Genomic DNA, 62,571 nt, shown 5'->3' on the forward strand with positions numbered 1-62,571 from the left:
TGAGTTCGAAAGATTGAAGAATATTGATAAAATCTCGAATGCGTAAAAGTCAAAATTGAAACCACTAATAGATTTAGCCGGCGACAGTTTTTTTGATGTATTTATCTAGTTTCAAAGTGTAATAAATGCACTCTATAACATTGCTATATAATTCTTTTTTGTGTTTGTATGTTTTTGTGTTTTTTGTGCTGCTACTGCTTTCTGTTCTGGTTTAAAAATAGCAGGAAAACTTCCATAGATCCCTCTACTGAAGGGTATTAAAATGAAAATTATAGGTCTTTACTGTAGATGCATCTACGGAAAGGTGTTACGTATGACCCTTTCGTGGATACATCTACGAAACTTATTGTGTGGTTCATATTCTCCAAAGGCTTCTATAAATTTGGGGTTTCTAGGTTTTCATTACACACAAGCACAAACCCTAAACGCAAACATAAAAATGTCTCGCATTAGGCCAGATGGATATCACCGAACATTAATGAAGCGTCCCGATCCTGAACCGGAATACCGCATAAGGGATGGGCATGTCATTTTCTCTCCCGTCAAACCACTCGTGCCGGTGAAGTTTTGGAATATCCATTCCTTCGACCAACTCAAGAGGACTATCATGTCTTTTTTAGAGGGGGAATACAAACTTGGAGAAGAAATCAAAAGGATCCAGAGGCTTAGAACAAGTACCTCATCTGCGATCGGAAAAACGGAACGTTGGTGGGTTGAAGTGAAATGGGACATGAATTGCATTCAAATGATACATGGATTAGAAGACATTGTTTTAAACGTTGTAATTTCTTAGATCTATAAGTTTTCTTAATTTTCTGTTTGATATTTCGGTGTAATATCGATTAAGCAATTGAATCAATGCAATGTCTTTTATGTTTAGAAATGCTTCTGTTTTGGTTTTCTGGGTACTGGGTTTATTCCGTAGATGCATATATGGAAGTTTTTTGTAGGTGCATCTACGAAACAGAACAACGTTAAATAAAAAAGGGTACTTCCAGAAATGTATCTACGGAAGCACATGGGCAAAATGATCAATTCGGTGGTGCGTAAGAGGGCCATGGGGTTGAGAGAAAAATTCTCAAATTTTTAGTCTCCATTTTAAATAAAAATCAGTTAAAAATCAGTTTTATAGTCTCTTAATATCAAATTTTATGGTTTTTTTATGTCCCTCATGACAAAAGAATCTCATTTAGCATACGTGACAAAAGAATTTCATTATTTAATTTTATTTTCTAAAATGATTTTTTTAATAATTAAATGTTTTTAATAATTTTAATAATTTTATTTTATACATATTTATTTACAAATTAAATATTACTATTTTAAAATATATATTTGGCCTTACAGTCCAACTTCTTTTGAAAAGTAACCAAATTTCTAACAATATAATAAATCCAGGTAAGAGTCTTTTATAAACCCTAGTTTTTGGGTTTCAAAATTCTATGTAGGACTTAAAAATATATTTACAGAGGTTCTCTTGAACTTGAGTTGTAGAGTTAGTGGGTGGTTTACCCTAGTTTCGTGACCAAGAAATGTGGTCATGAGAGGATTTTCTCTCCTTGGACCGTAGAGAAAGTGGTTTGTCCTTTTGACTGAGTTTTTTTCAGTTAATCATTTTAGGCCTATATCATCGTCCATGTTTATTGGGAGTGTGGACAGTGGGAACCCGCTTCAGGCACTTTCAGGAAACCATATGACTTCTTTGGGCAGCTCCTGACCTTGCACGGTAGCTCGCCCCTCACCATGGGGCCTTTCCTTCGGGTGGTCAGGGGCTTCGTCGGATAACTCAGCCTTCACCTTTATGTAAGATGTCCTTTCTTGGGGCCTATTAAAAATATAACCCTATAAATACATTTAGGGAACATACGATTCATTGGAAGGAGTTTTCAGGTTTCAAATACCAACATGACATTATTAGGGATGTCTTGTTTGATATATTTCGGCGGGTCAAAATAATTCTATGAAGAAAGAGACACTTGTGAATTTCTTAACTGATTCACATGAGGGGAGATCGACATTGAAGTCCGCAGGTGTTTTGGTGTATGGATGAATAAGAGTGAAACATTCTTGTGTGGATTTGACTACAATTTCTCCGTCGGTGAAATTGAGGACCATATGTTTTATTGTGGAACAAGTAGCTCTCAAAGCTGCTTCAAGGAAAATATTCAAACATTAAAAAACGTGCTCCGACAACCAACGTGCTTTCGTACTATTTACTTTTGATATTTTTGATTTTCTAATATTAGAAGCAACATAAAATTTCTCAATAAATTAATTTATTGGTTTCTAAAACAATTCCATAAAATTTATGTAAATAAATTAGTTAATTTAAACATACCTTAAATTCAGATTTACTTTTATAAAGCACTTACATTTTTAATGATGGTAACAAAGGTTTCCTCATAAGAAAAATGTTGGGCTTGAGCTCAACGGCACAAGCAACAAACACACCTATAAAGCAGCCGAAACTGTTTCAATTTCTTCATAGAGCTCAAACGTGAGAGAGAGCAGAGGAGTTTCTTGCGTCCATGTTTCAATTTCTTCCTCAGGTATTATTTCTATCACTCTTTCAATATTATTATGATTATTCATCTCTTGTACCATTATTCTAATTCATACAGCTACAATTTTCTTATTTGCTTTATCTGATACTGTATTTCAAATTAATCATCTCAAATTTTGATTTTTATCTCATAATTCATTTTATCAAACCCTAAATATTACAAACGGCATGTTTTTGGTGCAATGATTTTTTTGATACAATGCTATTAAAAGTAAGTAGTTTTGTAATTTATAAGACTAAAAAGTGGTTACGATTATAATAAAAATTACATAACTAAAAACGGGTTTAACATTTAATTTATATATATATATATATATGCAGGTTAACCTTAATTAATTATTAATGGATGGAAGTGAGAGAATTAAATCACTTAAGAAGTTCAGTTGCTCCAATTCAGACTCTAAGTCGCATGATCATGATCATGATCATGATCATGATCATGATCATGATCATGCGAAGAAGAATATGAATCAAAGCTCATATTGTACCGAAAGTTGTAACGTGGTTTCGGAGCCGCTTCTCCCTCAAGACTTGATTTTTGATATCCTTACTTTTGTTTCTGCAAATTGCTTGATTAACTCTGCAAGGTATGTTTGTAAGACTTGGGCTGCTATTATTACCAGCTTCGGTTATTCTAAAGCCCACGAACGACGTGCACGTTCTAAATACGGTCTTTACATTGAAAGTTTCATGTCAGAGTTTGGTTCCTATTCTTTGGAATTTATAGATGATTTGGATGGCGAGTTTGAAAGGACTGAATTGAGAATACCTCGAAGAATGGGAAAGATATTATGTAGTTGTGATGGCATTTTACTACTTTCACATCATTGTTTTAGACATGTCTTTGTAGTGAACCCCATTCTCAAGTGCTGGCTTAGAATTCCTCCTTTTCCTATTTCTAGGCAGCTTACGGATGCTACGTGTCAATGCGCTATAGCACATGTTCCACGCACTTCCAAATTCAAGCTGTTTCTTGTGGATCTTCTCAAAATTTCGGGTGTTGTTCGGTATGTTTTCTATGTATTAAGAATTGGAATAGATAACTCATGGAAAGAGATTGCTAGAAGAGAACCTCCCCCTGGTTGGGTTAGTTATTTAGAACCAATTTATAGTGGAGGTAACAATCTTTATTGGAGAACAATTGATGAGATAATTGTGATGGATGTTGACAGGGAAATTATTGTACGAGAATATCCACTTCCCCCTGACTCGTTGCTTGGTGATTGGCTTCCAAAATATTTATGGACGGGAAATCGTCTTTCTTGTATTTCCCCTCAAGGGAAATGTTTTTCTACATTATATAAAGTTTTTATTTTGGATTTTGACTCAGGAGAATGGTTTCTTTATCATGAGATAGGACCTTTTGATTATGTGGCTGCTTATGGTCATGAGCTTCATGTTTTGTTTGAGATATTTCGTTTCTGGATCAATGATCAAATTATCTTTGAAGCAAACCCAGAAGAAAACAGTCCTGACCGCCAGGAAAACTTTTATTTTGGTTACAATGTCAAAACAAGAAAATTGACAAAGATTGAGGGCATTGACGATGGAAATTTTAAGGTATGGCTTCACAGTAGCAGTCTAGTTTCATTGCCATACTCCTAGTGATGTTTGGTGGGGTTGTCTTAATTTATTTATTAATCAAAGTTAGATTTTGGAAACTCGCTCGATTGATTCGTTTTTGCTTATGTTTTGTTTTGACAAAGGCGTGTTTGCTTAGTTAGTTAGGCTTTTCTTAATTCTTATCTCCGAATAACAAACATATAATTGAAAATGTGACAGATTGGTTGTTGCACCAACAAATTTGGTTTGAAGTTGATACTCATCTAAACTGTATACATTACAACTATTCTCTCAAACATTACAACTTTTAGGTGTTAAGTTTGTCTGCACAAAGCTATAGTTTTTCTTTACTATCTTGACATAAATCCAAAATAAACTTCAATGGTAGATTTTCAAAATATTATAATTTCACAAAATATTATAATTTCACAAGTTTATTTTTTAAATTAAAATTTTAAACATAGTCACCACATACAATAAAATAGTACAAAATACACATTCAAATAAATTTTTATCAACTGGAAGAAGAGAGAAGTGTGTTAATCCAGTTGCAAAACTGCTGACTGAAACCAGACTTTAAGAGAATTTTTCTCAAAAACTCTCAGCTTATGATATCAAATGCCTTGGCAATGTGCACTTTCAAAGCTAAATTACCATGTTTATTCTTGTTATCCATTGCTTTATACTATTCTTGAGACTTTGGAGCTTTTTGCCTAAAATATACATACGTCATCCTACAACACTGTTGTTCCAGGAGGTAGCAATAAAAACTCTGTAATTTTCATAAAGGGTTTATATTTCCATAAACTTGAACTGAGAAGCAACCCTAATTTAAGAAAATAAAGATTCAACCAGTATGGGGTGATGGTCAGATCTCAATCTAGGAGAAGTGGTGGTTAGCAACTTAGCATAGTGTGACAAGCATCAAACCAATTATTGTTGCAAATGGCTCTGTCCGACTTTCTCTCTACTGAGGCTCTACCAGACCTGCCATTATACCAGGTGAAAGTAGGACCTTTAGCTGTGAGCTCTATCAAACTATTGTTATCTTTCCAGACCTTGAATTCATTCAATCTATGCTCATGTGCCCCAAGAATAGAGTTATAATCTCCCACTAAATACCTAGGAACATTATCATTGGATAAACCACGAGATAAATCTCTCCAAATATCCCTTCTTTTGATATGATACATGAATGCATAAATAGCGGCAAAGCAAACCTTGATGTTCTCAATTAAATAGAGAAAACAACAAACCGATCTCGATTAAATAGAGAAAACAACAAACTGATCTGAGGTAATTTGGACTTGAGGGACTATAGTTTTCTTACATATGCACCAAATATTTAGTTCTAGGATGTTTCTATTATTGATTGCAAATAGATTGAGACCAAGCCTATCCCAAAAAGCAGGGAATCTTATATGTTTCATCCAGGTTCATCTAAAATACACAGGTAAGGTTTATGAGTCTTTATGATGTTTTTTAGAGCCAATTTAGTTGGGGAATTGGCAAGTCCTCTCACATTCTAAATAAAGGCTTATGAGAACGAACTTTGTTTCTGGTGCTATGAGTTTCCTTAGTATCAATCCAATCTTCACGAAACTCAATTTTTCTCACATTTTTGTTATCGGTATCAGAAAACAATTCATTCAACTTGGATGTCAAGACAAGAGATGTAGTGCATTTGGAGCCAAAAGTCTACAAGAGGTTTATCTTTGTTAAATTACACTTCTATCTTAATAAAAAATTGAGGAAGAAGCATTTTGAGATATTTTTCTCAACAACAGATGACCGATATTTATATAATTTTGAATTCATTCTGAACCACAAAAAACGGTCGGTACAATTACAACCATACAAAGGGCCTGTTTGTTTTGACTTTTTTTAAAAATGATTTTTATAGTGTTACAAAATTTTGTGGAAAAAAAATTTACAAATAAACTTTTGATAAAAGCTTCAAATGAAAATTTTGTTTGAATAGTTATTCTTAAAATGTGATTTTAGGTATTTCATCTATTTATGGGAACAAAATTTGGATATGAAAATTTCAAAAAATCACTTAATTTTGAAGCTATTTCAAATAGATTTTCATAAAAATCATTCTTGAAATACAACTTTTTGAAAAACTTGCGATTTTGACTAAGTTTTGGTCTTCAATAATCTATGTTTATGTTCTAGGATGTCAAAATTAGTGTTTCATTTTAGAAAAAACGAATATAAAAAAACTTGTAATATTTTAAAAAACGGTTTTGAAAAATCTATTTTCAAAAATACAAAAAAAAAATCCATTTTTTTAAAACTGAAACAAACTGGTCCAAAATTGTCGGCAAAATCCTGACAGTCAAAAATTTTATATAATAAAACTACCATAAATTTCACATTGGGTAAAATTTCCAGTATAAAATTGCAAATTTTGAAAAACTCAGAAATAATTGACACTTACTAGTAGAATTTTTGAAAAATTCCGATATTAATTCATATCAAATATTTCAAATACACTATCGAAAATTTAGTTGTCGATTTCCTATCCGAAATTTTGTTCCAACATTTGATTCCCATTCCCAATTTGAACAAGGATAGTTTTGAAATAATCAAAATAGGGGTGAAGTTAAATTCTCTATGGGTGCAAAGAAAAAAAAAAAAAGCTTGAGCGGTTGAGCCCAACCACATAACATTACAGAAAGAAAGCGAACGTGAGCGAGACAGAGGGACGGCGGCGAGCGTTGGAGAAGGAGGAGATTCTTTCATCTCCATTTCTTCTTCAGGTATGACTATCACTCTTTCAATGCTCATCCAATTCATTGAACTTGAATTAAACCCAAACAATTTCCTTTATCTGAAACCCTAAAATTTTCTCAAACCCTAAAAGTATGCAGGTTAACATGATTTGATTAAAAATGGGTAAAAAGGGAGTTAAGGAGTTCAGTTGCTCTGATTCAGACTCTAACTCACATCAAGTGATTTCAAAGCCACTTCTCCCTCAAGACTTGATTTTTGATATCCTTACTTTTCTTTCTATAAATTGTTTAACTAACTCTGCAATGTATGTTTGTAAGACTTGGGCTGCTACTATTACCAGCTTCCGATTTGCTGAAGTCCATCAACGCCGTGCACGCTCTAAACATGGTCTTTACGTTCAAAGTTTGGTGTCAGGGATTAGTTCCTATTTCTTGGAATTCAAAAATGATGATGTGAATGGCCAATACGAAAAGTTTGATTTGGGAACACCTGAAGGAATGGGAGATGTAATCGCTAGTTGTGATGGCATATTGCTTCTATCGAATGATTCTAGCCAAATTTTTGCTGCGAACCCCAGTCTCAAGTGCTGGCTTAGAATTCCTTGTTTTCCTAGTTCTGTGCGACTTGAAAATATGATCATTAGGTTTCAGTGTACTATAGCACGTGTTCCTGGCACTTCCGAATTCAAAGTGTTTCTTTTGGATGTCCTTGATGTTTTGGGTTCTGCGTGGTTTTTTTTCCATGTGCTGAGAATTGGAATAGATAACTCATGGAAAGAGATAGCTAGAAGAGAAGCTCCCCTTAACCAATTACTTTGTTGGAAACCAATTTATAATGGAGGCAATGATCTTTACTGGGTAACAATGGATGAAGTGATTGTGATGAATGTTGACAAGGAAATTGTTGTAAGTGAATATCCGATTCGTGGTTGTTTGGTTGATGGTTTGGGTAAAACATTTTTATGGATGGGAGATTGCCTTTCTTGTATTGACCATGAAGATATTTATGGAACATTTAAAATCTTCGTTTTGAATTTTGATTCAAGAAAATGGTCTCTTTATCATGAGATGGGACCTTTTGATTACGGGGCTGCATGTGGTCATGAACTTCATGTTTCGTCCGTGTCCTTTCGTATGTGGATCAATGATCAAATTATCTTTCACGCCGATGAAGGTTTTGCCAGCTTGAAAAACATACATTTTGGTTACAATGTCAAAACGAGACAATTAACAAAGATTGACGGCATTAATAAGGGCGGTTTTGTGGTATGTCGTCACATCAACAGTCTAGCTTCATTGCCAAGTACAACTACTGATGTCTAATGGTGTTTGCTTAGTGACTTTTATTGACAATTGACTACTTGGACTGAGACAACTCCTGTGCTCTTTGTTGCTTTTCTTAACCTCAGAAGACAAACACAGTTGAAAATGTTTTTCATATTAGCAATAGCAATGTGTTGTAAGCATCTGTCAACAATGTCCATACAAAAAGACAATGTATAATGCTTGTCCATACTATGGTTAAACATTCAACTTGTGATTTAGTTTCCTTATTACCTTTTATCTTGTTTTTTTCTGTGTGTGTGCATGTGTTTAGTGATGTTTTGTGCTTGGCATAGTCAAGCAGGCTTGCCTAACTTTAAAATGGCGCTCCTAAGATAACTTTAGGATAAATAATAGTTCACGTAACTTGAAACATCTTAGATCTAGGTCAATGCATATGACCAGAGTGGGTTATGGACTTTGTATGATAGCAGTATGCTTTGATTCCACTGCAGTCTTATGTTTCTTGAACTTCTTCTGGTTGTTTTTTTGACACATTGAACTTCTTTCTATGAATCATCAAAATGTATTGAACTGTTGAAACTTGGAATTTGCGTTACAATCACGCATTTATATGCTGAAATTGTGTGCACCAAGCTCAGTTAAATGTGAAGTAAGATCAAAATATACAGTGCTATATGTTTTGTTCATCCTTGTTATAATACAGTAAGATGCTTATACAGAAAAGCAAAAACTTATCAAGGACAACGCATGTTACCACAATTTATAGAAAAATCTAAGAAATATAATTTGCGGAACACATACTATAATACATTGAGGCCTAAACACCCCATGTTTCCTCGATCTAGGAAAAGGAGGAATTCTAAGCCAGCACTTAAGAATGGGGTTCACAAGGGAAACTTGTTCAGATGCATCCAAAACTCATTACATTTACTTGTTCCATAGATGCATTTACGAAACATTCTGCAACTTTCGAACCTCAACAATGGCATTTGTACTGTTCAAAATATTGCAAAACTCAACAAACAATACCTACTGATTAAATTGAGTACCGATTAAATTGGATTTTGAACAAGTCGAAATGAATTTTGAACGTTTACTTGTATCCTAACTTTATTACGGGAAATACTCGAAAATAACTCGAAAACTCAAAAACTTACCGATTAAATTGAGTTTTGAAGATGTTTGAATGTGTTGATTGTTGATGTTGATGTTCAAATGCCGAACTCGAGAGAAAACAATGGAGTTTGATGGAAGTTTGATTTTTGATGTTGAGAGAGATTGAGAGCTTGAAAATATGAAAAGTAAAGAATGAGGGAGGAGAAGCGTATGAAGTGAATATAAGATCAGAATAAATGTATTTACGAAACAAAACAACGTGAAACAAAAAATTGCTTTTGGAAGTACATTTACGAAAGCAGGGAAACATTTTAGAGAACTCACATGGTGCAAGAGAAATCCAAAGGTGGGTAAGATAACATAAGTTCTAAGAGATGATTCAACTTTTTCTATGCTTTAAAAGACAAATTGTTTTTTTTTTAAATTTTCATATTTATTTTCTTTAGTTCTAATTGATTAATATTTTATTTTTAATTGATTTTAAAAATGAAACTTTCTACTTACAATTATAAAATAACCTATGATTTATTTTTATTATTTATAAAATAAAATAATTTAAAATATGAAGATTTGTAATTGAATTTCTAAAAAATTCCCATATTTAATTTATAATTGATAGTTATAAATCTATTTGATTTTATCATATTTCAAAATAAAATAATATAAGAGGCAAAATTATATCTCAATATATTTCTCAAATATATCTTTTAGTAACGAAATTAAAAATAAACTTCAAAATATAATTTTAGAAGTGAAGTATAATTGCATAGATAAGGGTTAAAATTTTCCAAAGCCAACGTGAGAGACGTGAGTACGGCGGCAAGCGGAGGAGCATCTTTACTGATGTTTCTATATATCTTCATAAGGTATCACTATTTCAATCTTTTGTTCATCTCTACCATCATGATTATCAATATTTATAAGACTAAATGCATGTAGTTTTGTAGTAATATATAAGACTAATAAGTGGCTACAATTAAAAACAATTTTTTTTTTTTACAAAATTATAAACATGTTTAACTTTTTTAATTTCTATATGCAGGTTAACCTTAATTAATTTAGAATGGATAAAAATTCTGATTCAGATTCTAAATCACATGATCATGCCTATAAGAATATGAATCAAAACTCAAATAATATTGAGAGTTGTAATGTGATTTCAAAACCACTTCTCCCTGAAGATTTGAATTTTGATATCCTTACTTTTGTGCCTCTTATTTGCTTGATTAACTCTGCAAGGCATGTTTGCAAAACTTGGGCTGCTACTATTACCAGCTTTGGTTTTTCTGAAGCCCATAAACGCCGTGCACGTTATAAACATGGTCTTTACGTCGAAAGTTTCATGACAGGAGTTAGTTCTTATTTCTTGGAATTCAATGATGATGTGATCAATGGAGAATTTGAAAGGACTTATTTGGGAATACCTCAAGGAATGGGAAAGATAATCAGTAGTTGCGAGGGCTTATTGCTGCTTTTGAATACTTCTGGACAAGTTTTCCTTGTGAACCCCATTCTTAAATGCTGGCTTAGAATTCCTCCTTTTCCTAGTTCGAGGAAACATGGGGTGTTTAGGCCTCAATGTACTATAGTACGTGTTCCACGCACTTCTGAATTCAAGCTGTTTCTTTTGGATATCGTTACTATTTTGAGTGAGGTTTGGTATGTTTTCTATGTGCTAAGAATTGGAATAGATAACTCATGGAAAGTGATAGCAAAAAGAGAACTTTTGGCGCCTCACGGGCTTCTTTTTTCGGAACTAATTCATAATGGAGGTGATGGTCTTTACTGGAAATCAAATGATGAAATAACATATATATTGAGAGAGATAGATGTTGACAAGGAAATTATTATTACACGTGAATATCCAGTTCTCTGGCGTTCAAACATTTTATGGATGGGAAAGTACCTTTCTTGTATTACCAGCTGCGAAGATCTTTCTAGACCATTTCAAGTCTTTATTTTGGATTCTGATTCAAGGGAATGGTCTTGTTATCATGAGATGGGACCATTTGATTATGTGGCTGCATGTGGTCACGAGCTTGATGTTCGATATAAGTATGCGTGCTTTCGTTTGTGGATCAATGATTTAATTATCTTTGATATAGACAGACAGCAAAACCGAAGAGGAGCTAATACTCAGAGCCCGAAAAACATATATTTTGGTTACAATATCAAAACTAGAAAATTGACAAAGATTGAGGGCATTGACATGGGCAGTTTTGAGGTATGGCTTCACACTAACAGTCTAGCTTCATTACCAAGTATGGCTACTGATGTTTAATGGGGGGTTGTTTCAGTTTATTTGTCAGATTTTGGAAACACTTGATTCATGGTTTCTTAGTTTTTCTTTTTGTTTTGAAAAGGGTGTGTTTGCTTAATTAGTCATATTTTTATCGCCAAATGACAAGTTACTTGGCCTCGAGACATATCTTGTGTTCTATGTTGCTTTTCTTATCCTCAAAACATAAAGTTAAAAATGTGCCAGATTGGTGGTTTTACAAACAAATTTGGTTTGAAGTTGATACTTTTCAGTAAATTTATCCACTTATAAATATCTATATGTTGAAGAAAACATGGTTGTGACCGCGACTAAGATCAATCAGTAATATTTTGATCTGATATGCATGTAGTAAATGCAGAAATTGTATTGGACTGTTTTGACTCAACTGCAGTCTTATGTTCCTTGAACTTCGTTTGATATTTTTTGACACATTGAACTTCTTTCTATGAAACATCAAAAGGTATTGAACCATTGAAACTTGGAACTTTTGTTACAAAAGTACTTTTAGGTGCTGAAATTGTCAGCACAATGCTCAGTAATACAGAAAAGAAAAGAAAAATCTTATCAAGGACAACACATGATGAAGCCTGTGACTGTTTTGGATTAATAGTAACTGAGCTTTGCATGGTTTTTTTTTTCACTCAATTTTTATCTGGTCTAATAGCTTAGATGCCTGATCTATTTTTCATTTTTATCTGCTATATTTTGAAAAGAATAACTCTTTCAAAGTTTTGGAAAATTTCTCTATTACCTTAAAACTTTTAAAATAGAAAAAAGGAATATTAAAAATATTCAAAACCAAAAAAGTTCAAAAATTGAAACATCATTTATCACTTCTTTATCACTTCTTTTATGAACTGTTTTATAGAAAGTTGTATTAAAATGAAGCACTAGGGGTGCTTAACCCAAATACAACCAAAAGAGACCGGATTGAGATTTACACAAACCAATTGAATAAAATCCTACATGAAGGCGGATAACAGGCAAAACAACCACATATTCTTATCAATGTTCAAAGGACCTATTTTCCTAGCTACAAACCAATCCCAAGACAATTTTTTTGAAGCGTGGAATATCAAAAGAAAAGGTTCCAAATACACCCTACTCTCAAGGAAACTTTATATATTGTGAAGGGCTACTCCCATGTTAAGATTGTTGGATGAGAGCGACATCACTTTAGTTCTCGCAAAAGCCCATAAAGGAGCCTGCAGCAGCCATATCGACGGAAAAGCTCTCGCCCACAAGCTATTAAGAGCAGATTATTACAGTACTACATTGTTTAAATACATCATCGCCTTCGTCAATAAATGTGATCAATTATAGAGACATACTGACCTTCACCACACCCCGATAGAGTTCATCCAACCGATGACCTCACTTTGGCCATTCTAATTTGTTCTAATTTACCCATTTCTTTTGTTAGCTTCTTACAAAAATGCAAAATAAATCTTTATAGGAAAAGTGAAAGATTACCTCGTCATCTTGATAATTTGTCATGAGACAAATGTTTGCTTCTTCCTTGTTTGAGGATTCCATATCATCGTTGTCCTTGGATTTGTATGCTCTCTTTCCTTTTCTCTGGAATTTCTTGAACTTTCTTTAATTTTTGTTTCTTCTCTAGCTTTGATTTCTTGAACTTTCTTTGATTTTTGTGTCTTCTCTAGCTTTGATGTGTCTTTTCTCTCCACATTGATGACATGCATGAATAAACAAGAAACTTTCTTCACTTTGCTTTTGGAGCCTTGAAGTTTGTATTTCATGCTTTAGGAATTCCTTGAATTTACGAAACATGGATTCCATGAATTCATTACTTTTACTTTGACACTCTTTATCTTATGACTCCATATCTTTAATGCCTATGGATTTAATGCGATACTTTTCTTCTTTTTCTTGTCATTTTCTTTGTTATCAGCAAGTCTTTTAAGTTCTATCTCGTGTTCATGCAATATTCCAAAAACAGTGTGTGTATGTGTGTCCATAGTTGCTAAATTCTTAGATTCAAAATCGTTGTGACTTTGAGTTGCCAAGTACGGTTTAGGCATCTAAGAATTTTTTACAACTAGTTCCTCATTTGAAAATATTTTTTTCAAAATTCTCATATGACTCACGATATGGGTGAATCGTGTTTGCATTTGATTTATGCTCTCTTCAGGTTTCATTCTGAGTAGTTCATACTCATGGGTTAATGTGTCCATATTTGCCCTCTTTACCTCAGTAGTTCATTCATGGGTAATTTGGAGGATATCCCGCATTTATTTTTCAATTTCGCATGAGAAACTCCCAAAAGCTCATCAAGACCCATAGCGGTAGTGATGACAGCTTTCGCCTTGAAACTGTGCTGCATATTTTTTTATCATCTTTGGTCCAATCCTTTTTAAGTTTATTTTCTACAACACCATTAACTTTGTGTGCAAGAACAATTGGACCTTCATTCACAACCTTCCGAATACCATGATCCATCCCTTCCATGAAAAACTGCATTTTCTCTTTCCACGAACCATATCTCTCTCCATTAAAGATTGGGTTTTTTTAGTGAAAAACTTAAAGTCATTTTTTCTCTTGAAACGATTAGTCCTTAACAAGAGTTAATCTCGAATGCTACTTATTCAACAAGTGATTTCAAGCACAAGAGGGGGGGGGGGGGGGGTTGCACGTGCTTTGTGATATTTAAAATTCGTCATTAATTTTAAACCTTTTTCGATTAAGATCATATTAGTAGTTTTGATTGAGTTAGTTGCAGCGGGAATAAGGTATTGAAAGTAAATTGAAAGGATATAGTTAGAGATATTACACCACAGATTTATATATATTTGGCCGAACATTTGGTCGAATGTTGGAAAGTGGTGTGTAATAAAGTACATACGAGCCTCATTTATATAGGAGCTGGAAAAACTAAAAACTGAAATAAACCATGGGCCAGATTAATTAGTCAATCGATTGGAATAACATTATAATCAATTGGCCAACACATTTTTGACCGATTAAATAGCCCAATAAGGAAATACTTGATATATAGTCGTTGCAGGTCATTAAGTTGTTGTCCCAATAGCTTGGTTAATCAGTTAGCCTTTCTAAAACTGATTAGCATAACATTCCAATCGATTGGCCAACAGAAAAAGTTTTTCCAATCAATTGGCTTAAGTATCTAATCGATTGGTTAGTACAAAAAGACTTTAGAAAGAGATTGCACAACTTCTTAATAACTTGGCTTGGCTTGGAAAATAATTTTCAAAATAAAAATATTTTAAAATTATTTTTAAAGTGTTTGTGATTCGCCTTTGTACTTCTAAGTTACTTCCTTACTTTTACTAAACTCGGTCCACTCAAACGGACAGACAAACATGACTTGACGAGCTTTCACACTTTATTCGAGGCTTCAAGATTCTTTGTTAGATTGCTTCTAATTATATAAGCACTTTAATCTTGAGTCTCATTTTGTTGATGAGGTATGAGATGTTTCTCTTGTTAGATCACCATCATCAATGTTGAAAGCTATTGTAACGTGCTTTAATCATCGTTGACGTCATCAAAACTTCGGAGAGAATCTTTTACGAGATAGTCAACTTTATACGTGCAAGCACATATATCCACAACAATGACATATAAGTTTGATCATCTCTTTCTAAGTTTGTGATTGTTAATTTTGTATTTGTTCATTCATACTTAGAATGATACTTTCATGGAGTGCTTTAACAATAATTGAGTTTTTTCTTTCCAATTTGAACCTTATAAATCTTTGGTCTGTGTTGGATTTCATTCTGCAACTTTGCTATGATACACAGTATTAAAGATTAAGCACTTCAAATATAATGCAATTCAAATATAATGCAATTAGGCTTATGTATCCAATTAAGGTTTAATAGTTCATTCGTCATGGTAATTTGTTGAGTTTTTATTTTTTGTCCCTATATCTTTTCTCATCCATCTATCTTAATCCTCCATCCTTCATCTATCTTGTTTTCGTCCTTGTATCTTTTTTGTCCCTGAATCTTTTTTCGTCCCTCTATCTTGTTGCTCTTGAAGAAGGAAGTGTTGTGACCATTATGAAATCTGGGCAAAATTTTAATTAACGCAAATTGACATGCTAAAATAACTCTTTAATGGATGTTGTTGACATCGACAATATCAAAGTTAACTCAATAAATTTTTAGAGAAATAGAAATATCAAATGTTTCTCCGTTTGAACCATCATCACAACTAAACTTTGAGTTTCAATTTTTGATAAATGTTCTATGTATACGGTTAACGTCATGGTGTTTATGTTTTTTGACTTGTAGGAAAAGTGAATGAAGAAAACAACCTAACAAAGCACATACTTTGGCTATGGTTTACATATGTTTTGTAATTAAGTAAGGGAAGACCATAATATGCGGAAATTTTTTCCCTCAAGAGATTTAACACGGCTGCATGCTCAGGGAAGAATTCGAGGAACTCTGACTAAGGTGAAAGAGGTCCTTACCATCTCTATCAACAGCTAGTGCTCTTGGATTCCAAATGTTACTTTTAGTGCTTAGTGCATAGGATGCAATAATAGACTGACTTAATTACAGCGGAAGGTTCCTTTCAGAAAAAAACAAATCCTTAAAGATTATTTTCTATGAAATCAAGAAGTGTATCATACGTTTGTTGGATTAGTATGAGTTGACTGAGTCTACGCAGAATTTTCAACTGATAGAAAGACTAGTGAAGCGACTAAATGCTGCAATTTTTATGGACACAAACAATAGCTATTTGCTATAAAAATCTCATGCACCAAATTGATTATATAATCTAAACATGGCTTCCTCTTTGCTTCTCTTTCTCCTCTGTCCACTGATATTTCAATCCAACTCTGTAGTAGCTCAAACCAAAAGCACCATAGCCATTGGTGATTCTTATACTGCAGAAACAAATATCTCTCCATGGTTGCTTTCACCTTCTGGGGACTTTGCCTTTGGTTTTCTTCCACTTAATAAAACTGATCTGTTTTTGCTTTCCATTTGGTATGCCAAAATTTCTGAGAAAACTGTTGTGTGGCATGCTAATGGAGACAGTCCTGCTCCAAAAGGGTCAAAAGTGGAACTCAATGCCAATGATGGGTTGGTTCTAACTTCTCCAAATGGTGACAGGTTATGGAATACTACTCAGGTACTCAGTGGTAGAGTTTCTCGCGGTGTGTTCAATGACACTGGCAACTTTGTGCTTCAGGACAGTGATTTCAACAGTGTGTGGGAAACTTTCGACTTTCCTAGGGACACCTTGTTGCCGTCTCAAGTTCTTGATAAAGGTGGAAAGCTTCGTTCAAAGCTTAAGGAGACGGACTTCAGGAAGGGAAGGTTTGAGCTCCATTTACAAAATGATGGTGATCTTGTTATGTATTCTATTAATTTACCATCTGATTATGCTAATGATAACTACTATGAAAGTCAAACTGTTGGGTCCAATACATCAAGTGCTGGAACTCAATTGGTCCTTGACAGATCAGGGGACTTGTATGTCTTAAGAGAGAACAATGAGAAATTCAACATGTCAGGAAGAAATGGAGAAGAAGATGTCTCGATAAAAGTCTCCAGCACTAATTTTTATCTTAGAGCAACTCTTAATTTGGATGGAGTGTTTTCACTTTTCAAGCATCCAAAGAATTCAACTGGTAGTGAAGGTTGGACTACAGTGTGGTCTCATCCTGAAAATATATGTCGATATACTATATCTGCTGGTAGTGGCGTTTGTGGATATAATAGCTTCTGCACATTGGGAGATGATAAGAGACCAACATGTCAGTGTCCCAAAAGTTACTCACTGATTGATCCTGATGATCCATATGGTAGCTGCAAGCCGGACTTCATACAAGGATGTGCAGAAGACGCACTAAGTACAAAAAGAAATGATCTCTATTACTTTGAGAATTTGACTGAAACTGATTGGCCCCTATCGGATGCTGCACTTCTAAAGCCTTTTACAGAGGAACTATGTATGAAAGCTTGTATGGAAGATTGCTTGTGTTCTGTGGCTATTTTCAGGTCAGGTGATAGTTGTTGGAAGAAGAAGTTACCACTCTCAAATGGGAGAGTTGATACCACACTCGATGGTGCCAAGGCCTTCTTGAAAGTGAGGAAAGATAAAACCTCCTTTGATTTTTCTCCAAATCCAATCGATGGGAACAAGAATAATAAGGAAACTTTGGTTTTGATTGTTTCTGTTCTTTTTGGTAGCTCTGCTATTCTCAATGGTTTATTGGTTGTAATGATATGTGCCGGCACCTCCATTTTTCAGTACAAGAAGAAGCCTAGAAGAGTCAGTAAAAGTGATACTTGCGTTGAAACCAATTTACGTTGCTTCACTTACGAAGAGCTTGAGGAAGCTACTAATGGATTTGACAAAGAGCTAGGAAGGGGAGCTTTTGGTATTGTTTATGAAGGAGTCATCAACAATAACACAAGTTCTGAAACTCGCGTGGCAGTGAAAAAGTTGAACAACTTTTTGTTGGATCAGGCTCATAAGGAATTTAGAAACGAAGTGAATGGCATTGGTCTCACTCATCACAAGAATTTGGTTCGTTTACTAGGATTTTGTGAGGGTGGATCTGAAAGATTGTTGGTTTATGAGTACATGAGCAATGGCACTTTGGCAAATTTTCTTTTCAATGGTGATGATGAGAAACAAAAACCAAGTTGGAAACTAAGACTTGAAATTGCAATAGGGGTAGCTAGAGGACTTGTGTATTTACATGAAGAGTGCATTACTAGGATCATCCATTGTGACATAAAGCCTCAAAACATACTCCTTGATGACAACTTCAATGCAAGAATTTCAGACTTTGGGTTAGCCAAGCTGTTGAACATGAATGAGAGCAAAACCAATACTGGCATAAGGGGAACAAAAGGGTATGTTGCGCTTGAGTGGTTCAAAAACATGACTATCACAGCTAAGGTGGATGTGTATAGTTATGGAGTAGTGCTACTTGAGATAATTTCATGTAGAAGATGCGTTCAAGAAATGGAACAGGAAGATGAAGAGAAAGCAATACTAACTGACTGGGCTTATGATTGCCACAAGGATGGTGTTGTAGATGCATTGGTTGAGGGTGACAGTGAGGCATTGGATGACAAAGAAAAATTGGAGAAATTGGTAATGATTGGTCTTTGGTGTGTTCAAGAGGATCCATATCTTAGACCAACCATGAGAACTGTGGTACATATGCTTGAGGGTATTGTTGAAGTGCAAGTTCCACCATACCCCTCACAAATTAGTATTCAATATTCTCTAAATTAGTAAGTTTGTAAGCAAGATTGTCAACTTGTTCTAATTCTTGTTGTGTTGTTTTAAGTGTATTGTAATATTTACATTTATGATTGTGTATCAAGCTGTGGTTGTATGTACACCTTCAAGACTAGTTGTGGCAACTTAGATTTCCATATTAAGGTAGGCTGCTATATAGAATAATAATATTTATGTTTATTATAAAATAATTGTAAAAAATAGATTTTATTCTAAAATATTAGTGTCTTTTTCCTATTAACCCCCCTGAATCTAATATTAGTGTGAAAAATATTAGTGTTCGTAAGAGCCAATTGTTTAGGATGTGATAAATTTTACATCATATTCAAGAAAATCCAAATTTGATTTTAGTGCATGATACAAATTTTTATCATTGTTTAATGATATGATTACTTAATGTGAATAGACAACAAACATATTCTTGTTTAGAAGAAAACTAATCCTTGACAATTATTTTCTATAAAAAGTGGAAGTGTGTATCTTACGTTTGTTATTAACAAAACTAAACCAAAAGTTGAATTAGTATGAGTTGACCAAATTTACGCAGAATATTCAGCAGATATAAAGACTAATGACCAAGTGCTGCAACTTTTATGGCTATTTACTATTAAAATCCTATGCACCTAATTGATTATAGAATCCAAACATGGCTTCTCTTCTACTTCTCTTTCTCCTCTACTCACTGATTCTTCAATCCATCTGTGTTGTAGCTCAAACCAAAAGTACTTTAGTCATTGGTGATTCTTTTACTGCAGACACCAACAATTCTCAATGGTTGCTTTCACCTTCTGGTGACTTTGCCTTTGGTTTTCTTCCACTTAATAACACTGATATGTTTTTGCTTTCTATTTGGTATGCCAAAATTTCTAATAAAACTATTGTGTGGTATGCTAATGGAGACAGTCCTGCTCCAAAAGGGTCAAAAGTGGAAGTCAATGCCAAAGACGGGTTGGTGCTAACTTCTCCAAATGGTGTCAGGTTATGGAATACTACTCAGGTACTCAGAGGTAGAGTTTCTCGCGGTGTGTTCAATGACACTGGCAACTTTGTGCTTCAAGATGGTGAATTCAACAATCTCTGGGAGACTTTCAACTTTCCAACAGACACCTTGTTGCCATCTCAGGTTCTTGAAAAAGACGGAAAGCTTCGCTCAAAGCATACGGAGACAGATTTCAGTAAGGGAAGGTTTGAGCTCCATTTACAAAACGACGGTGATCTTGTTATGTATTCTATTAATTTACCATCTGGTTATACTAATGAAAATTACTATGAAAGTCAAACTGTTAAATCCAATACATCAAGTGCTGGAACTCAATTGGTCTTTGACAGTTCAGGGAAGTTGTATGTCTTGAGAGAGAATAATGAGAAGTTCAACATGTCAGGAGAAAATGGAGAAGAAAATGGCTTTAATGAAGTCTCGAGCTTTGATTTTTATCTTAGAGCAACTGTTAATTTCGATGGAGTGTTTTCACTTTTAAAACATCCGAAGAGTTCAACGGATAGTAGAGGTTGGACTATAGTATGGTCTCATCCTGAAAATATATGTAGTTATATTGTCACTTTTGGCAGTGGTGCTTGTGGATACAATAGCATCTGCACATTGGGAGATGGTAAGAGACCGACATGTCAATGTCCAAAAAGTTACTCACTTGTCGATCCTGATGATCCAAATGGTAGCTGCAAGCCAGATTTCATACAAGGATGTAAAGAAAATGAACAAAGTGAAAAAACAAGTGATGTCTATGACTTTGAGATTTTGACTGAGACTGATTGGCCTCTATCAGATTATGTGTTTCAAAAGCCCTTTACTGAAGAACAATGTCGGGAATCTTGTCTGGAAGATTGTTTGTGTTCCGTGGCTCTTTTCAGGAAAGATGCTAGTTGCTGGAAGAAGAAGTTACCCCTCTCAAATGGCCAATATGATCCAACACTTACTAATGCTAAGGCCTTTTTGAAAGTGAGAAAATATAATACCTCCCTTGCTTCTCCCCAAATTCAAATCATTGCGAACAAGAATAATAAGGAAACTTTGGTTTTGGTTGTGTCTGTGCTTTTTGGTAGCTCTGCTATTCTCAATGCTGTATTCATTGTAGCAATATGCTCCATGATTGTTCAGTACAAGAAGAAGCTTAGAAGAGTTAGCAGAAGTGACACCAGTGTTGAAACCAATTTGCGTTGCTTCACTTACGAAGAGCTTGAAAAAGCTGCCAATGGATTTGACAAAGAGCTAGGAAGGGGAGCTTTTGGTATTGTTTATGAAGGAGTCATCAACAACAGCACAAGTTCTGAAACTCGCGTGGCAGTGAAAAAGTTGAACAACTTTTTGTTGGATCAGGCTCATAAGGAATTTAGGAATGAAGTGAATAGCATCGGTCTCACTCATCACAAGAATTTGGTTCGTTTACTGGGATTTTGTGAGGGTGGATCGGAAAGATTGTTGGTTTATGAGTACATGAGCAACGGCACTTTGGCAAATTTTCTGTTTAATTTTACTGAAGAGAAACAAAAACCAAGTTGGAAACTAAGACTAGAAATTGCAATAGGGGTAGCTAAAGGACTAGTGTATTTACATGAAGAGTGCATCACTAGGATCATCCATTGTGACATAAAGCCTCAAAACATACTCCTTGATGATAATTTTAATGCAAGAATTTCTGACTTTGGATTGGCCAAGCTGTTGAACATGAATGAGAGCAAAACCAATACTGGCATAAGAGGGACAAAATGGTATGTTGCGGTAGAATGGTTTAAAAACATGCCTATCACAGCTAAGGTGGATGTGTATAGTTATGAAGTAGTGCTACTTGAGATAATTTCATGTAGAAAATGTGTTCAAGAAATGGATCAAGGAGATGCAGAAAAAGCAATCCGAACTGATTGGGCTTTTGATTGCTACGGAGAAGGTGATTTAGACGCGTTAGTTGAGGGTGACAATGAGGCATTGGATTGTCAATAATTCTTGACTTCATACTTTTCTCATTATTATTTCTCGTATATATAAAGGTTACAGGGCTATATCGGTAATTACACTAAATAATTACATTTAAACTAATTCCTATTCACATCCCCCCTCAAATTGATGATGCTTGTCAATGAGCATCAATTTGCTAACAAGAAACTGATGAAGCCAAATTATTTCAGAACAAGCAGCAGACATGGCACGATACTCAGATTCAGTAGAAGATTTAGAGACTCTCGCTTGTTTCTTACTTTTCCATGAGATCAATGAAGAGCCAAGAAACATGCACCAACCAGTGACAGATCGTCGAGTATCAGGGCACCCTGCCCAATCGGCATCACTATAAGAACTCAATTTAGGAGGAACTCCAGTAGGAAAGAATAAACCACGATGAGAACTTCCCTTCAAGTAACGAATTATACGACGAACTGCTGCCAAGTGAAGGTGGCGAGGAGAGTGCATGAATTGACTTACTTGTTGAACAGCAAATGATATGTCAGGACGAGTAATAGTCAAGTAATTAAGACTACCCACGAGTTGACGATACAATAAGGGATCATGCAACAGATCACCATCATCACGATGATATTTAACATTAACCTCAAGAGGAGTATCCACTGGATTAGCCGATTGCAGACCAGCCATAGAAATTAAATTTGTGGCATACTTGTGTTGATGGAGGAATATGCCCTTGGATGTAGAATGAACCTCAAGACCAAGAAAATAATGCAAATTACCAAGATCTTTCATATGAAACGCTGCTTGTAACTGCTGTTTAAGGCTTTGAATGAAAGCATGATCAGAACCAGTAATAATCATATCATCAACATACAGAAGAAGTAGGACAATTCCAGTAGATGTTCTATGAATAAATAGAGAAGAATCGTACTGACTCTGAGTAAAGGAAAACCCAAGTAGAGTGGAGCAAAATTTTTCATACCATGCTCTAGGCGCTTGTTTCAAACCATATAAGGAGCGTTTGAGCTTGCACACACCCTTAGATGACGGAAATAAACCTTGAGGAGGAGTCATATAAATATCTTTCGCCAGGTCACCATGAAGAAAAGCATTTTTCACATCTAATTGATGAAGAGCCCACCCGTTAGAAGCAGCTATAGAGAGTACCGTACGAACAGATGTCATTTTGGCAACCGGTGCAAATGTCTCATCATAATCAATTCCATCTTCCTGCTTGTTTCCTAAGGCAACCAAGCGAGCCTTGAAACGGTTGAGGGACCCATCAGAATTCAATTTCACAGAATACACCCATTTGCAGCCAATGGGTTTAACATCAAGAGGACAAGAGACAATATCCCATGTGAAATTCTCTTGAAGAGCTTGAAGTTCCTCATTCATTGCTTTTATCCAACGTACATCTTTAACAGCCTGTGAATAGCAAGTAGGAATAGATATGCTAGAGAGTGTGGCAGTCAGAGAAGTATGTGAGGAATCATACCTGTCTGGTGAATATCTATCTGGTGCTCGAGATATTCGACCAGAACGTCGTGGTTCAACCGTTACAGGATCAGGTGGCGGTTCAGCGTCGGGAAGGGGTGTGGGAACCTGCTGTTTGTGTTTTCTGACATATACATGACCTGGTTTATAGCGTTCTATAGAGATAGGCATAATAGAAAACTTAGGAAGAGTAATAATATCATTCATGACAGGAGAAACACATGGAAACATAAACTGATTATCAAAAAATGTCACATTCCTAGAAATGCGAAAACGATGGTTAGTGACATCATAACACACAAATCCCTTATGAGAGTGACTATACCCCATAAACGCACATTGAACAGACTGCGCTCCAAGCTTATGCCTTTCAAATGGAGGTAAGTAAACAAAACAAACACATCCAAAAGTATGTAAATCATTATAGTTAGGCTGAATTTTAAAAAGACGAAAAAAAGGAGAATCGAGATCAATAACCGTAGAAGGAAGACGATTGATCAAGAAGACAGCTGTGGAAAGAGCCTCCACCCAAAATCGGGGTGGTACAGACGCTTGAAGAAGTAAAGTGCGGGTCACATCAAGCAAATGACGATTCTTGCGTTTTGCCATCCCATTTTGTTGGGGGGTATTGGGACAAGATCGTTGAGACAAAATGCCTTTTTGTTGAAGAAATTCTTGAAACTCACGAGACATGTACTCACCACCAGAATCAGAGCGAAAATTTTTAACATTTTCATGAAATTGAGTTTCAACATATGTCAGAAATTTCTTAAACATAGAAAACACTTCAGATTTAGACCGAAGAAAATATATCCAAGTAAAACGACTATAATCATCAATAAATGTGACAAAATATTTATAGCAAGCATGAGAAACTACAGGAGACATACCCCATACATCACTATGAATCATTTCAAAATAAGAGGAAGCCCGATAAGCACCAGACGGAAAAGGAAGTGTTTTACTTTTAGCTAATTTGCAAACAGAACATGAAAGAGAGGCATTAGAAACAACATTTTTATTGCCCAATAAACCATTTTTAAATAAATGAGATAAAACAGCAGAGTTAGGATGACCCAATTTTCTATGCCAATCCTCGTAAGAATTCAAGACATTATTACAAACAAGAGATAAATGACTAGAAATAAACTGAAGTGGAAACAATCTTCCCACTTTAGGCCCCTTCGCAACCACCTTCCCCGACACCTGTTCCTGCACAAGGCAACCATCACGAGAAAAATTTACATTACAATTATTATCAACCAATTGACCAACAGATAATAAATTGGAAGCAAGTCCAGGTGCTACAAACACATCCCGAAAATCAGAGTTGAGGTCACCAACATTCGTGATAGAGAGAGCATTACCATCCGCAATTTGAATTTTCTGATTACCATGGTAAGAATGTAAATTGTGCAAGTATTCAGAAGAGGCTGTCATGTGATTGGATGCACCAGAATCAAGAAACCACGGGCAGGAAACATTCGAAGACTTACCCTGAATTCCCAAGGTTGAAAGAGCGGAAAGTACCATCTGTTAGATTATTTGAGGTTGGAGAGCATCACCATTAGATGGATTGGTGATGGAAGGACCAACTGCAGAGCTTGTACTCGCAGGAAATGCTTGCACCGAACGTTGTGCTGATCGTGGAGGACGGGTGGGACAATCAGAGATAATATGGCCCCGCTGCTTGCAATAATTACAAAACTTCTTACTGCAACTCTGAGCAAAATGTCCAAATTGTTTGCAAGAGAAACATTGGACATGTCGAATATCACGACCTTTACCTCTACTCTGAGGAGCATATGCAAACATAGCAGACTCAGAAATGACAACATCGTGAGACATGGATCCTTGAGTAGCAAGACGTTGTTCCTCTCTGAGAAGTTCACCAACACATGTATCTAAAGAAGGAACAGGATTCCTATTCAGCAGAGCACCTCTAACAACCTCAAATTCTGCACGAAGCTTCATGAGAAATTGATCTCGCCTACTAGTATTGTAGACCTCTTGGACATCCGCGAGAGAACTCTTGGGAACATCAACATGTATAATCGCAGAGTGTTCTGTCCACAAATTCAAAAAACCAGAATAATATTCTTGAACAGACAGATTGCCTTGTTTGTAATTGGCAATGTCTAGCTCCAACTGAAAACGTTTGGCCGCGTTGTCTAGGTTATAGATACGCTTCAAGTAGTTCCACATTTCTTGGGCAATGGAAAAAGATCGCAAACTATTAATCATGTGAGGATCAATAGTACCGAGAATCCAAGTGATAATCTGAGCATCTTCTATTTCCCATGCATCTAAGTCAGTTGTCTCCAACGGTGCCAAAGAGACATCGTCCAAGTGACTCCATAATCCTTTCCCTTTGACATACATCCGAAACTGAAATTCCCAAACAAGATAATTCTTTCCGGTAAAACGAACACAAATATGATCTATCTCTTCTTCGGAAGCCATAATATCAGAGATGACTTAAGACAATTTTGTTAACGTGAAACAAGAAACACCAACGGAACACAGAAGAAAATACTTGCCAACACCAAATCAACACCCCAATTGAGGATACTCGCCGACACCAAGTCAAAACCCTAATTCAGAATACTTGCCGACACCGAGTCAAAACCCTGATTTAGAATACTTGCCGACACCGAATCAAAACCCTAATTTAGAATACTTGCCGACACCGATACCATAACACGATCAAAGCAAACACGATTTGTAAGCACCCGAGATTAGAATCGCAATCTTGGAAGAGATTACCGAGAACCGAGATGATTTTAATTACCGAGAAACGAGATCTACCGAGACGATTTCAAGAGCGACCCAGTGGGGTGTCGCTGAATAAAGCCAAGATTAACCTAAAACTCACAGGTTTGATTGAAAACCTCTGATACCATGTCAATAATTCTTGGCTTCATACTTTTCTCATTATTATTTCTCGTATATATAAAGGTTACAGGGCTATATCGGTAATTACACTAAATAATTACATTTAAACTAATTCCTATTCACATGGATGACAAGGAAATGTTGAAGAAATTGGTAATAATTGCTCTATGGTGTGTTCAAGAGGATCCAGATCTTAGACCAAGCATGAGAAATGTGATACACATGCTTGAAGGTACTGTTGAAGTGCAAGTTCCACCATACCCCTCACAAATTAGTATTCAATATTCTCTAAATTAGTAAGTTGATTTGCAAGATTTGCAGATTGTGCTAATCCTTGTTTTGTTGTTTTAAGTGAGGTGTAATATTTGCATTAATGTCTGTGTATCAAGCTGTGGTTTTATGTTCCTTGAACATTTGAATTTGAGGTTCAAGATTGATTAGTTTACAGGGTATGAATAAACTTGAATACACAGTTGTCTTGGATAATGTTAGTTTAAATATAGTTATCATATGTTTTATACAAAATTTGGAAGTTAAAATATGATATTAAGGTTCGCAGTCTTCGCCGACTGTGAGGTCCTCGTTGACTGAAATTCGTGAAAACTTGGTAGGCCACATTGTGGAGATATTAAGGTTTGGGATTTAGATTGATAAAATATTGAGGAGTTATGCTGCAACATGCTCCTGTATATTTCTATATATAATATAGGAAAAACAACCTATGAGTAACTGAATCCTAAATAATAGGATTTTTTATGATTTTAAATTCTAATCAAATCAAATTTAAATATAGGGTTTCAGATTCACATTGATTGAATATTGAAAAACATTAATTATACCATTAATTAGTTTTTAATTGTGACTTTATTTAAAATCTATAGCATCAATTAGTTTTTATTTGTGACTTAATTTAAAATCTATAACATTAATTATTTTTAATTTTATCATATACATTATAGAATTTAGAAAGATAAATACTCGCTTATTTTAAAATTTATTTGATTACTAATATATTTATCTAATAAAATAATAATATTCAATATTATATTATATTTTAAAATAAGTTAAAATTTTAAAGTTTATTGATAATAATTTATCAATATCCAATCAAAATTCAGAATATCAAGAAAATTTATCTTTCAAAATGATAACCGCAGTCACAGTCACAGTCAGGTCGGCACATTAGGTCCTTCAAGTCGACACATACTGAAACCTCAGTATTATGTGTCGACACCAACCTCTTCATAGTATTGAAGTATTGCTAGAAGAACTTTACTTCTTTGAGATTTTTGGCTTGATTAGTCATTCCCTCTTCGACTTCTATTGTGTCTGAATTGTTAGCAACTGCTTCGACTTCCACTTCGACAAGAGTTTCATCGATTGAAATTTCTTCGTCGACATCATAACTCATCAAAGGCTTATTAATTGCATCACCATAATTCCAATCCCAGGAAGAATTTTGATCAATCAAAATATCTCGACCCATCGCTATCATCTCTCTATTGTGAGAATTGGATCGAACTCTTGTGGGTCAAAGAGAATCTTGTTTTTCGGTAGAGAATGTGTCGAAGGCCTACATATTGTATTCGAAGTGTGTTCTAGTATGTAGGTGTCAAAATGCTAGGGCTATTAGTATTTCGAATTGGGCATGTTTGTTATGCCCAATTGTTCCAGTTAGTTTGTACCCTTAATTGGCTTGTAATGAGTATTTGTGAAAAAGCCCATTAGTTTAGTATGTAACTTTTATTATAAATAGCATACTAGTATATCATTAGTGCATACGACAAATCCTAATTTAGGGTGATAAGGTTATTTTTTATTCTTGTAACATTTGTAATCTTGATTTAAAAGAAAGTAAAGAATAGAAGCTATAACCAATCCTAGTTGTTCTTCTTGCTTTCCTATTGTGTTCCCTATTATACTTTGTTCTTGGAATCGTTTTCACAACAAATTGGTGCAGTGAGTGTGGAGAAGATGCCTTCAATAAAGTATGAGGTTGAAAAGTTCACTAGAATGAACGATTTCGGTCTATGATGCTTGAAGATGAAAGCCCTATTGGTTTAACAAGGTTGTTGGGAAGCATTGAAGGGAGCGGCGGCTATGGACGTTGCGTTAACAAAAAAAGAAAAGCGGTCATGATAGAAAAAGCCAACAACGCAATTTTGTTGAGCCTTGGTGATAAGGTTTTTCAACATGTATCAAAGGAAACGACGACATTATGGTTATGGGTAACACTTGAAAGTTTGTACATGACCAAATCGCTGGTAAATCTACTCTACCTAAAGCAAGCTTTGTATTTATTCGAGATGATTGAAGATAAAGTGTGGCTGAGCAGTTGGATATGGTCAACAAGCTGATTCTTGAAAGGGAGTCTCTGACTTTTAAAGAAGTTCAACCAGCCCTGTATTCTAAGGACTTAAACAAACGTAAGGAGCATAAACCTTCGACAATTGGTGTAAGTTTTACGGTTAAGGGAAAATTCGTGCGAAAGGATGTTAAGTTCGACAAGAATAGTGGAAAAAGTAAGTTGAAGTCTTATAGTGGCAAAGCATCTAGTATTCGATGATATCTGTTCTGGACTAGCCCAAATATTCCAAATGGCCCAACCCACTCTTTGGTGTAAACCGGCTCAATAAGCATTGGTCCAACCCATGAAAGCCAATAAGATGGACTCCCCCCTCATTCCGAGCATAACTGGAGATTAGTCGAGCGCGCTAGGATATCGTCCCTGGCAACGACTAGTGTCCCGGGCACAACTAGTCAAGACCTAGTCAACAGTTCCTTACATTCTGGGTCGGAAATCATATCCACTATAGTGTAACGAGAGTGCAAGGTAATCCAAACTTGGCCCAAAATCTCATACTTTCTGTTGTACCTTGTTGTTCTCTTACTTACTTTGACATCTGACTACCTTGCAGGTACAACCCCCTTTTTTCTCAACCGTCACCAAAGATCAAGTCTATTATTGCTGGCTACTTGTTCTACCCATGGAGAACACTATCATTGCAAAAAGAAGGGTCACACAAGAAAGGTGTGCCCTGAATGTATGAAAGATCATGGAGGTAAGAATAATGGCAACACAACCATTATTCAAGATGATTTTGAATCATCTGATGTTCTTGTGATTTCAAGCAGTGACTCGAGTAAGGAGTGGATTATGGATTCAGGTTGCACTTGGCATATAACTCCAAAAAATGACTTGTTCGAGGGATTATGTGATCAAGATGGTGGATCTGTATTGCTGGAAAAAAAAGCTTGCAAGATTGCAGGTGTTGGATTTGTGAGATTCAAGCTTCATGGTGAGTCAATAAGGTTGTTGACTGAAGTTTGGTATGTTCCTGATTTGAAGAGATGGTGAATTCGACAAGAAAGTATATGTTTTCAAAGGAGAGAAAAGCATCCTAAGATTCATGAAAGGGTCGAAGGAAGTCTCGAGAGGCGTGGAGAAACAAGACTTGTATACCCTTGAGGTTGAAGTTGTAAGTGGTTCGACAAATGTAGCATCCACGAAACCTTTATCCAAGACATAAATTTGGCACATAAGATTGGGCCATGTCAGTGAAAGGGGTCTGGTCGAATTGGAAAAACATAATCTGCTTGGTGGAGACAAAGTAGAAGTTTTGTGAACCATGTGTACTTGGAAAATCTTGCAGAATTAAATTCAACAAAGGAAAAAAAAGCCTTTAAAAAATATAACCATATATTTTTGGGTCAGCCCACGGGGCCTATGTTTTTCACGGGTTGGGCTGGGCCGGCCAACCGGGCTTCGAGTTGGCCCATTAAAATAAAACTTTAAATTAATTTTTGTTAATTTTGGAGAAAAAATATTGAGCTAATGTAATTTCATAAGTGTATTTCAATTGAAAAAGAATTAAAAATGATGAAGATATATTTCAAGATGATATGGTTAAAGAAATAGTTCTGAGATAAAGAATTTTTTTAATAAGTATTAGAGATAATATTCAGTTTCTCTCTAATTTTACATAGATATCTTCGTGGGATTCATATATATATAGATGTTGATTTGATGAATAATTTAAATATCACCGAACTAAGTTTATCATTACTCTCTACTTATGTTACGTAGCTTTTATTATTACATCCTTTTTATAAATTGAAAACTATAATATTGAAATGAAGGATTGATTGGCTCATCGAGCCACATGGCCAATCAATTACTAGGCCGAACTCATTTTTGACAGCCCATGAAGTAATCAGGCCGACCCACTTAATCCCATTTATATGTTTTGGCCCCCCGGACCGAAGCAGGCTGGGTCGAGTCAACCCATTTGACAGCTCTACTGATGTTGTTTGAAATTTGAATAATTATTTGAAATTCACAAAAATGTTCTGTGATTGTTAAGTCAGGTATCTGTTAAAAACGACTTAACAAGTCGTGTACGAATCTGAAAAAACATCATTTTTTAACACATTTTCATGCACCTCTTCATGAAACCTTCTCATTTTAACTTGACATTTTTTCATGATATTTTTCCATAACTTTACCATGATTCATAAAGGTGCTATGCTCATATAAATACATGAATTTTCAAAGGCTTAATTCACACCCTATTAGCCACACTTTTGAACTTACAATTGACATCAGAGCAGGTTATATGTAACTTGTTCCTAAGAAATCCAGATGGCTTTCGCAAATCAAAACCTGGTTTTTAGAGACGGTGGTAGCAATAACAAGCCTCCATTGTTTTATGGTGAATACTTTGATTTTTGGAAATCAAAACACGAGTCGACGCTCTGTCCAAGTTATGTCGAATCCCTCTCGTTAACAACTTATCTCATGATTTCTGTCATTCTTCTAAGCCCCCTTACAAACCTAATTTATGGGATCCAACCTCTTGATTTGTGAGTTTTTTTTAATTGTACTATCAACGTATCTCATTAGATTTTTCCCTTAACGCATACTTAATAAAATTTCGTTTTACTATAAATATTTTAGGTTCAAATAATAATAATGCATCATTTAAAATATTTTACGATTTTTGAATCTCTTGATGCCAAATATTTATAGAATTCAAAAAAGTATCCAAATTTTAGAAACCAGAATATTATATTAAACGTTCCATCTATATGATTAACCGATAATAATATGGGCCTAAGATGATTTTCAATACATTTAAAGATAATAACATAAATTAGATTAATAAGCAAAAACAAAATACATGTTAAAAAAACCAAAAAACAAAACTTATATCAAAATAACCTAAATACTAATTGTTAACTAAACCACCTAAAAGCAAAAATTTAGAGCCAGATAAACTAACCCAAATCCTAACCCCATCCCTGGTATTCGCGAGAGCATTCGGTAACATTGAAACTAGATTCTAATTTTTTATTAGAAATCAAAGGAACTCTCAAACCTATACAATAAACATATTCGTTGTGTTTCAAATTTAATTTCAAATCTAAATTAAATTTTTTCAATAGTGTCTCATTATCATACTCCATATGTTGTTGAGTATTGAGGTTGATCAAATTGTTCCCGTAAAACACCACAGGCTTAAGCAAAATAGTCTTCTTAGAATCTAAGACAAAATAATCCATATCCACCGTAGCAAATTTGTTACCTTTATAGGAAGAAATCGCAGTGATTTCGAACCCGTAACGGTCGTAGTTTGAGTTTCTCACAGATATATTGAACTTAAAATTATAGTATAAGGTGTTGTCGCTCGTGAGATTAAACTGCGTGATTGAGGCATCTGCTATACTGAACTCCACTGGTTTATAGGGCTGCGAGTCTTCCGAGAAAAGCGAAAAATATAGCCAAATACCGAAAAGTAACAAGATAGTTACACAAAAAGAGCCCCACAAACAGTCCTTGCGGTCCTCGTCTAATTGGATTTGTGATAACTTGGTAGGTGGAGGTTTCTGCGACATTGCGGAGTTATTAAGGTTTTGGGTTCAAATTGATAAGATATTGAGGAGTTATGCTGCATCATGCTTCTGTATGTTTCTATACAACCTATGAGTAACTGAATCCTTAATAATAGGATTTTTTTAAGATTTCAAATTGGATATTGAAAAACAACCCATGACTGTGTCATAACTTAATCCTAAATAATAGGTTTTTTTATGGTTTTAAATTTGAATCATATCTATCGTAATATAATAAATTATTTAAATTATATAATTTAAATTAATAGCTAAATATAAATTTAATATCAAGCAATAAAGAAAGAGGAATAAATACCTTGATATTTTTCTGAATATTCTAAAATTGACTTAAATTTTATTGATTTATTATGTATAAATATTATAATTTAAATTAGGTATTAAAATATTTAAATTATATAATTTTCTATATTTAATAATTTTGATAATAAAAAGTTAGTAACAACTTCATACCTTAAATTTTAATAAAACAACTATGTATAATTTTATTTTAATTAAAAAAAATGAGCAAAAAGTAAAAGAATAAAAATTAATATAATTTACAAAGAGTGTAAAAAATAGCAAAAACATTTTACAAATCATTAAAGATTAAAAATTAAGACATATCAACTTAATATAAAAATTAAAAAAAAATATGTATCCAAATAATGTACAATGTTATATAAAACAATAATTTTCTTAATATATTGGCTATAATGGTAATTTGAAAATTTCTTTGAAGTACAATGACAAATGAGGTAATAGCTTTATTTGAGGTTTGCTAAATACAATATACATTTTACATTTTAATTTCTAGAACAATAAAACTGTTGCAATCAAGAAATGTAAGACAATGCTATAGCAAATAAAACATAGCATTAAAAAAATAGTATGATCATGAATTAGTACTACTGAGTGTCATTTTAGAAGAGTTAAATTGTTCATGAGAAACAACTTTTGAAGAGCTAAGGGCACTACCTGTTCAAACACACCAAACAACACATTAGAATACAAATATGAAACAAATTAAAATAAAACTACATACAAAAGAGTAAAAGAAATAAATCACAGAAGATTTTCGTATTTTGGTATTTTGAAAGATTTTCGTGTGCTATACTACATAAAAGTCACAAAGTTCGTTAAACTTTTATACTTTGGTATTTTGGAAGATTTTCGTGTATTATACTACATAAAAGTCACGAAATTTGTTAAAGTTGCAAATTTTGTTTTTTGGACGATTTTCGTGTGCTATACTACATAAAAGTCACGAAATTTATTAAACTTGCAAAATTTGGTATTTTGAAAGATTTTCGTGTGAAATACTACATAAAAGTCGCGAATTTTATTAAACTTGCAAAATTTGGTATTTTGGAAGATTTTCGTGTACTATACTACATAAAAGTCACGAAATTTGTTAAAGTTGCAAAATTTGGTCTTTTGGACGATTTTCGTGTGCTATACTACATAAAAGTCACGAAGTTAGTAAAAAGTGCAAAATTTAGTGTTTTGGATGATTTTCGTGTGCTATGATACATAAAAGTCACAAAGTTTATTAAACTTGCATACATTGGTATTTTGGAAGATTTTCGTGTGCTATACGCATAAAAGTCACGACGTTTGTTAAACTTGAAAAATTTGGTATATTGGAAGATTTTTGTGTGTTATACTACATATAATTCACGAAGTTTGTAACACCCCGTTAATTCTTGTTTATTAATTTAATTATTATTTTTAATTAAATTATTAGAATTAATAATTTTTGGGAATTATTTGGAAAATGATGAAATATTGGCATTGGGCCTAGAGTGGTGGTTAGCAGTAAAGGGGTGTTAGCTAAGCAAGCCCATTATAATATTTTATTTTATTTTTCATAAAATAAAAGGAATTGGGAAAAGAGGAGGAGAAGAAAAGGAGACAGACTCTGAGAAAGGAAGAACACGTGAAAAAGAGAAGAGCCAAAGGGGAAGAAGACCTTCGAAGATTCGACTCTGAGGTAAGGGGGATTCTTCGGGTTAGTAATCCTTATGCGATTGTAGGTAGTAGGATTGATTAGGATTGTTGTCTATTTCAATCGTACGTGTCGGGTTTGGGAATTTGTTAGGTTTTGATGAATTTGTATGAATTACATGATTCTGTTAATACTCATGTTATATGCTGTTAATACTTGTATAAAAGTTGTGTGAAATATGTGATGATGTGAAAATTGATGGTATTTGGGTGCTATGTTCGTATGTACCTGAAATTGGGGAAATGGGATAGGGTAAATGCTGTCAAAATGGTGAATTTGGCTGTGCAGATACGTAGGAACCGGTTCCCATGTGGGACGAACCGGTTCCCCCTTATAAAAACAGAGACGTGTGGATTCTGGGTTGCTGGGAACCGGTTCCCAGATAGGGACAACCCGGTTCCCCATAGTAAAAATCAGAGGCGTGATTTTGGAAGCAGCCAGGAACCGGTTCCCATGTGGGACGAACCGGGTTCTGCAGCACATTTTCTAAAAATGTTTTATTTTTAAAAACCCATAACTTTTGATCCGAGTATCCGATTTATGTGCCGTTTTGGGCGTTGAGAAGCTAATTAGGTGCTTTATTTGATAAAGTGATAAAATGGGCAGTAGCCGACTTTACTTTAAAAACTCGAATTAATTGTTGATGAATTGAAACATGGTATATGTATATGTGCTTATTCATATGACTATTGATGCATGTATTTATGTTGGTGATGGGATTATGATATCCAATGAGTGATGTTGGTATATCACATGTCGTAAATGATACATGCTTTGTGACTTTACTGTTGAGTTGTTTTAGCAATTTATTACATGGTGTGTAATGATGATAGATGTAACGATGTATGATGATGGTGATGATTGATGATTGTGAATATTAATATGTTGTTAATATTAATATGTTGGTTATGGTGAACGTATGTGAATGATTGAATGATGCCTATACATGTACATACTTGTTGTGACGTTATTGGTACGAGGTGATAAGCGATGTTAAGCATCGGAATGATGATGATGTATGATGATGTAAGTATGTGTCATGTGTGCATTATTCATAAATCATTTGCATTGGAAGGCTAATTCCCATTGTGCGGAGATTAGCGGGAAGTCATCGGGTGCCCATGTGGGGTGTGAGCGATGAGGCAGTAGTCGTGTGCCCATGTGGGGTGTGAGCGACTAGAGGGCAGTATCAAAGAGAGAAGTCCTGTGAATGTGATTCACGAATTTTGGTACCACATGCATAGTGTCAGTTGAATCATATGCATTGGTTATAATATGATTGGATGAGATCCAATGTATGCCTTGGTGTGTTTACATGATTGATGTATTAAGGAGTTGTTGTTAATATAACTTGATTATTTGATGGAATGAAGAGTTGTGGGCCGATGGCCAAATATTGTTGAATTGATGCTTGCTTATTGTAATATTTTCCGACTGTATGTATGTTGGATGGATGATAATTGCTATGAGATTTTATTGCTTATGATTGTATAATGGTTATTAATTCGAATGAAACTCACCCTTACTTTGATGATTTCAGATTAAGGATGTAGCGGCGTCTTGATTGGGTGAAGATAGCTTGTAGGCTAGCCCGTAGTTCGTGTCGAGTCATGCTTTGATTGTAACACTGGGATCGATTAGTCTTAGCGTTACTTGTTATACATTGTTGCCATTTTGGCTATGGATTTATGTATTGAGTATTTGTGTGGAGATGTTTCCTAATACTGTTGAATTAAGTTCCGCTGTGCTAAACACATGTTTGATATTGGTTAATTTCTAATAAAGCATGACAATCGACTTGATGTTTTTATTTATTTTAATAATTGTAGCATCCTTGATGTGTTATTACTCTGATTATATTATATTTCCGCGGGGGTTTAGAAGGGTGTTACAATAGTGGTATAAGAGCATAGTCGTTCGTTGTGACCAGAGTCTTGTTGTTAATTTTTCCTTTCGGTATGCGACATGTGTGTGAAACATTGTCGGTACTCAGTGTGTTCTAACTGTTTGCCTACAGAAGTGGGATTGAAACTAGTGGGGGAGAAGTCATGCTTCTCGGATATGTCTCAGATGCAAGATGTTAGAGTGATGCGTAGGGCAGCAGTACAAGAGTGTGGAGTTATTGTTTTCTGAAGTGAAGGTGACATGGGCTGAAGACTGTGGTTGTTGTCCAGTCGGAGTGTCTCGGAGTAGATGATGGTTATTTCTGAGAAATGGAATTTCGAAGTTGTGATGCTTCAAGTGCTACTGACGGACTGTGATGTTGTTGTGTGAGTAGCCCTATGTGAAAGGTCGCTGTTGAAGCAGTGATTAAAGGAAGTATTGTCGTAGACCTTGTTGTAGGATTACTAGTAAGTAATTGAGATGATAGTAGAGGTTATCGATGTTGTTGAGAAAGTTTCGAAGTGCGAGTAATGCAAAGAGACGAGTATGATCTCAAGGATAAGAAGGTTGATGATGGCGAATTTGGTTTCAGGATGTTGCAGAAATCGAACTTCAGCGATGAAATGTGTTGTTTAAGTTATAAGAAGTTTGGAAGCGAAGAGATGTGATAAGATGATGTTAATAATGAGATTAATTTGAAAAGGATGAGTTTTGGAGCAGAATTTCCGTAAGCAAATCGCAGGAAGATTGCTGAATCGTTATGAAATTTCGAAAATTCATAACTGGAGTTCTGGACATCCGATTTGAGTTCCGTTTGAAGCGTCGGAAAGCTAACGGCAGAAGCTGTAACATATTTAATTGTGTCAGGATGATGTTAGAAAGAGGTGAAGTTACGGTTACACTTGTCCTTATAACTAGACTTGTTCATTCGTACCGCACGAGACTTCTGCGTCAGAGTTGAACGGATTGAAAGAATAATGAGAAGGCTTGTTGTGAGCAATTTTAGGAATAGGTGTTCCAATTGAGGAGTTCTGGAGATATCGTATAGAGTGTCGCAGCATGGCGTCGGTGTTGCATTTTTGGATAACAATTAGAAAATTCATGTCTTGAGCTCTGAGTGTCGGATTAATGTACCGTTTGAACCCACGAAGAGGAGAGATTATGTTCTACATTGTGGAAGAGTTATAAATACCATAGACTGGTCCTATGAGGAGATATGATGATGTCGGTTAAAGAAGCATGAACTAGTGTTGAAATAGGAATGCCTACTACCGCGATTGTTTGAAATGAGGTTGAATAGAATGTGACGTGGATGAATAAGCTGATAAAGATGATTTAAGTACCGATGGATTTGAGTGATGAGTGAAGTAGTAGAGGAGGTGAAAAAGACTTGAAACTGTTTGTAGTATATTGTGATGCGTCACTGATGGGTTTGGGTGGTGTATTGATGTTAAACCACTAAGTAGTAGCTCATGCGTCGAGACAACTCAAGGAGCATGAAGGGAATTATCCGACCCATGACTTAGAGTTGACGACTGTGGTTTTGTTTGTGGCGACATTATTTGTATGGTTTGAGATTCGAAGTGTTTAGTGATAATAAGAGTCTGGAGTACCCCTTTGATCAGCAAGGGCTTAATGTGAAGCAATAGAAATGGTTAGAGTTTTTGGATTACCATCTTGGTGAGGAAAAATGTTGTGCCAATGCACTGAGTAGGGAACCTCTAAAAATGTTGATGCTGATGGTGAAAGAGTTGGATTTAATTGAACAATTCAGAGAAATGGTGTTCTTGACGAGATTAGAGAAAGTCAGAAAGCTGATGTTGAGTTGATCGATAAGTCGACCTTGAATTACCAAGGTAAAGACGGTGAATTCAGAATTGACGAGGATAGTGTAATGAGGTCTAGAAGTCGCGGTTGTGTTCCAGATGTTACCGAGTTGAGAAAGAATATTCTAGAAGAAGGACACCATAGAGAATTATTAGACTATGACAATGTTAATGAGTTTGGGTGCAAACTCGGAAAAGACACTATTATGTAGTAACGACGATTTATGCTTAAATATGATTGTCGGCTATCTATTGACAAATTGAGGACTTGATCACCCTTAATCTCTTGTTGATAGTAGGCGGAATCATATAGATGGTATGAGATTGCTTGTTACCTTAATGGTATAAGATGTGATGAAGGTTGAGAGGTGAGAATAACCACTCACCATATTGTGGGAACTTATGAGGAAGTGAATATGAAGGAGTGCAAAGTATTGGACGGTGACTTAAGACGAGTAGTCGTAGTCGTACAACGAAAGTATGATGTAGAGTGGTGTTATGAGTGCTACTCGTGAGCAGTGAGGAATTAATATGTCGGAATCCTACATAGAGAATATGTGTTTATCTATATGTTGGGTTTAGAATCTCGTGGACGTAAAGGTGTCGTGCCAAAGGATTCGGACCCTTTTGAATAATTGCCGAGACGATGAATATGTTGTTATGGTTGTACGTAGTTAACGAGTATGTATTCGGAGAAGTTAAGACGAAGAGTTGATACTACACGATGATATAATAATCTTGTGATGTTGTAAGGTGTTATGTAAATTTCTAAATATAATGAGGGATTATACTCTGCGAAGGACGAAGTTAATTTGATTCTTAGTGGAGAGCGAAACTCAGTTGAGCTATCTTATAAGCAATGGTATATTGAGGATGATGAGCTATGTAATTATAACTACTGATGTGTGCTTGTTCCGATAGTGGGAATGTTTTTAATAGATGAAGTAACTCGGGAATTTGCTTTGAGTAAGTGTAAGTATTACTTTATCGCTCAATTGGAAGAGTGTGCCTAAGGTTGGTACGTGGGTAAATGGAATCCATTACTACAGTGTTGATCAGTTGTGATCATACCATGGATTGTGTAATTGTATTATTCAGTTATTGAGCGTATTGTATGGATCGCACCTCGAAGTTCATTGTTCTTAAACGTTGGAGTTATAGCGAGTGGTACACCTGGGATTGGTCAAATGCAACGTAAGAACTGAGATTGAATGCATGAGATATGCTTATGTTGGTTATGTCAGATGAATTTTGAGACTCGACTAAGAAGGTGTTAACGGAGAATGGGGGGGTCAAATGAAGGACTCTTATCTGGGACTTTTCACTTGAAGGATGTTTTCGAGGACGAAAACTCTTTTAGTGGGGGAGAGTTGTAACACCCCGTTAATTCTTGTTTATTAATTTAATTATTATTTTTAATTAAATTATTAGAATTAATAATTTTTGGGAATTATTTGGAAAATGATGAAATATTGGCATTGGGCCTAGAGTGGTGGTTAGCAGTAAGGGGATGTTAGCTAAGCAAGCCCATTATAATATTTTATTTTATTTTTCATAAAATAAAAGGAGTTGGGAAAAGAGGAGGAGAAGAAAAGGAGATAGACTCTGAGAAAGGAAGAACACGTGAAAAATAGAAGAGCCAAAGGGGAAGAAGACCTTCGAAGATTCGACTCTGAGGTAAGGGGGGATTCTTCGGGTTAGTAATCCTTATGGGATTGTAGGTAGTAGGATTGATTAGGATTGTTGTCTATTTCAATCGTACGTGTCGGGTTTGGGAATTTGTTAGGTTTTGATGAATTTGTATGAATTACATGATTCTGTTAATACTCATGTTATATGCTGTTAATACCTGTATAAAATTTGTCTGAAATATGTGATGATGTGAAAATTGATGGTATTTAGGTGCTATGTTCGTATGTACCTGAAATTGGGGAAACGGGATAGGGTAAATGCTGTCAAAATGGTGAATTTGGCTGTGCAGGTACGTAGGAATCGGTTCCCATGTGGGACGAACCGGTTCCCCCTTATAAAAACAGAGACGTGTGGATTCTGGGTTGCTGGGAACCGGTTCCCAGATAGGGACAACCCAATTCCCCATAGTAAAAATCAGAGGCGTGATTTTGGAAGCAGCCAGGAACCGGTTCCCATGTGGGACGAACCGGGTTCTGCAGCATATTTTCTAAAAATGTTTTATTTTTAAAAACCCATAACTTTTGATCCGAGTATCCGATTTATGTGCCGTTTTGGGCGTTGAGAAGCTAGTTAGGTGCTTTATTTGATAAAGTGATAAAATGGGCAGTAGCCGACATTACTTTAAAAACTCGAATTAATTGTTGATGAATTGAAACATGGTATATGTATATGTGCTTATTCATATGACTATTGATGCATGTATTTATGTTGGTGATGGGATTATGATATCCAATGAGTGATGTTGGTATATCACATGTCGTAAATGATACATGCTTTGTGACTTTACTGTTGAGTTGTTTTAGCAATTTATTACATGGTGTGTAATGATGATAGATGTAACGATGTATGATGATGGTGATGATTGATGATTGTGAATATTAATATGTTGTTAATATTAATATGTTGGTTATGGTGAACGTATGTGAATGATTGAATGATGCCTATACATGTACATACTTGTTGTGACATTATTGGTACGAGGTGATAAGCGATGTTAAGCATCGGAATGATGATGATGTATGATGATGTAAGTATGTGTCATGTGTGCATTATTCATAAATCATTTGCATTGGAAGACTAATTCCCATTGTGCGGAGATTAGTGGAAAGTCATCGTGTGCCCATGTGGTGTGTGAGCGATGAGGCAGTAGTCGTCTGCCCATGTGGGGTGTGAGCGACTAGAGGGCAGTATCAAAGAGAGAAGTCCTGTGAATGTGATTAACGAATTTTGGTACCACATGCATAGTGTCAGTTGAATCATATGCATTGGTTATAACATGATTGGATGAGATCCAGTGTTATGCCTTGGTGTGTTTACATGATTGATGTATTAAGGAGTTGTTGTTAATATAACTTGATTATTTGATGGAATGAAGAGTTGTGGGCTGATGGCCAAATATTGTTGAATTGATGCTTGCTTATTGTAATAATTTCCGATTGTATGTATGTTGGATGGATGATAATTGCTATGAGATTTTATTGCTTATGATTGTATAATGGTTATTAATTCAAATGAAACTCACCCTTACTTTGATGATTTCAGATTAAGGATGTAGTGGCGTCTTGATTGGGTGAAGATAGCTTGTAGGCTAGCCTGTAGTTCGTGTCGAGTCATGCTCTGATTGTAACACTGGGATCGATTAGTCTTAGCGTTACTTGTTATACATTGTTGCCATTTTGGCTATGGATTTATGTATTGAGTATTTGTGTGGAGATGTTTCCTAATACTGTTGAATTAAGTTCCGCTGTGCTAAACACATGTTTGATATTGGTTAATTTCTAATAAAGCATGACAATCGACTTGATGTTTTTATTTATTTTAATAATTGTAGCATCCTTGATGTGTTATTACTCTGATTATATTATATTTCCGCGGGGGTTTAGAAGGGTGTTACAAAGTTTGTTGAACTTGCAAATTTTAATATTTTGGAAGATTTTCGTGTGCTACACAATTTTTAATATTTTTGGTAGATTTGTGTGTGCTATACTACATCAAAGTCACAAAGTTCGTTAAACTTGCATACATTGGTATTTTAGAAGATTTTCGTGTGCTATAATACATAAAAGTCATGAAGTTTGTTAAACTTGGAAAATTTGTTCTTTTGGAAGATTTTTGTATGCTATACTACATAAAACTCATGAAGTTCGTTAAACTTGCAAATTTTAATATTTTGGAAGATTTTTGTGTGCTATACAACATAAAAGTCATGAAGTTCATCAAACTTTCATACATTGGTATTTTGGACGATTTTCGTGTACTATACTACATAAAAGTCTCGGAATTTATTAAACTTGCAAAATTTGGTATTTTGGAAGATTTTCGTGTGCTATACTACATAAAAGTCACGGACTTTATTAAACTTGCAAAATTTGGTATTTTGAAAGATTTTCGTATACTATACTACATAAAAGTCATGAAATTTGTTAAAGTTGCAAAATTTGGTCTTTTGGACGACTTTCGTGTGCTATACTACATAAAAGTCACGAAGTTTGTATAACTTGCAAAATTTAGTGTTTTGGATGATTTTCGTGTGCTATACTACATCAAAGTCACGAAGTTCGTTAAACTTGCATACATTGGTATTTTGGAAGATTTTCGTGTGCTATACTACATAAAAGTCACAAAGTTCGTTAAACTTATGAATTTTAATATTTTGGAAGATTTTCGTGTGCTATAATACATACAAATCACGAAGTTCGTTAAACTTGGATACATTGGTATTTTGTAAGATTTTCGTTAGTTATACTACATAAAAGTCACAAAGTTTGTTAAACCTTCAAAATTCAGTCTTTTGGAAGATTTCGGGTGATATACTACATAAAAGTCAAGAAATTCATTAAACTTGCAAATTTTATTAGTTTGGAAGATTTTCGTGTGCTATATTACATAAAAGTCACGAAGTTCGTTAATCATGCATACATTGGTATTTTGGAAGATTTTCGTGTGCTATAAGTCATAAAAGTCACGAAGTTTGTTGAAACTTGAAATTTTGGGTATTTTGGAAGATTTTCGTGTGCTATACTACATGAAAGTCACGAAGTTCGTTGAACTTGCAAATTTTATTATTTTGGAAGATTTTCGTGTGCTATACTACATGAAAGTCACAAAGTTTGTTAAACTTGCATACATTAGTATTTTGAAAGATTTTCGTGTGCTATACGTCATAAAAGTCACGAAGTTCGTTAAACTTGTATACTTTGGTATTTTGGAAGATTTTCGTGTACTATACTACATAAAAGTCACGAAATTTGTTAAAGTTGCAAATTTTGGTCTTTTGGACGATTTTCGTGTGCTATACTACACAAAAGTACGAAATTTATTAAACTTGCAAAATTTAGTATTTTGAAAGATTTTCGTGTGCTATACTACATAAAAGTCACGAATTTTATTAAACTTGCAAAATTTGGTATTTTGAAAGATTTTCGTGTACTATACTACATAAAAGTCACAAAAATTTTTAAAGTTGCAAAATTTGGTCTTTTGGACGATTTTCGTGTGCTATACTACATAAAAGTCACGAAGTTTGTAAGAAGTGCAAAATTTAGTGTTTTGGATGATTTTCGTGTGCTATGCTACATAAAAGTCACAAAGTTTATTAAACTTGCATACATTGGTATTTTTGAAGATTTTCATGTGCTATACGGCATAAAAGTCACGACGTTTGTTAAACTTAAAATATTTGGGATATTGGAAGATTTTCGTGTGCTATACTACATATAATTCACGAAGTTTGTTGAACTTGCAAATTTTAATATTTTGGAAGATTTTTGTGTGCTACACTACATAAAAGTCACGAAGTTCGTTAAACTTGTATACATTGGTATTTTGAAAGATTTTTGTGTGCTATACTGCATAAAAGTCACGAAGTTCTTTAAACTCGCATACATTGGTATTTTGGAATATTTTCGTTTGCTATAATACATAAAATACACAAAATTTGTTAAACTTTCAAAATTAAGTCCTTTGGATGATTTTCATTTGTGTGCTGATATACTACATAAAAGTCACAAAGTTCGTTAAACTTGCAAATTTTAATATTTTGGAAGATTTTTGTGTGATATACTACATAAAAGTCACGAAGTTCATTAAACTTTCAATTTTTAATATTTTTGGTAGATTTGCGTGTGCTATACTACATGAAGTTCGTTAAGCTTGCATACATTGGTATTTTAGAAGATTTTCGTGTGCTATAATACATAAAAGTCATGAAGTTTGTTAAACTTGGAAAATTTGTTCTTTTGGAAGATTTTTGTATGCTATACTACATAAAACTCACGAAGTTCGTTAAACTTGCAAATTTTAATATTTTGGAAGATTTTTGTGTGCTATACAACATAAAAGTTCTGAAGTTCATCAAACTTTCATACATTGGTATTTTGGAAGATTTTCGTGTGCTATACTACATAAAAGTCACAAAATTTATTAAACTTGCAAAATTTGGTATGAAATTTATTAAACTTGCCAAATTTGGTATTTTGGAAGATTTTCGTGTGCTATACTACATAAAAGTCACAAACTTTATTAAACTTGCAAAATTTGGTATTTTGAAAGATTTTCGTATACTATACTACATAAAAGTCACGAAATTTGTTAAAGTTGCAAAATTTGGTCTTTTGGACGATTTTCGTGTGCTATACTACATAAAAGTCACGAAGTTTGTATAACTTGCAAAATATAGTGTTTTGGATGATTTTCGTGTGCTATACTACATCAAAGTCACGAAGATCGTTAAACTTATATACATTGGTATTTTTGAAGATTTCCGTGTGCTATACTACATAAAAGTCACAAAGTTCATTAAACTTGTGAATTTTAATATTTTGGAAGATTTTCGTGTGTTATAATACATACAAATCACGAAGTTCGTTAAACTTGGATACATTGGTATTTTGGAAGATTTCCGTTAGTCATACTACATAAAAGTCACAAAATTTGTTAAACTTTCAAATTTCAGTCTTTTGGAAGATTTTCGTGTGATATACTACATAAAAGTCAAGAAATTCATTAAACTTGAAAATTTTATTAGTTTGGAAGATTTTCGTGTGCTATATTACATAAAATTCATGAAGTTCATTAATCTTGCATACATTGGTATTTTGGAAGATTTTCGTGTGCTATACGTCATAAAAGTCACGAAGTTTGTTGAAACTTGAAATTTTGGGTATTTATGAAGATTTTCGTGTGCTATACTACATGAAAGTCACGAAGTTCGTTGAACTTACAAATTTTAATATTTTGGAAGATTTTCGTGTGCTATTCTACATAAAAGTCACGAAGTTTGTTAAACTTGCATACATTGGTATTTTGGAAGATTTTCGTGTGCTATACATACTACATAAAAGTCATGAACTTCGTTAAACTTGCAAATTTTAATATTTTGGAATATTTTCATGTGCTATACTACATAAAAGTCATGAAGTTCGTTAACTTTCATACACTGGTATTTTGGAAGATTTACGTGTGCTATACTACATGAAAGTCCTGAAGTTCGTTAAAATTGCAAATTTTAATATTTTGGAAGATTTTCGTGTTCTATATTACAAAAAAGTCACGAAATTTGTTAAAGTTAAATTTTGGTCTTTTGGACGATTTTCGTGTGCTATACTACTACACAAAAGTCACGAAATTTATTATACTTGCAAAATTTGGTATTTTGAAAGATTTTCGTGTGCTATACTACATAAAAGTCACGAAATTTGTTAAAGTTGCAAAATTTGGTCTTTTGGAAGATTTTCGTGTGCTATTACATAAAAGTCACGAAGTTTGTAAAAATTGAAAAATTTAGTGTTTTGGATGATTTTCGTGTGCTATGCTACATAAAAGTCACAAAGTTTATTAAACTTGCATACATTGGTATTTTGGGAGATTTCCGTGTGCTATACGGCATAAAAGTCACGATGTTTGTTAAACTTGAAATATTTGGGATATTGGAAGATTTTCGTGTGCTATACTACATATAATTCACGAAGTTTGTTGAACTTTCAAATTTTAATATTTTGGAAGATTTTTGTGTGCTACACTACATAAAAGTCACGAAGTTCGTTAAACTTGTTTACATTGGTATTTTGAAAGATTTTTGTGTGCTATATACTGCATAAAAGTCACGAAGTTCTTTAAACTTGCATACATTGTTATTTTGGAAGATTTTCGTTTTCTATAATACATAAAATTCACGAAGTTTGTATAACTTGCAAAATTTAGTGTTTTGGATAATTTTCGTGTGCTATACTACATCAAAGTCACGAAGTTCGTTAAACTTGCATACATTGGTATTTTTGAAGATTTTCGTGTGCTATACTACATAAAAGTCACAAAGTTCGTTAAACTTGTGAATTTTAATATTTTGGAAGATTTTCGTGTGCTATAATACATACAAATCACGAAGTTCGTTAAACTTGGATACATTGATATTTTGTAAGATTTTCGTTAGTTATACTACATAGAAGTCACAAAGTTTGTTAAACCTTCAAAATTCATTCTTTTGGAAGATTTCGGGTGATATACTACATAAAAGTGAAGAAATTCATTAAACTTGCAAATTTTATTAGTTTGGAAGATTTTCGTGTGCTATATTACATAAAAGTCACGAAGTTCGTTAATCATGCATACATTGGTATTTTGGAAGAATTTCGTGTGCTATAAGTCATAAAAGTCACGAAGTTTGTTGAAACTTGAAATTTTGGGTATTTTGGAAGATTTTCGTGTGCTATACTACATGAAAGTCACGAAGTTCGTTGAACTTGCAAATTTTATTATTTTGGAAGATTTTCGTGTGCTATACTACATAAAAGTCACAAAGTTTGTTAAACTTGCATACATTAGTATTTTGAAAGATTTTCGTGTGCTATACGTCATAAAAGTCACGAAGTTCGTTAAACTTGTATACTTTGGTATTTTGGAAGATTTTCGTGTACTATACTACATAAAAGTCACGAAATTTGTTAAAGTTGCAAATTTTGGTCTTTTGGACGATTTTCGTGTGCTATACAACACAAAAGTCACGAAATTTATTAAACTTGCAAAATTTAGTATTTTGAAAGATTTTCGTGTGCTATACTACATAAAAGTCACGAATTTTATTAAACTTGCAAAATTTGGTATTTTGGAAGATTTTCGTGTACTATACTACATAAAAGTCACAAAAATTTTTAAAGTTGCAAAATTTGGTCTTTTGGACGATTTTCGTGTGCTATACTACATAAAAGTCACGAAGTTTGTAAGAAGTGCAAAATTTAGTGTTTTGGATGATTTTCGTGTGCTATGCTACATAAAAGTCACAAAGTTTATTAAACTTGCATACATTGGTATTTTTGAAGATTTTCATGTGCTATACGGCATAAAAGTCACGACGTTTGTTAAACTTAAAATATTTGGGATATTGGAAGATTTTCGTGTGCTATACTACATATAATTCACGAAGTTTGTTGAACTTGCAAATTTTAATATTTTGGAAGATTTTTGTGTGCTACACTACATAAAAGTCACGAAGTTCGTTAAACTTGTATACATTGGTATTTTGAAAGATTTTTGTGTGCTATACTGCATAAAAGTCACGAAGTTCTTTAAACTCGCATACATTGGTATTTTGGAATATTTTCATTTGCTATAATACATAAAATACACAAAATTTGTTAAACTTTCAAAATTAAGTCCTTTGGATGATTTTCGTGTGCTATATACTACATAAAAGTCACAAAGTTCGTTAAACTTGCAAATTTTAATATTTTGGAAGATTTTTGTGTGATATACTACATAAAAGTCACGAAGTTCATTAAACTTTCAATTTTTAATATTTTTGGTAGATTTGCGTGTGCTATACTACATGAAGTTCGTTAAGCTTGCATACATTGGTATTTTAGAAGATTTTCGTGTGCTATAATACATAAAAGTCATGAAGTTTGTTAAACTTGGAAAATTTGTTCTTTTGGAAGATTTTTGTATGCTATACTACATAAAACTCACGAAGTTCGTTAAACTTGCAAATTTTAATATTTTGGAAGATTTTTGTGTGCTATACAACATAAAAGTTCTGAAGTTCATCAAATTTTCATACATTGGTATTTTGGAAGATTTTCGTGTGCTATACTACATAAAAGTCACAAAATTTATTAAACTTGCAAAATTTGGTATGAAATTTATTAAACTTGCCAAATTTGGTATTTTGGAAGATTTTCGTGTGCTATACTACATAAAAGTCACAAACTTTATTAAACTTGCAAAATTTGGTATTTTGAAAGATTTTCGTATACTATACTACATAAAAGTCACGAAATTTGTTAAAGTTGCAAAATTTGGTCTTTTGGACGATTTTCGTGTGCTATACTACATAAAAGTCACGAAGTTTGTATAACTTGCAAAATATAGTGTTTTGGATGATTTTCGTGTGCTATACTACATCAAAGTCACGAAGATCGTTAAACTTATATACATTGGTATTTTTGAAGATTTCCGTGTGCTATACTACATAAAAGTCACAAAGTTCATTAAACTTGTGAATTTTAATATTTTGGAAGATTTTCGTGTGTTATAATACATACAAATCACGAAGTTCGTTAAACTTGGATACATTGGTATTTTGGAAGATTTCCGTTAGTCATACTACATAAAAGTCACAAAATTTGTTAAACTTTCAAATTTCAGTCTTTTGGAAGATTTTCGTGTGATATACTACATAAAAGTCAAGAAATTCATTAAACTTGCAAATTTTATTAGTTTGGAAGATTTTCGTGTGCTATATTACATAAAATTCATGAAGTTCATTAATCTTGCATACATTGGTATTTTGGAAGATTTTCGTGTGCTATACGTCATAAAAGTCACGAAGTTTGTTGAAACTTGAAATTTTGGGTATTTATGAAGATTTTCGTGTGCTATACTACATGAAAGTCACGAAGTTCGTTGAACTTACAAATTTTAATATTTTGGAAGATTTTCGTGTGCTATTCTACATAAAAGTCACGAAGTTTGTTAAACTTGCATACATTGGTATTTTGGAAGATTTTCGTGTGCTATACATACTACATAAAAGTCATGAACTTCGTTAAACTTGCAAATTTTAATATTTTGGAATATTTTCATGTGCTATACTACATAAAAGTCATGAAGTTCGTTAACTTTGCATACACTGGTATTTTGGATGATTTTCGTGTGCTATATACTACATAAAAGTCACAAAGTTCGTTAAACTTGCAAATTTTAATATTTTGGAAGATTTTTGTGTGATATACTACATAAAAGTCACGAAGTTCATTAAACTTTCAAATTTTAATATTTTTGGTAGATTTGCGTGTGCTATACTACATGAAGTTCGTTAAGCTTGCATACATTGGTATTTTAGAAGATTTTCGTGTGCTATAATACATAAAAGTCATGAAGTTTGTTAAACTTGGAAAATTTGTTCTTTTGGAAGATTTTTGTATGCTATACTACATAAAACTCACGAAGTTCGTTAAACTTGCAAATTTTAATATTTTGGAAGATTTTTGTGTGCTATACAACATAAAAGTTCTGAAGTTCATCAAACTTTCATACATTGGTATTTTGGAAGATTTTCGTGTGCTATACTACATAAAAGTCACAAAATTTATTAAACTTGCAAAATTTGGTATGAAATTTATTAAACTTGCCAAATTTGGTATTTTGGAAGATTTTCGTGTGCTATACTACATAAAAGTCACAAACTTTATTAAACTTGCAAAATTTGGTATTTTGAAAGATTTTCGTATACTATACTACATAAAAGTCACGAAATTTGTTAAAGTTGCAAAATTTGGTCTTTTGGACGATTTTCGTGTGCTATACTACATAAAAGTCACGAAGTTTGTATAACTTGCAAAATATAGTGTTTTGGATGATTTTCGTGTGCTATACTACATCAAAGTCACGAAGATCGTTAAACTTATATACATTGGTATTTTTGAAGATTTCCGTGTGCTATACTACATAAAAGTCACAAAGTTCATTAAACTTGTGAATTTTAATATTTTGGAAGATTTTCGTGTGTTATAATACATACAAATCACGAAGTTCGTTAAACTTGGATACATTGGTATTTTGGAAGATTTCCGTTAGTCATACTACATAAAAGTCACAAAATTTGTTAAACTTTCAAATTTCAGTCTTTTGGAAGATTTTCGTGTGATATACTACATAAAAGTCAAGAAATTCATTAAACTTGCAAATTTTATTAGTTTGGAAGATTTTCGTGTGCTATATTACATAAAATTCATGAAGTTCATTAATCTTGCATACATTGGTATTTTGGAAGATTTTCGTGTGCTATACGTCATAAAAGTCACGAAGTTTGTTGAAACTTGAAATTTTGGGTATTTATGAAGATTTTCGTGTGCTATACTACATGAAAGTCACGAAGTTCGTTGAACTTACAAATTTTAATATTTTGGAAGATTTTCGTGTGATATTCTACATAAAAGTCACGAAGTTTGTTAAACTTGCATACATTGGTATTTTGGAAGATTTTCGTGTGCTATACATACTACATAAAAGTCATGAACTTCGTTAAACTTGCAAATTTTAATATTTTGGAATATTTTCATGTGCTATACTACATAAAAGTCATGAAGTTCGTTAACTTTGCATACACTGGTATTTTGGAAGATTTACGTGTGTTATACTACATGAAAGTCCTGAAGTTCGTTAAAATTGCAAATTTTAATATTTTGGAAGATTTTCGTGTTCTATATTACAAAAAAGTCACGAAATTTGTTAAAGTTGCAAATTTTGGTCTTTTGGACGATTTTCGTGTGCTATACTACACAAAAGTCACGAAATTTATTATACTTGCAAAATTTGGTATTTTGAAAGATTTTCGTGTGCTATACTACATAAAAGTCACGAAATTTGTTAAAGTTGCAAAATTTGGTCTTTTGGAAGATTTTCGTGTGCTATTACATAAAAGTCACGAAGTTTGTAAAAATTGAAAAATTTAGTGTTTTGGATGATTTTCGTGTGCTATGCTACATAAAAGTCACAAAGTTTATTAAACTTGCATACATTGGTATTTTGGGAGATTTCCGTGTGCTATACGGCATAAAAGTCACGATGTTTGTTAAACTTGAAATATTTGGGATATTGGAAGATTTTCGTGTGCTATACTACATTTAATTCACGAAGTTTGTTGAACTTTCAAATTTTAATATTTTGGAAGATTTTTGTGTGCTACACTACATAAAAGTCACGAAGTTCGTTAAACTTGTTTACATTGGTATTTTGAAAGATTTTTGTGTGCTATATACTGCATAAAAGTCACGAAGTTCTTTAAACTTGCATACATTGTTATTTTGGAAGATTTTCGTTTTCTATAATACATAAAATTCACGAAGTTTGTATAACTTGCAAAATTTAGTGTTTTGGATAATTTTCGTGTGCTATACTACATCAAAGTCACGAAGTTCGTTAAACTTGCATACATTGGTATTTTTGAAGATTTTCGTGTGCTATACTACATAAAAGTCACAAAGTTCGTTAAACTTGTGAATTTTAATATTTTGGAAGATTTTCGTGTGCTATAATACATACAAATCACGAAGTTCGTTAAACTTGGATACATTGATATTTTGTAAGATTTTCGTTAGTTATACTACATAGAAGTCACAAAGTTTGTTAAACCTTCAAAATTCATTCTTTTGGAAGATTTCGGGTGATATACTACATAAAAGTGAAGAAATTCATTAAACTTGCAAATTTTATTAGTTTGGAAGATTTTCGTGTGCTATATTACATAAAAGTCACGAAGTTCGTTAATCATGCATACATTGGTATTTTGGAAGAATTTCGTGTGCTATAAGTCATAAAAGTCACGAAGTTTGTTGAAACTTGAAATTTTGGGTATTTTGGAAGATTTTCGTGTGCTATACTACATGAAAGTCACGAAGTTCGTTGAACTTGCAAATTTTATTATTTTGGAAGATTTTCGTGTGCTATACTACATAAAAGTCACAAAGTTTGTTAAACTTGCATACATTAGTATTTTGAAAGATTTTCGTGTGCTATACGTCATAAAAGTCACGAAGTTCGTTAAACTTGTATACTTTGGTATTTTGGAAGATTTTCGTGTACTATACTACATAAAAGTCACGAAATTTGTTAAAGTTGCAAATTTTGGTCTTTTGGACGATTTTCGTGTGCTATACAACACAAAAGTCACGAAATTTATTAAACTTGCAAAATTTAGTATTTTGAAAGATTTTCGTGTGCTATACTACATAAAAGTCACGAATTTTATTAAACTTGCAAAATTTGGTATTTTGGAAGATTTTCGTGTACTATACTACATAAAAGTCACAAAAATTTTTAAAGTTGCAAAATTTGGTCTTTTGGACGATTTTCGTGTGCTATACTACATAAAAGTCACGAAGTTTGTAAGAAGTGCAAAATTTAGTGTTTTGGATGATTTTCGTGTGCTATGCTACATAAAAGTCACAAAGTTTATTAAACTTGCATACATTGGTATTTTTGAAGATTTTCATGTGCTATACGGCATAAAAGTCACGACGTTTGTTAAACTTAAAATATTTGGGATATTGGAAGATTTTCGTGTGCTATACTACATATAATTCACGAAGTTTGTTGAACTTGCAAATTTTAATATTTTGGAAGATTTTTGTGTGCTACACTACATAAAAGTCACGAAGTTCGTTAAACTTGTATACATTGGTATTTTGAAAGATTTTTGTGTGCTATACTGCATAAAAGTCACGAAGTTCTTTAAACTCGCATACATTGGTATTTTGGAATATTTTCATTTGCTATAATACATAAAATACACAAAATTTGTTAAACTTTCAAAATTAAGTCCTTTGGATGATTTTCGTGTGCTATATACTACATAAAAGTCACAAAGTTCGTTAAACTTGCAAATTTTAATATTTTGGAAGATTTTTGTGTGATATACTACATAAAAGTCACGAAGTTCATTAAACTTTCAATTTTTAATATTTTTGGTAGATTTGCGTGTGCTATACTACATGAAGTTCGTTAAGCTTGCATACATTGGTATTTTAGAAGATTTTCGTGTGCTATAATACATAAAAGTCATGAAGTTTGTTAAACTTGGAAAATTTGTTCTTTTGGAAGATTTTTGTATGCTATACTACATAAAACTCACGAAGTTCGTTAAACTTGCAAATTTTAATATTTTGGAAGATTTTTGTGTGCTATACAACATAAAAGTTCTGAAGTTCATCAAATTTTCATACATTGGTATTTTGGAAGATTTTCGTGTGCTATACTACATAAAAGTCACAAAATTTATTAAACTTGCAAAATTTGGTATGAAATTTATTAAACTTGCCAAATTTGGTATTTTGGAAGATTTTCGTGTGCTATACTACATAAAAGTCACAAACTTTATTAAACTTGCAAAATTTGGTATTTTGAAAGATTTTCGTATACTATACTACATAAAAGTCACGAAATTTGTTAAAGTTGCAAAATTTGGTCTTTTGGACGATTTTCGTGTGCTATACTACATAAAAGTCACGAAGTTTGTATAACTTGCAAAATATAGTGTTTTGGATGATTTTCGTGTGCTATACTACATCAAAGTCACGAAGATCGTTAAACTTATATACATTGGTATTTTTGAAGATTTCCGTGTGCTATACTACATAAAAGTCACAAAGTTCATTAAACTTGTGAATTTTAATATTTTGGAAGATTTTCGTGTGTTATAATACATACAAATCACGAAGTTCGTTAAACTTGGATACATTGGTATTTTGGAAGATTTCCGTTAGTCATACTACATAAAAGTCACAAAATTTGTTAAACTTTCAAATTTCAGTCTTTTGGAAGATTTTCGTGTGATATACTACATAAAAGTCAAGAAATTCATTAAACTTGCAAATTTTATTAGTTTGGAAGATTTTCGTGTGCTATATTACATAAAATTCATGAAGTTCATTAATCTTGCATACATTGGTATTTTGGAAGATTTTCGTGTGCTATACGTCATAAAAGTCACGAAGTTTGTTGAAACTTGAAATTTTGGGTATTTATGAAGATTTTCGTGTGCTATACTACATGAAAGTCACGAAGTTCGTTGAACTTACAAATTTTAATATTTTGGAAGATTTTCGTGTGCTATTCTACATAAAAGTCACGAAGTTTGTTAAACTTGCATACATTGGTATTTTGGAAGATTTTCGTGTGCTATACATACTACATAAAAGTCATGAACTTCGTTAAACTTGCAAATTTTAATATTTTGGAATATTTTCATGTGCTATACTACATAAAAGTCATGAAGTTCGTTAACTTTGCATACACTGGTATTTTGGAAGATTTAAGTGTGCTATACTACATGAAAGTCACTGAAGTTCGTTAAACTTGCAAATTTTAATATTTTGGAAGATTTTTGTGTGATATACTACATAAAAGTCACGAAGTTCATTAAACTTGCAAATTTTTAATATTTTTGGTAGATTTGCGTGTGCTATACTACATGAAGTTCGTTAAGCTTGCATACATTGGTATTTTAGAAGATTTTCGTGTGCTATAATACATAAAAGTCATGAAGTTTGTTAAACTTGGAAAATTTGTTCTTTTGGAAGATTTTTGTATGCTATACTACATAAAACTCACGAAGTTCGTTAAACTTGCAAATTTTAATATTTTGGAAGATTTTTGTGTGCTATACAACATAAAAGTTCTGAAGTTCATCAAACTTTCATACATTGGTATTTTGGAAGATTTTCGTGTGCTATACTACATAAAAGTCACAAAATTTATTAAACTTGCAAAATTTGGTATGAAATTTATTAAACTTGCCAAATTTGGTATTTTGGAAGATTTTCGTGTGCTATACTACATAAAAGTCACAAACTTTATTAAACTTGCAAAATTTGGTATTTTGAAAGATTTTCGTATACTATACTACATAAAAGTCACGAAATTTGTTAAAGTTGCAAAATTTGGTCTTTTGGACGATTTTCGTGTGCTATACTACATAAAAGTCACGAAGTTTGTATAACTTGCAAAATATAGTGTTTTGGATGATTTTCGTGTGCTATACTACATCAAAGTCACGAAGATCGTTAAACTTATATACATTGGTATTTTTGAAGATTTCCGTGTGCTATACTACATAAAAGTCACAAAGTTCATTAAACTTGTGAATTTTAATATTTTGGAAGATTTTCGTGTGTTATAATACATACAAATCACGAAGTTCGTTAAACTTGGATACATTGGTATTTTGGAAGATTTCCGTTAGTCATACTACATAAAAGTCACAAAATTTGTTAAACTTTCAAATTTCAGTCTTTTGGAAGATTTTCGTGTGATATACTACATAAAAGTCAAGAAATTCATTAAACTTGCAAATTTTATTAGTTTGGAAGATTTTCGTGTGCTATATTACATAAAATTCATGAAGTTCATTAATCTTGCATACATTGGTATTTTGGAAGATTTTCGTGTGCTATACGTCATAAAAGTCACGAAGTTTGTTGAAACTTGAAATTTTGGGTATTTATGAAGATTTTCGTGTGCTATACTACATGAAAGTCACGAAGTTCGTTGAACTTACAAATTTTAATATTTTGGAAGATTTTCGTGTGCTATTCTACATAAAAGTCACGAAGTTTGTTAAACTTGCATACATTGGTATTTTGGAAGATTTTCGTGTGCTATACATACTACATAAAAGTCATGAACTTCGTTAAACTTGCAAATTTTAATATTTTGGAATATTTTCATGTGCTATACTACATAAAAGTCATGAAGTTCGTTAACTTTGCATACACTGGTATTTTGGAAGATTTACGTGTGCTATACTACATGAAAGTCCTGAAGTTCGTTAAAATTGCAAATTTTAATATTTTGGAAGATTTTCGTGTTCTATATTACAAAAAAGTCACGAAATTTGTTAAAGTTGCAAATTTTGGTCTTTTGGACGATTTTCGTGTGCTATACTACACAAAAGTCACGAAATTTATTATACTTGCAAAATTTGGTATTTTGAAAGATTTTCGTGTGCTATACTACATAAAAGTCACGAAATTTGTTAAAGTTGCAAAATTTGGTCTTTTGGAAGATTTTCGTGTGCTATTACATAAAAGTCACGAAGTTTGTAAAAATTGAAAAATTTAGTGTTTTGGATGATTTTCGTGTGCTATGCTACATAAAAGTCACAAAGTTTATTAAACTTGCATACATTGGTATTTTGGGAGATTTCCGTGTGCTATACGGCATAAAAGTCACGATGTTTGTTAAACTTGAAATATTTGGGATATTGGAAGATTTTCGTGTGCTATACTACATATAATTCACGAAGTTTGTTGAACTTTCAAATTTTAATATTTTGGAAGATTTTTGTGTGCTACACTACATAAAAGTCACGAAGTTCGTTAAACTTGTTTACATTGGTATTTTGAAAGATTTTTGTGTGCTATATACTGCATAAAAGTCACGAAGTTCTTTAAACTTGCATACATTGTTATTTTGGAAGATTTTCGTTTTCTATAATACATAAAATTCACGAAGTTTGTATAACTTGCAAAATTTAGTGTTTTGGATGATTTTCGTGTGCTATACTACATCAAAGTCACGAAGTTCGTTAAACTTGCATACATTGGTATTTTTGAAGATTTTCGTGTGCTATACTACATAAAAGTCACAAAGTTCGTTAAACTTGTGAATTTTAATATTTTGGAGGATTTTCGTGTGCTATAATACATACAAATCACGAAGTTCGTTAAACTTGGATACATTGATATTTTGTAAGATTTTCGTTAGTTATACTACATAGAAGTCACAAAGTTTGTTAAACCTTCAAAATTCATTCTTTTGGAAGATTTCGGGTGATATACTACATAAAAGTGAAGAAATTCATTAAACTTGCAAATTTTATTAGTTTGGAAGATTTTCGTGTGCTATATTACATAAAAGTCACGAAGTTCGTTAATCATGCATACATTGGTATTTTGGAAGATTTTCGTGTGCTATAAGTCATAAAAGTCACGAAGTTTGTTGAAACTTGAAATTTTGGGTATTTTGGAAGATTTTCGTGTGCTATACTACATGAAAGTCACGAAGTTCGTTGAACTTGCAAATTTTATTATTTTGGAAGATTTTCGTGTGCTATACTACATAAAAGTCACAAAGTTTGTTAAACTTGCATACATTAGTATTTTGAAAGATTTTCGTGTGCTATACGTCATAAAAGTCACGAAGTTCGTTAAACTTGTATACTTTGGTATTTTGAAAGATTTTCGTGTACTATACTACATAAAAGTCACGAAATTTGTTAAAGTTGCAAATTTTGGTCTTTTGGACGATTTTCGTGTGCTATACTACACAAAAGTCACGAAATTTATTAAACTTGCAAAATTTAGTATTTTGAAAGATTTTCGTGTGCTATACTACATAAAAGTCACGAATTTTATTAAACTTGCAAAATTTGGTATTTTGGAAGATTTCCGTGTACTATACTACATAAAAGTCACAAAAAATTTTTAAAGTTGCAAAATTTGGTCTTTTGGACGATTTTCGTGTGCTATACTACATAAAAGTCACGAAGTTTGTAAAAAGTGCAAAATTTAGTGTTTTGGATGATTTTCGTGTGCTATGCTACATAAAAGTCACAAAGTTTATTAAACTTGCATACATTGGTATTTTTGAAGATTTTCATGTGCTATACGGCATAAAAGTCACGACGTTTGTTAAACTTAAAATATTTGGGATATTGGAAGATTTTCGTGTGCTATACTACATATAATTCACGAAGTTTGTTGAACTTGCAAATTTTAATATTTTGGAAGATTTTTGTGTGCTACACTACATAAAAGTCACGAAGTTCGTTAAACTTGTATACATTGGTATTTTGAAAGATTTTTGTGTGCTATACTGCATAAAAGTCACGAAGTTCTTTAAACTCGCATACATTGGTATTTTGGAATATTTTCGTTTGCTATAATACATAAAATACACAAAATTTGTTAAACTTTCAAAATTAAGTCCTTTGGATGATTTTCGTGTGCTATATACTACATAAAAGTCACAAAGTTCGTTAAACTTGCAAATTTTAATATTTTGGAAGATTTTTGTGTGATATACTACATAAAAGTCACGAAGTTCATTAAACTTTCAATTTTTAATATTTTTGGTAGATTTGCGTGTGCTATACTACATGAAGTTCGTTAAGCTTGCATACATTGGTATTTTAGAAGATTTTCGTGTGCTATAATACATAAAAGTCATGAAGTTTGTTAAACTTGGAAAATTTGTTCTTTTGGAAGATTTTTGTATGCTATACTACATAAAACTCACGAAGTTCGTTAAACTTGCAAATTTTAATATTTTGGAAGATTTTTGTGTGCTATACAACATAAAAGTTCTGAAGTTCATCAAACTTTCATACATTGGTATTTTGGAAGATTTTCGTGTGCTATACTACATAAAAGTCACAAAATTTATTAAACTTGCAAAATTTGGTATGAAATTTATTAAACTTGCCAAATTTGGTATTTTGGAAGATTTTCGTGTGCTATACTACATAAAAGTCACAAACTTTATTAAACTTGCAAAATTTGGTATTTTGAAAGATTTTCGTATACTATACTACATAAAAGTCACGAAATTTGTTAAAGTTGCAAAATTTGGTCTTTTGGACGATTTTCGTGTGCTATACTACATAAAAGTCACGAAGTTTGTATAACTTGCAAAATATAGTGTTTTGGATGATTTTCGTGTGCTATACTACATCAAAGTCACGAAGATCGTTAAACTTATATACATTGGTATTTTTGAAGATTTCCGTGTGCTATACTACATAAAAGTCACAAAGTTCATTAAACTTGTGAATTTTAATATTTTGGAAGATTTTCGTGTGTTATAATACATACAAATCACGAAGTTCGTTAAACTTGGATACATTGGTATTTTGGAAGATTTCCGTTAGTCATACTACATAAAAGTCACAAAATTTGTTAAACTTTCAAATTTCAGTCTTTTGGAAGATTTTCGTGTGATATACTACATAAAAGTCAAGAAATTCATTAAACTTGCAAATTTTATTAGTTTGGAAGATTTTCGTGTGCTATATTACATAAAATTCATGAAGTTCATTAATCTTGCATACATTGGTATTTTGGAAGATTTTCGTGTGCTATACGTCATAAAAGTCACGAAGTTTGTTGAAACTTGAAATTTTGGGTATTTATGAAGATTTTCGTGTGCTATACTACATGAAAGTCACGAAGTTCGTTGAACTTACAAATTTTAATATTTTGGAAGATTTTCGTGTGCTATTCTACATAAAAGTCACGAAGTTTGTTAAACTTGCATACATTGGTATTTTGGAAGATTTTCGTGTGCTATACATACTACATAAAAGTCATGAACTTCGTTAAACTTGCAAATTTTAATATTTTGGAATATTTTCATGTGCTATACTACATAAAAGTCATGAAGTTCGTTAACTTTGCATACACTTGTGCATGAAAACACTGGTATTTTGGAAGATTTAAGTGTGCTATACTACATGAAAGTCCTGAAGTTCGTTAAAATTGCAAATTTTAATATTTTGGAAGATTTTCGTGTTCTATATTACAAAAAAGTCACGAAATTTGTTAAAGTTGCAAATTTTGGTCTTTTGGACGATTTTCGTGTGCTATACTACACAAAAGTCACGAAATTTATTATACTTGCAAAATTTGGTATTTTGAAAGATTTTCGTGTGCTATACTACATAAAAGTCACGAAATTTGTTAAAGTTGCAAAATTTGGTCTTTTGGAAGATTTTCGTGTGCTATTACATAAAAGTCACGAAGTTTGTAAAAATTGAAAAATTTAGTGTTTTGGATGATTTTCGTGTGCTATGCTACATAAAAGTCACAAAGTTTATTAAACTTGCATACATTGGTATTTTGGGAGATTTCCGTGTGCTATACGGCATAAAAGTCACGATGTTTGTTAAACTTGAAATATTTGGGATATTTGAAGATTTTCGTGTGCTATACTACATATAATTCACGAAGTTTGTTGAACTTTCAAATTTTAATATTTTGGAAGATTTTTGTGTGCTACACTACATAAAAGTCACGAAGTTCGTTAAACTTGTTTACATTGGTATTTTGAAAGATTTTTGTGTGCTATATACTGCATAAAAGTCACGAAGTTCTTTAAACTTGCATACATTGTTATTTTGGAAGATTTTCGTTTTCTATAATACATAAAATTCACGAAGTTTGTATAACTTGCAAAATTTAGTGTTTTGGATGATTTTCGTGTGCTATACTACATCAAAGTCACGAAGTTCGTTAAACTTGCATACATTGGTATTTTTGAAGATTTTCGTGTGCTATACTACATAAAAGTCACAAAGTTCGTTAAACTTGTGAATTTTAATATTTTGGAGGATTTTCGTGTGCTATAATACATACAAATCACGAAGTTCGTTAAACTTGGATACATTGATATTTTGTAAGATTTTCGTTAGTTATACTACATAGAAGTCACAAAGTTTGTTAAACCTTCAAAATTCATTCTTTTGGAAGATTTCGGGTGATATACTACATAAAAGTGAAGAAATTCATTAAACTTGCAAATTTTATTAGTTTGGAAGATTTTCGTGTGCTATATTACATAAAAGTCACGAAGTTCGTTAATCATGCATACATTGGTATTTTGGAAGATTTTCGTGTGCTATAAGTCATAAAAGTCACGAAGTTTGTTGAAACTTGAAATTTTGGGTATTTTGGAAGATTTTCGTGTGCTATACTACATGAAAGTCACGAAGTTCGTTGAACTTGCAAATTTTATTATTTTGGAAGATTTTCGTGTGCTATACTACATAAAAGTCACAAAGTTTGTTAAACTTGCATACATTAGTATTTTGAAAGATTTTCGTGTGCTATACGTCATAAAAGTCACGAAGTTCGTTAAACTTGTATACTTTGGTATTTTGAAAGATTTTCGTGTACTATACTACATAAAAGTCACGAAATTTGTTAAAGTTGCAAATTTTGGTCTTTTGGACGATTTTCGTGTGCTATACTACACAAAAGTCACGAAATTTATTAAACTTGCAAAATTTAGTATTTTGAAAGATTTTCGTGTGCTATACTACATAAAAGTCACGAATTTTATTAAACTTGCAAAATTTGGTATTTTGGAAGATTTCCGTGTACTATACTACATAAAAGTCACAAAAAATTTTTAAAGTTGCAAAATTTGGTCTTTTGGACGATTTTCGTGTGCTATACTACATAAAAGTCACGAAGTTTGTAAAAAGTGCAAAATTTAGTGTTTTGGATGATTTTCGTGTGCTATGCTACATAAAAGTCACAAAGTTTATTAAACTTGCATACATTGGTATTTTTGAAGATTTTCATGTGCTATACGGCATAAAAGTCACGACGTTTGTTAAACTTAAAATATTTGGGATATTGGAAGATTTTCGTGTGCTATACTACATATAATTCACGAAGTTTGTTGAACTTGCAAATTTTAATATTTTGGAAGATTTTTGTGTGCTACACTACATAAAAGTCACGAAGTTCGTTAAACTTGTATACATTGGTATTTTGAAAGATTTTTGTGTGCTATACTGCATAAAAGTCACGAAGTTCTTTAAACTCGCATACATTGGTATTTTGGAATATTTTCGTTTGCTATAATACATAAAATACACAAAATTTGTTAAACTTTCAAAATTAAGTCCTTTGGATGATTTTCGTGTGCTATATACTACATAAAAGTCACAAAGTTCGTTAAACTTGCAAATTTTAATATTTTGGAAGATTTTTGTGTGATATACTACATAAAAGTCACGAAGTTCATTAAACTTTCAATTTTTAATATTTTTGGTAGATTTGCGTGTGCTATACTACATGAAGTTCGTTAAGCTTGCATACATTGGTATTTTAGAAGATTTTCGTGTGCTATAATACATAAAAGTCATGAAGTTTGTTAAACTTGGAAAATTTGTTCTTTTGGAAGATTTTTGTATGCTATACTACATAAAACTCACGAAGTTCGTTAAACTTGCAAATTTTAATATTTTGGAAGATTTTTGTGTGCTATACAACATAAAAGTTCTGAAGTTCATCAAACTTTCATACATTGGTATTTTGGAAGATTTTCGTGTGCTATACTACATAAAAGTCACAAAATTTATTAAACTTGCAAAATTTGGTATGAAATTTATTAAACTTGCCAAATTTGGTATTTTGGAAGATTTTCGTGTGCTATACTACATAAAAGTCACAAACTTTATTAAACTTGCAAAATTTGGTATTTTGAAAGATTTTCGTATACTATACTACATAAAAGTCACGAAATTTGTTAAAGTTGCAAAATTTGGTCTTTTGGACGATTTTCGTGTGCTATACTACATAAAAGTCACGAAGTTTGTATAACTTGCAAAATATAGTGTTTTGGATGATTTTCGTGTGCTATACTACATCAAAGTCACGAAGATCGTTAAACTTATATACATTGGTATTTTTGAAGATTTCCGTGTGCTATACTACATAAAAGTCACAAAGTTCATTAAACTTGTGAATTTTAATATTTTGGAAGATTTTCGTGTGTTATAATACATACAAATCACGAAGTTCGTTAAACTTGGATACATTGGTATTTTGGAAGATTTCCGTTAGTCATACTACATAAAAGTCACAAAATTTGTTAAACTTTCAAATTTCAGTCTTTTGGAAGATTTTCGTGTGATATACTACATAAAAGTCAAGAAATTCATTAAACTTGCAAATTTTATTAGTTTGGAAGATTTTCGTGTGCTATATTACATAAAATTCATGAAGTTCATTAATCTTGCATACATTGGTATTTTGGAAGATTTTCGTGTGCTATACGTCATAAAAGTCACGAAGTTTGTTGAAACTTGAAATTTTGGGTATTTATGAAGATTTTCGTGTGCTATACTACATGAAAGTCACGAAGTTCGTTGAACTTACAAATTTTAATATTTTGGAAGATTTTCGTGTGCTATTCTACATAAAAGTCACGAAGTTTGTTAAACTTGCATACATTGGTATTTTGGAAGATTTTCGTGTGCTATACATACTACATAAAAGTCATGAACTTCGTTAAACTTGCAAATTTTAATATTTTGGAATATTTTCATGTGCTATACTACATAAAAGTCATGAAGTTCGTTAACTTTGCATACACT

General features: G+C 32.9%; 5 protein-coding genes and 1 pseudogene across 8 annotated transcripts; 5 read left to right on the forward strand and 1 right to left on the reverse strand.

Moving 5' to 3' along the window:
• The first annotated feature begins 2,401 nt into the window (after positions 1 to 2,401).
• LOC131618055 (uncharacterized) lies at positions 2,402 to 4,344 on the forward strand. The gene is made up of 2 exons (XM_058889320.1): positions 2,402 to 2,549; positions 2,885 to 4,344. Exon 2 carries the CDS (start codon positions 2,906 to 2,908, stop codon positions 4,166 to 4,168), a length of 1,263 nt encoding a protein of 420 aa, XP_058745303.1. The 5' UTR covers positions 2,402 to 2,549; positions 2,885 to 2,905; the 3' UTR covers positions 4,169 to 4,344.
• A 2,325-nt stretch (positions 4,345 to 6,669) lies between these two features.
• Positions 6,670 to 8,408, forward strand: LOC131618056 (uncharacterized). 4 transcript variants are annotated; one of them, XM_058889323.1, is made up of 3 exons: positions 6,671 to 6,891; positions 6,996 to 7,083; positions 7,183 to 8,408. In XM_058889323.1, exons 2-3 carry the CDS (start codon positions 7,024 to 7,026, stop codon positions 8,185 to 8,187), a joined length of 1,065 nt encoding a protein of 354 aa, XP_058745306.1. In that variant the 5' UTR covers positions 6,671 to 6,891; positions 6,996 to 7,023; the 3' UTR covers positions 8,188 to 8,408. The 4 variants fall into 4 exon arrangements, with proteins under 4 accessions (XP_058745305.1, XP_058745306.1, XP_058745307.1 ...); XM_058889324.1 differs by having other exon boundaries at positions 7,003 to 7,083; XM_058889322.1 differs by having other exon boundaries at positions 6,670 to 6,891; positions 7,003 to 8,408.
• Positions 8,409 to 10,066: 1,658 nt separating this feature from the next.
• LOC131618057 (uncharacterized) lies at positions 10,067 to 11,753 on the forward strand. The gene is made up of 2 exons (XM_058889325.1): positions 10,067 to 10,133; positions 10,310 to 11,753. Exon 2 carries the CDS (start codon positions 10,331 to 10,333, stop codon positions 11,546 to 11,548), a length of 1,218 nt encoding a protein of 405 aa, XP_058745308.1. The 5' UTR covers positions 10,067 to 10,133; positions 10,310 to 10,330; the 3' UTR covers positions 11,549 to 11,753.
• A 4,436-nt stretch (positions 11,754 to 16,189) lies between these two features.
• Positions 16,190 to 19,060, forward strand: LOC131616198 (G-type lectin S-receptor-like serine/threonine-protein kinase LECRK2). The gene has a single exon (XM_058887464.1). The coding sequence runs from the start codon at positions 16,325 to 16,327 to the stop codon at positions 18,797 to 18,799; it is 2,475 nt and encodes an 824-aa protein (XP_058743447.1). The 5' UTR covers positions 16,190 to 16,324; the 3' UTR covers positions 18,800 to 19,060.
• A 360-nt stretch (positions 19,061 to 19,420) lies between these two features.
• LOC131616199 (G-type lectin S-receptor-like serine/threonine-protein kinase RLK1) lies at positions 19,421 to 26,406 on the forward strand (annotated as a pseudogene).
• A 4,997-nt stretch (positions 26,407 to 31,403) lies between these two features.
• On the reverse strand, positions 31,404 to 32,009 carry LOC131619848 (NDR1/HIN1-like protein 3). The gene has a single exon (XM_058890896.1). It carries the CDS (start codon positions 32,007 to 32,009, stop codon positions 31,404 to 31,406), a length of 606 nt encoding a protein of 201 aa, XP_058746879.1.
• Between the last annotated feature and the right edge of the window lie 30,562 nt (positions 32,010 to 62,571).

This window comes from Vicia villosa, linkage group LG7 (assembly GCF_029867415.1).
Source record: "Vicia villosa cultivar HV-30 ecotype Madison, WI linkage group LG7, Vvil1.0, whole genome shotgun sequence".
Lineage (NCBI taxonomy): Eukaryota > Viridiplantae > Streptophyta > Magnoliopsida > Fabales > Fabaceae > Vicia > Vicia villosa.

Coding starts and splice junctions, on each gene's coding strand:
- LOC131619848 (XM_058890896.1), bottom strand. CDS start 32,009: ATGTCGCAGAAACCTCCACCTACCAAGTTATCACAAATCCAATTAGAC.
- LOC131618057 (XM_058889325.1), top strand. CDS start 10,331: ATGGATAAAAATTCTGATTCAGATTCTAAATCACATGATCATGCCTAT.
- LOC131616198 (XM_058887464.1), top strand. CDS start 16,325: ATGGCTTCCTCTTTGCTTCTCTTTCTCCTCTGTCCACTGATATTTCAA.
- LOC131618056 (XM_058889322.1), top strand. CDS start 7,024: ATGGGTAAAAAGGGAGTTAAGGAGTTCAGTTGCTCTGATTCAGACTCT.
- LOC131618055 (XM_058889320.1), top strand. CDS start 2,906: ATGGATGGAAGTGAGAGAATTAAATCACTTAAGAAGTTCAGTTGCTCC.